The sequence below is a fragment of the Theobroma cacao genome, chromosome 6 (assembly GCF_053813885.1).
Source record: "Theobroma cacao isolate CCN51 chromosome 6, ASM5381388v1, whole genome shotgun sequence".
Classification (NCBI taxonomy): domain Eukaryota; kingdom Viridiplantae; phylum Streptophyta; class Magnoliopsida; order Malvales; family Malvaceae; genus Theobroma; species Theobroma cacao.
The window spans coordinates 3,304,823-3,376,911 of NC_142644.1; the positions used below are offsets into that span (position 1 = coordinate 3,304,823).

General features: G+C 34.9%; 2 protein-coding genes and 1 pseudogene across 2 annotated transcripts; all 3 read right to left on the reverse strand.

The window, feature by feature from the left end:
- Positions 1–13,056: 13,056 nt before the first annotated feature.
- Positions 13,057–13,389, reverse strand: LOC148761991 (uncharacterized). The gene has a single exon (XM_088807326.1). The coding sequence runs from the start codon at positions 13,387–13,389 to the stop codon at positions 13,057–13,059; it is 333 nt and encodes a 110-aa protein (XP_088663452.1).
- A 7,048-nt stretch (positions 13,390–20,437) lies between these two features.
- On the reverse strand, positions 20,438–34,096 carry LOC148761992 (uncharacterized; annotated as a pseudogene).
- A 942-nt stretch (positions 34,097–35,038) lies between these two features.
- LOC18595365 (uncharacterized) lies at positions 35,039–37,841 on the reverse strand. The gene is made up of 9 exons (XM_088807332.1): positions 37,724–37,841; positions 37,480–37,634; positions 36,818–37,002; positions 36,419–36,703; positions 36,255–36,313; positions 36,109–36,145; positions 35,945–36,016; positions 35,512–35,830; positions 35,039–35,419 (listed from the first exon to the last, which is right to left on the reverse strand). Exons 1-9 carry the CDS (start codon positions 37,839–37,841, stop codon positions 35,039–35,041), a joined length of 1,611 nt encoding a protein of 536 aa, XP_088663458.1.
- Between the last annotated feature and the right edge of the window lie 34,248 nt (positions 37,842–72,089).

Genomic DNA, 72,089 nt, shown 5'->3' on the forward strand with positions numbered 1-72,089 from the left:
CACTATATTCTTATGTGAATTGAAATTAATTTAGACTCATTAAGTTCAGACTCTAATCTGGTTATATACGATATATAGGTATATTCCTATCCTATACATAAATCAATTTATTTATCTAAGTAAATAAATATGATCATATGCTATTTTAATTTTAACCTACACTAAACTCCCTTTTCCTAAGTTTGTTTAGGTTTCTAGATCAATTTAATTGGTGATCAGGTAGTTAAAAGCATTAAGAACAAATTGGAATAAACAATTATATCTCGTTGAAAATAAGCTAGAAAGAGATTAAAAATTTAAACAACATGTGAGTTCAATTGCAATCCTAGAAAAATAAATTTAGCTTGATATAATGAAAATATAAACTAAAAACATATGGAGTTTAGCCGTTAAGAGTAATAAAAAAAATAAAAGCTAAAGAAGAAGATAAAACAAATATTTACGATTTTGCTCTCCAAGATTAAGCTTGAACTTCTAGCTTCTTGAATCTCTTAGGGTTCTCCTAAATGTGTCTAAGTGTGTGTATAGCTTCTCCTTAAACTGAATATTTATAATCTTACTTAACCTAATTTTACCTAAACTAGACTACCTTTGCCTAAAAATTCTTAATATGTTCTTGGAATAAGTACGGAGATCAATAATCTTAAGTCGGCCTGCATTACTTCCATTCCCTTAGCTTCATATCGACTACTACACTCTGTCAACTTCGACTATGATTTTCTCCATCTTTGAGGTAGAACTGGAAAAATTGATTTACGTGAAAGTTGTAGCCCTTTCTCTCAGCTTTATAACGGTCAAGAATAGTATCATTTAGAGTTCTGGAACGAGAGTTATGCTCAAAATACCACGACATGGATGAATATGGGCTAAACACTTTAAACACCTTTCTTCACCCAATTAAGCTTTATTCTTCTAGAATCCTCCAAAAATATAAAAATTAATAAATAATAACTAAATTAAAATAAATAAACATAAAATTAAATTAACTTAATAAAAATAAACTAAATAGAAAAATAACTAAATTCTAACCTAAATTTAATAACTTAGCTAACTTTTAGGAACAATTTGACATGAAAATTATTCTATTTTATAGAATTACCAATAGGGCATTACGTGACTGTTTTCCAGTCATTGCTTGGATATTAATGCTTTTCTATTTTTTGCTCAACTTCAATTCTTGTGTTATGTATCTATTTTGTTACTTAATAAGCCATGTTTTACACGTGCTTCATTTATTTTCTTTTATATATGTGAAGATAGTAAAAACTAGTTCTTGTTTTTTTTTCATCTTCCTTGATCATATTTGCTAAGTGGAAATGTTATCTATTTTCTGTTGCAAATAGCTAGAACATAATAGAAGAACCTAGAAAGCTTTGCTTTGTGTTTCAAGGACCAATGGGCTTCAACATCGGCATTAACATCCACTGTAAGTGAACGCAGCTGCATTTCATATGCAAGGTGCTGCGAAAAACAAATGAGTTGGGCACAATGAAGAGAACATGCTTCGAGAAGCTAATGGATGTCGAATCAGAAAAAAAGTTTATTCTGTGCTAGTCTCGTGCACAACCTATTGTTGCCTAAAATAGATGAACTCATCACCATTGAAAGTGAGTTATGGTTTGCCATAGGCAATACCAAGGCCTGCTTCTCGAAGAGTGAGTATTGCTTGGTGACAAGACTCAAGTTCGGCCCCATGCCGAATGTTTTTTCCAGTTCTTACAATCCCGTCCTTGAAAGAATTCACTAAAGATACTAAGGGGTGGAGAACCAAGCAAAGCTCCGAGATATGTTAGATACGATCAAGAGAAAACAGTTTGATTAAGACAGAGATGCAACAAAGATAGCCATACTTTTGATTACAAACAATATTTTATTCGGTCAAGACTACAAAAGATCGATGACTCCATGGTTGTTGTTATTGGTTGATAAATGTGTTCCCATGGGGTACCTATGTTTAGAGTTTGACTATGGTTTACATATCAAGGGCTTCAAATTTCCACTAGTGGGGACGTCTAAGAAGAAATGTTGCTACTTATACCGATTTGTATAGGCGCTTCAGATAGTATACCCTAAGGTTTTTCATTTTCCTTTTCACATAAGATTTTATTAGGTGATTATAATGCTTTACAATTAACTTACAGTTTTGGGCATTGGAGGCCATTCTTGATATCTAAAGCTTTTTTGGATCCCAGCGTCAGTCTGAAGACGCTAATCCAAGAATGCTTAAATGGCCTTGTGATAAAAGGCCCACAGGCTTCCACAAGCTGATTATAGATTTGGAAAATAGAGGTAAGGTGAAGAATGAAACGATACAATTTTTTTTTTTGTAATATGTTAACTATCTTTCAACCTAATGACAATGTATGTTTTAGTGCAGTTGCGAGCATCAGGGACCTTGGAGCCAACTACAAAAGAGACCTTGATGGCACATTGGGCCAACATTGATGTCCTTTATCCCAGGGGTATCAATACATTCCATTATGGCAGTTGGAAGGTCGAGCAGCATTTGATCCCGAAAAAAGGTAGAAGATCATCACGCAGCATAAGGAGGAAAGATTTACAGTAACCGTTAAGCGGAGGCACATTACGACAGAAATGGTAAATGTCTTTCCTCCTGCTCCTGAGGCTCCTACTACTCAATCATTGGATAATGATCAGACGAGTGACTCGACGCTGCATTCTCAGATCCATACAGTCTTAACGTGTGAGTTGAAACGGATGATGACATAGTGGAAGAAGAACCTACAATCGCTACGTTAGAGATCCACCAGGAGATGCAGTCAATGCAGTTGGAGATCCAACAATTGAAGAATCGAATTGTACGTCGGCTTTTCAACCATGTTGAGGTATTGTTGGTCCCAAATAAATGTGCTAGAGGGGGGGTGAATAGCACTTTTTGGCTCTTACTAAAATTGACTTCTAATTGGGGACAATTGCAAGATAAAATAAAGATTTAAAGAAGAATGAAAAACTAAAAATAGAGCAGACAATCACACCAGAATTTATAGTGGTTTGGTCCAAGTCCTATATCCATTACCTTGATTGTTCAACCAAGGATTTTCAAAGCAATCCATTATGAATAGTGAAATTCACAAGCTTTCACTAAGCTTTTACAATGGCTTTTATCAAGTTCAGCCAAAACCTTTCACAATGGTTTTTACCGGGATCAACCAAAACCCAATAACTAACTTTTCAAGACTAAGTTAGAACCTATACACCCAATCAAGTAATCCAAGCTTGAATAAATTCCCTTAGAATGTCTCGCACACTATAAGCATACAAGGAGAACAGAGATAAATGTGTACTTATGATCACTGACTTGATCTAAGTGGTACAAAGTGAAATGCTTGAATCTTTTATAAGGATAGGCGTGAAGTGTAGAAGAATGCAGAGAGTTTTTGCTGGTTTTGAGCTTTTTTTGTTCTTGAAAGCCTTAATTCTCATTTCTAACTGTTAAAAGCTTCTTAAATACTTGAAAAATCAGCTCTGATAGATGTTAGGCAGTTTTTGACCATTGGAAACAGAATTGTTGCAGTTTTGGCTGTTAATCTGTCTTCTAGTGCATAATTCAAATTTTTTGACAGAATGCTCTTAGTCGGCTAACTGCGCTTTTAGTCGACTAAGTTGTTTCAATTTTTTGATCCCAGTTTCTGGCAATGAGCACTTAGTTGACTAACTTCCTTCTTAGTTGATTAAGTTGGTTCTGTCTTGGAGTCCAGATTTCTGGCAGTAGGTTCTTAGTCGACTAACCCATTTCTTGGTCGACTAAGTCTTTTCTGTTTCTCAAAACTCTTAAGCCCGTCAATTTCTGATTTGAATTTTAGTTGACTAACACTTCATTATTCAACTAAGGAGCTTCTGTTTTGTTCATTAGTTGTGGCTTCTTATTCATATACCATTTTGATATGTCCCATGGAATTATTTAATTATCATTGACATACAATTCTTGTCCTACACACTCAAGTAGAATTATTAGACACAAATGAATGAGAATGTTTTATTATCATAAAAAACTAATGGAGATAACAGGTATGAGTTTCTAGCTTTTTTCATTTTCAACATATAACATCTGGGATCTATTTGATGTTTTAATGTGTTTAATTTTTGTCATTGTGTAGGGTTCTATCTATTGGTCAACAGGATGGTGTGCACAGTGGAGAGAGTGATGTCCACGGGTTAATGGTGATGAGCCAACTAGTATTGATGAGCCAATTTGTTCAATTCAAAGCTCACCTCATTCTACCTAGTACACAGATCCTCCTCATAGCTCAACTCCGATTGAGGCCCCACATTCTACTCATAGCACAACTCTGCTTGAAACCCCACAACATGCTTAGAGCACACGTTGTCTTGAGGCACTACCTCCACCTTCGGTTAAAGATGCACGATTGAGCATGGTCAGCAAATACTTATAGAGCCTTTACGTTACCCCTTATTAGTCTAGCATAAAGTGAAAGATGCGTTGAAGGACAAATATGAGTGCTTTAAGAACAATGAGCAAGCTAGGTAAAATGAAAACGTTACATGATATTAGGTATTACGGTTCGAAATAATTAAATATAGTGACTTTTTGATGTTGGTATTCTATATGTGCAAGGTTAACATTGTAGGCAACAATGGGAAGGAAAGCCTTGAATTTTTCAAGCTATTGGAGAAGTAGGATGAGTGGATGAACAACCAACACATTGACGTATACATCAACGTCATGTGTAAGTGCAGTTGTGAGCACCATTCCCTATTGTACAAGCAAAAAATATGCATTGTTGACACAGTTTTCTATGTAAGTATATTATAATGAGTTTTAATTATTAAAATATTTATTAAAGGGTTTAGTTCATAGTGTCTAACTATTGAGCGCAACTTAATTGACAAGAGACTTTGCATGCCCTGTGCTGTGAAATGGACCTTAAACCCTATGATATGAAGTTCAAGCTGATGAAGGTGGTTATTCTTAAACTTTTGCTTGATTATGTGAAGGCTGACAATCTGTCATGGGGAAGCCATGGGATGAGGTGAACTCGATTTTAGGGCCATGCCATTTTGACGGCCACTAGGTTCTAGTGCATATCAACTTGGTCAATTGGGTTATAACGTTTGTAGACTCCTTATATGGTTGTTTGGGTGCAATAGCAGCTAGATTGCTAAGGATCAAAGACGTCCCCTAACCGCGTTGATTCTCATTATACGCCACTAGTCTGGGTACTTTGACAACGTGCATCGTAAAAAATGACTTTGGACATGATGAGCTAGCAATTAAATCATAAAACCCTGAAACAGGAGGACGGGAACATTTACGGGGATTGGGTAATCACTACAATGGAGTGGCTGATCGATACACGCGACACGACCTTAAGGAAGGACGCCATTAAAGGGCTGAGGAAAAGATATGCACTAGATATTTTTGCTAATAGTATTGAGACTTAAGTTTGTAACTTTGTTTATTTTTTTGATTCATACTTAAGTTTGTAAAGTAACTTTGTTTATTATTGCTCTAAACCATTGAGTTATAAACTTCTGAATTTTGTATGGCTTTACAATTATCGAGATCATATCTTTGGTAGATAGATTACATCCAGAACTAAACATGAGTATAGCATATGGGCATTGCGTGACATAGGCATTACATGACTAGTTGATATGGTATTGCTTGATTGGATATTAGGCATTGCTTGATTGGTTTTGAGGCATTATTAGGTAATGCATGACCACACATCTAGCATTGCATTGTGTGACTTAGGTATTGTGTTACCCCATATCCGGCATTGCATTGCGTGACAATTTTGTAGGCTTTGCGTGATTGATTTTTAGGTATTATGTGACAAATTTCTTGACTCTATGATGATAAAGATGTCAATTATGCTGCATGATTGATTCATTATAGGATGTATGTTCTTGCATTTCACTTAATCTTGCCTACACATACATAGCCATCCAACTCTAGCAACACCTCACAAAATTGTCGAAGAGACCATTTTTTTTGAAAAATCCAAACCTTTGATCCTACAAATGTCACTTGCACTGGTCCAAAATGTTGTTTGACGTGTTTCCTTCACATTTTTTTATTTATTTTTGATCAAAAATTCAATTATGGACCTTCCTGCACGATTTTGAAAGCATTTTTTTTTATCAAAAATTTAATTGAATGCTGCAACATCTTCACATTTGAACCTGTTTTTTAAGTTTTTTTCCAAGTGGTAATTGCATAGACTGTGGTATGCGTTGTGGTATACTTTTTCAACTGAATTCTTAATGCCACAATACTGATCAGAAATGAACATTGCATTTTCAGGACAACTAATCACATGGTGTAATTAGGTAAAAAACCACAACTACGACTCATCATCCTTAACTTGGCTAATGCCAAATGTAACCGAATATATCTACTCATTCTTGTTTTTGCAAACAACAACAAACAGAATACCCTTGAATCTACCTTTGAGATGTATGGCATTGATAACGACTACAAGCCACATTACTGCCTTAAACCCCCCGATACATGCCTTATATGCTCAGAAACAATATTTAAATTGTTGTGCCTGATCGACAGCCACAATTGTGATTATACCGAGATTTGCATGTTCTAACATATGGAAATACAATGGTAGGAGTTGGAATGACTCCTCAAGAGGATTGAAAACAAGACTCTTTGCATACTTCTTCACTTGGCAAGCTTTACCATACAAGCATTGCAATCCTCACTTGCGATCCATCTCTTCCATTATTTCCTTAGGTCTCAATAGTGTTACATTATTTCCTTATAGCCTGGGGGACATAAGCTCACCAATTAACCTCGTGCTCACTATTCGGTACCTACCTTACAAACCATTAATAGTACACGTGTGTAACTTGTGGAACATGCGAACTTGCCAATAATCTCTGTCAAGTAACTTTGTTGCATGCATAACGAACTTGCATGCCTTGTCCTTACAAGCAACCTCAAAACGAGTGTGATATGACTTTTTCACTCTAATCTCGAAATGCTCTTTTAGTGCCAACATGTTCAAAGCTTGTTTTAATTTGACCTTGGAGGGAAACACTTTTCCTAGGTATAAACGGTCATCGCTTGATTTGGACTCCTCGTTGGCAATTGTTTGGAAGGAGATCATATCTGCTTCTGGAATAATTCATTGAAGAGATGCCCTTACATTTACCCTTTCCCTAATCACTGTCATCGGGTGAACAAATCCTGTTGTCATGATGATAGGGTTGTTGTAAATATGGTCATCGCACTTAACATTTTCTAAGACAACAGTTGTGGCATGTTCTGTTTTGCCAATTGCATGATTACAATTCGACTGTCATTATCGTCACCCCTATCCTCCTCTGAACAGTCATCATTCTCGCCAACATAATTTTCATCATTCCATTCAGTAGTGTCATCCTCTACATAGTCATCGCGCATTTGATCATATGCATCATCATCATTTATTATCATTGTAATGTTGTTTGAGAATAACGATAGACCCACTGCAGTTTTGAATGACGATTGCATTTGTTGGCAAGAACGAAGTATTTCGTTCGATACACATTCTGATTTGAATTGTGCAGACAGCATATCGGGTTGCTCAAACTCATGTGCATATGTCTATGGCGATTGCCATTGTTGTTAGTTAGGGATTGCATGATGTGGTATGTTTGAAGCAGTATAATTCTGATTTAGGTGATTACTATGTTGGACAGTTTGTTCATGTGGCATAACATTTGTATGTTGTTCTTTAGCGGTGACAAACATTACAACTCCCCTCTCATCTTGTAGAATACTTGCTAAATCTTCATTGTCCCTGATAATTGGCTATGAAACCCTAGCGACATGACTGGGCAATGCATGTAGCTCGATTTCATGATTTTGTGAGTTTACCCCCACAACATTTTCAACCAACTTCATTAGGCTCGAAAATGACAAATCACTCCCAACACCCCTCACTCGTGTCTCACCACCCTTGTAAGTATCATTGATCCAATGACCGCCGTATGTAATCATAAGCTTTATATTTGACACATCATTGAAATTTAACATAAACTAACTGTCACAATCAATCAATTTATCAAAAACGTATCATGCAATGCTTAAACACCAGTTACACAATGCCTTAAAAATCAGTTAGGCAATGCCTAAAATTAGTCATGTAATGCATACAACCCAATCACGCAATGCCTAAAAACCAGAGACACAATGATTAAGTCACTTAATGCTTAAAAGGCAATCTTACAATGCCTAAAACCAATCATGTAATGCCTAAAAACTAGTCACACAATACCGAAACCTAGTCACGCAATGCGTAAGTTTCAAAGATGTAATGATTAAGTCATGCAATACCTAAAAGCCAATCTCGCAATGCTTAAGTCACGCAATGCTTAAAAATCAGTCTCGCAATACCTAAAAACAGTAACGTAATACCTAAAAATTAGTCTCGCAATAACTAAAAACTAGTGACATAATGCCTAAAAACCAGTAACACAATACCTAATAACTAATTGATTTACGTGTTCGCAGTCAGGTTTAAGTTGTCTAAGTCATACAATATTCAAATTTGCATACATGTTTAATCAATTTCAACCCCTCAACTTTAGGGTTCAATTCTATGAATATAAACCAATAAACTCAAAAACCTTAATACATATCTTGATGTGATCTCTACTCTTTGGGATGGCGAGAGAGAGTTGGATGGTGAAATAAATAGTTTTTGGTAAGAGAAAGAAGTAGGGATTTAATTTTGGAATTTTTTTCTAGATGGTGGGATAGAGAAAACTAGGACCATTTAATTTCTCTGAAATTGTTTAAAGGGCATTGTTGTCAAGTCATGCAAAAAATTGGGTCAAAACAGTTAAATTAATAATGAGGGGCATTTTTGAATTGGGTTTATGAGAAGGGTTATTTCTCTCAATTTTCTCTATCAAAAGCAATAAGCCATAATAGCTTGTTGACTTATTTACATATAGAAAGAAATAAAAATAAAGATAAAAACCCTAGGTAAGAGGAGCAACATTTAGGGATACTTAACTCACATAATCTAAACTCTACAAGGTTGTTTACATTTAATCCCAAAACAAAACGCTGTCAAATTATAACAATTACTATCCTAGAATAAATGTCCAACCTGTGCTATCCCTTGACGTTTGCATTCCATAAAATACAGGACTTTTATGTTAATAGGAGTTTCCAAGAGTCCATCTCCCATGAAAAGAGGGAGTCAACTCGGATCCGTTGCATTTTCCTTTACCTTTGAATTTACAACTTGCCATGCCATATTGGAGTCCAATATCTAGCTCTATAATTGAATTCTATGTCAGTTGAAACACATATGAACCCCTTGTAGGGGATTCAAATCATTTTAAAACAAATCATACGTAGTGGAATATTATTAAAATTTTAATCCCCTAAGCCATGGATCATTTTAATTGAAACTAATTTAAAAAAACCACAAGAGAAAGATTTCGACATATTTGAAAGTTTGATGTCTGCTTTCTTTGGTGGAGTCCTCTTTGGCGCTTCATTTTGTTTTTTTTTTTAGTTTTGTACACCAACTAGGACTTATCAAACTATAGCAGCACAATTATCCTACCATTGATGGTGTTCCACACAATGATTTGCTGAAATCTCTTCACTAAGAGTGTGTGAATCTTAAGCCAAAGTTTATGCTAGCAAACTCTCAACTTTGAGCTCCCTTGTGTTTCTCTCTTTTTAGTTGTGACTTTATCTTAATACATGAGAAAATAAAACAGAACTCTTCTGTACGTTCAAGAGGCGGCTAAAGGATTCTTTTATAGAGTGAATTGACCTAATTCATATCCAACAAGCATTTGACAATGTCTTAAGCTAATTGGGCCGTTGTTTAATATTCCATCAAATCATATGTGATTTAGCACAGTATTTAATTGGATTAAATCTCTATAAAATCAATTAGATCACATCCAATTGAACTTAAATTAATTTCAACAGTTCATCTTATATGTGTGACCCATTAGGTTCCCAACATGTTGGCAATAAATATAAATTAATTCAATTAAGAATTTATATTTACATTTATAGATCATGAGCAATATTTTGCATTATATCTTGGCCACCCAAATGTTAGGAGAGTCAATATTGTTTGACTAACCTTTAAGTGTACGGTAACTCAATGTAATTCGATCCTTTCACCAAATATCCCAAATAGATGCAAGCTTTGCTTGGTGTCTACTTTCTAACTTATCTAAATTAGTCCTGCAACTTTCATATTGACCTATCAAGATTGCCTTGGCCAAGGACTTTTGGTCAATATAAGCCAACAGCAAATAAGATATGTCCCTTTCAAATCACTTGGGGTGATAAATTATCTCTCGACTACTCATTTTTCTTTGCATGCTTCATGCCACAACCAAAAGCACCCTGTTTAGGCATCTAGTCGCTTTCAAACCCCGTAAAGGTGAAATCAAAGCATGACAATTCATATACAAGATGACCTACTATCACAAGTCTAAAGATTACTTACACTACAGACACATGAGAGAATTTCCATCAACACTTGAGTGAAATACAAAATGGAACTCTTATAGCGGTCATGTTCAGTAAACTTGTTCCTTAACAAGCACCCACATACTTACCCCAAGTATCTCACATACTTTAACCTATGAGATCAATTACTTACTTTCAAAGTAAGGAAGCTTAGCATGTACCAGCCTTTCAGCATTGTTAATGTCCTTATTCTTGACGATACAATGACTAGGAACATATTTAGAAATAAGGTTTTGATGCATAAAAATCTCATAATTGTAACCTTTATAATTTCTTTGCAAGGCCTTTATGTTCCAAGGACTTTATTTACATAAGTCTTTCATAACTCTTTACAAATAAACTCATGGATAAAGAAAGACCTCATACATCATATAAATATCCATAATGTATTTAACATGAAATATGACTAGTTAATGCAGTGTTTTATAAGCACAAAAGTGACTGACTTACAAGGCTTACATTAACACCATTCAACTCTACCATGTTTATCTCTGCCTAAGAAAAAAAAACTTCAATCTCGCGGTTTAATTGCATCTTGAGTTGTTGTATAGTTTCCATTCCTATTTGGAAATACATGTAACAAGTCATCTCCCTTTTGTATTTCGGATTTTGCCAATGCATCTGCCTCCTTATTTGCTTCACGTAATAGGTGCGTTATCCTCCAATTTTTTATACATTTATTAAACTATCCATGTGCGGTAACCATTTCCTCATTCTCCATGGCCCACTTTGAGGATTGATTGTTCAAGCCACTACCACATTATTTCTCAAATCACCTTCAATCCACAAATTAAATTCTTTAACCTAATCAAAAGTTGGAAAAATAATTACAACTTCTCTAATAGCCAATATTTCAATTAAATTAGGGTTACATATACCAATAGGGATGAACCTACCTTGTAACTAGGGGTGTTACATTACACCACTAATTCCAAAAATTTTTACTTAGTTATATTAGTTAAGTTAGAGTTTTTATAGCTAATGATACTAATGAATCCACTAATTTTTTTGCAATTTTGTAAGGTATGGGGTCAAAGACTCCAAGTCAAAGTAAATTTATCAAAAAAATAATTTATATACTAAGATTTAAATATTACTTCAAAAGACAAAACAATTTCTCTCTATAATTTAAGATTTTAATAAAAAAAAATGGCAAAATCTAAGCTACTCTCCCTTTCCAAAAATTCAAGTCCTACCCTTGAGACCCAACGTGACACTTCCTTTTCTCAGTCCTTGGCTATGTTTTTCACTCTTTCAAAACAAGTCATTTAGGCTTCAATTGTAAGTAATTTTTAACCCAAATTAAGTTTTTAAATACTTTGTCTAAATTTTTTTTATTAATTTGATAGTTTGGATTCATAATTTTAATCTACCTAATAGAAAATAGTATTGCATGTCAAATAATATCTTGAAATTATGAGTTTTTTTTATTTATTCTAGAGATATATTGTTTGATTTTTTTATTTTTGTATTTAACTTTGTGGTTTATAGATGCTTATATTTAGTTTTGATTAATGAATAGAAAATTGTCATATTATTAGTTGTTGAACTTGATAATTTGCTATGTAAGATCATATTTTAGTTATGACACTACACAAAAAAATTTCTGAATTTGTCCCTGTACATCAATCGGTGTGGAGAACATGATCTGAATTGAATCCTATTTATTATGCAAAAGACCCTCGTTCCCACTTCACTGAAATTTTCAAAAAACGGCACCATCAACATTAAACTTCAACCAACCTCCAAGTGGAGCCATCCAATTTAATTCAAGTATTACAACTTCGGTTTTCTACGGAATTTACACATTTGTTATGCTTATGAAAATATCTTCAATCAACTATGTTACATTAGGCCATTTTGCTTTCAAGCAAACTGCAATTCTTAATTTGATTAAATCATATAGCTATTGATCAATATCCAAAACCTTACCATTAAACACTAAATGTAGTTTTAAATTGTTTTTTTCTCTTCCAAAAGTTTTATATATATATATATATATATATATATATATAACTGACAAAAAATAGCAATATCTTGAAGATCTTGTAGATGAAAACATGGTAACAATTTTAGATAGTTTGTGCATGTCGCATTTAACTTGTGCAGTATGGTTCTTCTTATCTTCTTGAAGAGCAAAAAGGAGATGCATTGTACTTTTTCTCATATAAAATCTATCTTACCAAACCAGCATTGTATATTTTGGCACTGAGCTCTTCAATTTCCTGATATGCCAACAGAATTTTGGATTTTCCATATATTAACTAATCATCAGAACTAAATTATTATTTTTTTGTCAAGAACTACATTAATTTGTTAGAGAACAATACTTAATTTTCTACTTTAAATTTTAAATTACGCAGTAAATAAAGAAATAGAAACCAAAAAAAAAAAAAACAAAAGATCATGTAAAAACCATAAGATAATAATAAAGGAAAAACTATTTGAAATTCACTAATTCCCTGGATAACCCATATGTGGGTCTTAAAATGTCTTACATACAGAAAGAAGTCAAAATTTTGAATTTAAGAGGGAGAGAGGGAGAGGTAAGTAAAAGATGATCAAGAAACTGCTACCCCATTCGCAGAGCTGTTGAGTGGACAAAACCTGGTTGGTTTTCGCTGGAAGTTCCTCCTCCTCTGAAGATCGTGGCTTGAAGGTTTGATGATCTGCATCAGAAAGGCCTTGATCAGGCACGCTTTTGATGCTGTTGTCATCATCATCATTGTAGCCGCCTTTGACTCCACTCTGTTAGCGTGGGGCGCTGCCGCCGATTTGGTTGAAGCTTTGCCAAAACTCCTATGGAAGCTGCACCTGAAAGAGCCAGGGTGAGTAGTGGGAGAGCAAAGGCACGTTCGTGCTGAAGAAGGTGATGCTGATCTCTTGGTTGCCATGCGACGAGTCCGTTTCGGTGGTTTTTCCCTTTTGTCTTTTACAAATTTCCTTCGTGGTTGCTTGAGAATTAAGCTTAGATTAGATTTAGGACGTGGGGGTTTTCGTCTCTTTATATTTGGGTGGTTTATCAAAAAGGCCGTTCTCACTGTCAACCTCTATGACAAGATAGGTTGGTTTTCTCGTCATTTTGCGCTGGAACAATGAACTTTGTATATCAATATTGTTAATTTATCTAATAAAATAAAGTTTTTCTCCCCCTTAGGAATAATATATCATTATTAGTCAGTGACAAACAAGAAGGTTCATATTCAGTCATTTTGAGTTCGAGTGTGGATTAAAATGAAATTTATAATTAAATTTTATACCTTTAGTATTAATTTCAGATTATTACGACTTTAGATTAGATTAATTTTGAATCTTAATTTTTTAAAATTTAAAATTTTAATTTTTTATCAACCTAAGTTTGATCCGATTCTAATATAATTAGGTTTTATCAAACAATATTCCAAATTTGAGTTTATTTTGCCGCCTTTCATCAGTACGTTATTAAATTCCTAGAAACAAGTTGCTTAGCTCGAAAGCAAAGTGAAAGCCAAAGCCATGGTGAATAAGGAGCTTATTTTACATGTTTTCATGCAAACTTAGATTTATATGAAATTTGTAGCATGAATGCACGATTATGTGTATGTCTAGTTTATATAAGGTTGGTATTTATTGAGTAAATTCTACAAATTAGCGAACAATTAACATGCATGTCAAATATATTTCTTCGAAATCTTTCTCTATTTTCGTATTTTATAAAAAATTAAATGATTTAAATTTGATTTTTTTTTAAAACAAGAATATATATAATACGCAAATATTTCTAAATTCTAAAAAATTAATTCGTAGAATCATGAAAATGCTGGGATTGAATATGATCTGAACAACTTTAAGATTGATTTGTGTTTTTTTTTTTCTTGTACAATGTTAAAAGTCTGAAACTTGACACATGTGAGGTTCACTTGGGCAGCTACTCCTAGACTCTGACTGAGCCACTAACATACAATAACTAGAAAATAACCTCTCTCTTCTCTACCTTTTACTTTCCCCTCTTCTTTCTACACTTTCCAGCAACAAAAACCAGGTGCTCTTTTGAAGTTTTATGCGTGGAAGTTGGATTGTCAAGATCTTGGTTGATGTCTTGCTTTGTGTTATTTCCCGCCCATAGAATCACAAAGCTGTTGAGATTTGAGCTTCGTTGTTTACTTAACCAATTGTCCAGGTCCAGCACATGGATTTCCAAAAGTGCTTCCATGGGCTTAAGTAGTTTTTCTTTGACCTGATATCTTGTTCTCTCCATTGACAAAATAGTATGGGCTATAACTTTGAATATGAAGCTTTCTGGCACATTGTTATTTGCAATAAAATAAAATTTTAAGGACAAAGAATTCTTAAGGTTCATGTTCAAGCTTGAAGGATATACTAACGTTAGAGGAATTGTGAGAAATGAACTTTCTTGATAAAGACATTTTAAAAGTAACCATCAAAATAAGTTTAACTATTTTTAACCATATTTAGTCATGACTTGACGAAAATACCTTTTAAACTATTTTAGAAAAATTAAATCATTCATCATAATTTTTTTCTATTTTTCCCCATTTATGCTTCGGATTTCTCTCTCACCATCCTAGTCTCTCAAATTTTATCGATTTCTCTGCTCGGCATGCATCTGCTATGCTTTCGATTTCTCTCTCCCGCGTTTTCAAATTTCTCTTTCTTACGCTTTCAAGACACCAAGCAATGGTTTTGACGTGCTTGGGTGGGTGGCTATTTGAGAAGTTCGATTTTTAGATATTTTGGATAAAACTAAAACGGTAAAAATAATCACAAATGTATGAAATAGTTTTTAATTGAATCAATTCGGGACCTAGATACCAATAAACTCAAAATTTTGAAATTTATAAATCTAGGTTTTCAAAGAATTTTTTTTATTTTTAATCAAAGTAGGTATTTTAGATAAAAAAACATTTGTATTTTGATGTATGAAAACATGTTAGAAACACTTTAATCTGTGTCAAATTGTCAAAAAAAAAAAAACTGAGAGGATTTGAAGTTTTGGTTCGTAAGTAACAACAACATTTTAAGCATTAAAGTGTAACAAAATGTTTTTGAATATGTCGTGTAACAACAATATCTTTTTAACATGGCGTGTAATAATAATATTTTTTTTCAACATGGCGTGTAACAACAGTATTTTTTTCAACATGGCGTGTAACAACCTGGCTTGTCATAGATTTTTGTACCTGGCGTGTAACAAGCTAATCATAGCTTGTCACAGGTTTTTGTACTTGGCTTGTCACATATTTTTATACATAGTGTGTAACACGCTAACCATGGCTTGTCACAGGTTTTTGTATATGGTATGTCACATATTTTTGTACATAACGTGTAACACGCTAACCATGACTTGTCACAGGTTTTTGTACATGGCGTGTAACAAGCTAACCATAACTGTCACAAGTTTTTGTACTAGGCTTGTCACATATTTTTGTACATAGCATGTAACATGCTAACCATAGCTTGTCACAAGTTTTTGTACATGGCGTGTCACATATTTTTGAACATAGCGTGTAACACGCTAACCATGACTTGTCACAGGTTTTTATACATGACGTGTAAAAAACTAACCATAGCTTGTCACAGATTTGTGTACATGGCTTGTCACATATTTTTGTACATGGCATGTAATAAGCTAATCATGGATTGTCACATATTTTTGTACATAGCGTGTAACATGCTAACCATGACTTGTCACAGGTTTTTGTACATGGCGTGTCACATATTTTTATACATAGCGTGTAACACGCTAACCATGGCTTGTCACAGGTTTTTGTACATGGAGTGTAACTTCATAAAAGGTAATTTTGTTTAACTTGATTAAAAATAGTTAAAATTATAAATAAGACTATTTTTAAAAATATCTTATCTTTAAGGACTATTTTTAAAATGCCCATGTTATCTCCATTACTGAAGGTTCTTTCGTCTCTTGAGTTTTTCCTGCCGCTGCTTGTCAGTTGGATTGATTTCTCTAGGCTTGAGTTTGATCTCTGCTGGATTGATCCCTTTGTACAGGCTTTTGTTTCTCCTCTGACCTGCTAGTTAACAGAGCAGGATTGGTTAATTATGTATATTGTGGAGTAGAGTGGTATCTTTTTGTTAACCACTACTTCTTTTGTGTCACTTTTGTCTCGTTTCATATGAAATATACATATCTCATTTTAAGCTAATTTATTGGTGACAAAAACAGCAATTTCTACATTTTTTTCCAAGGCAAAAGAAAAGCTTCTATTAAGAAGATAAGAAAATTATGTTCCCACAAATGGAAAATGCCAGTACAAACCATGAAAATTAATCTATTAAGAAAAAAGACATGAGAGTACGACTCAAAATGACATGAACACCCTCTAAAGATCTGCAAACCACGCTTGAGGTCAAAGACACAGCACACACAAGCAACTACAGGCAGAGCAAGTCCCATGATACCTAGCTCTGAATGACAGAACTGGATTCCTTCATCACATCCAGCTCAAGCATGAAACAAGATATTGGGAGCATATTATATCAGGAGAGCAACGTCTATTGCCAATTTCAATGCACTGGAAACAACATAAAGAAGACTGTATCCCCAAGTAATAAGAACCTAAAAACACTAGTATCAACTTATTTTCTAATGGTGCCTAATGTCTTTCTGCCTAACTTTTTCTGACCATCACCACACGCGTCCCTTGACTTAGTGGACTCACCAACACCAAATATACATGAAAAACCCTTCAATTTAGAGGGAAAAAATCATAGGGCAAACCAGATAAAATCGACTATATGAAAAATAAGCAAATTTACAAAGTTTAATATTTTAAGGTTTTTTGCTAAAACTTAAGATTCATATAATAATTAGAATAATACAATGAAATTATCTCTTTAGGAAACTCTAAATTTACTCTCAAACAAACTCAATTGTCAAAAAAGCTTACCTCTCTCTCACTTTATCCATGGAGCAAAAGAATCTTCTTTGTTCTTCTCCTAATCGCATACACCAGCACCGAGTTTTCTTTCTTTTTTTCTTTGGTTACCCAATTTGGAGAAAAGAAAGGATCCCTCTTACCAAGTTTCTTGGTCATTGGTTGTGGCTATGTGACACCATCTAAGTCATCCAAAAATTACAAGCAAAGCAAGAAAGGCTCCTTACGTGAGCCAATTTAAAAACATAGGCCGGAATTCATTTACCTAACAAATTAGTGCATGCGTCATTTATTCAAAGAGAACAATTTGAATCTCCCTTCCTAAACTTAATAGGAACTTGAAACATTAGAGAGTACAATTGGACTTTTAATTGGTTATTGCTCAAAGTGTGCTCGGACAATTCTTAATAGAAAATGTTAATTGGTCCCTTATTTATGGTTTAACACTCAGTCTCTTAGGACATAATAACATAGCTTGCAAAAAACTCAAATATGGGACAATTAATATCTCTACGTTAATTACCCATTTTAGCAATTTCCTTTGTAATAATATGTTAGAGTATTTTATGTAGAAATAGAGTACTCTATGTATTAATACTTAATGATTTATGGGATAATAAAAAATTCCAAAGAAAGTTCAGGGGGAGAAGTCCTTAATTAAACTCGTAGCATCACAAGAGGGTGGAAATGGAATTAACCCAGTACTCTATCACTGTTTTGAATGTTAGATCAACTAATTTGATCTGACATGGACACCAAAAATATATATCTACAAATTAAAATTGATATAAGCTCCCAGTCTAAGCTTTTGAAATAACTCTTTGCTTTCACAATAGTTAATTTAATATGGCAAAAGAAAAAAAAAGGGTTAACAGTGTTGTCCCAATTACCTTTTTTGTTAAAAAAAAAAGTAGTGTTGTCCCAATTATAAGGGAATTGAATATACTAATAATATGCAATTGCATGTCTAACAATTTAGTACCATCTTTAGAATTTGGAAGATAGTTATATTGTAGTATTTGACTCAATGATTTGACTCAAAGATTGATACATAATTTTTTATAAGTTCAAATCATTCTTGGTCAAATTTTTTTTTAAAAAAAGATAGGTTTTTGTTTTGTTTGAAGAGCCAAAGGAAAGGTAGTTGATAACTGATACCATGATGGTCATCATTTAAGAAACTAAAATTTGAAACTAAATTTTTATTTTGACTTTGTTACTGAATGAAAAATAGTCTAATCTGAATGTTATAGTTTTAGATGTGTTGCGTGATCCAAAACTTGGTGCTGCTGATGTTAGCTCCATAGACAAAAGAAAATCAATAATTGAATGGAAACGTCTTTGTTCTTGGCAGTTGAAATTTAATGTTGATGGGACTTCTAAAGGGAATTCGAGGGAAATTGGTAGCGGAGGTGCCTTAAGAGATGATTGTGGTAAGATCCTTCTTCAATTTTCTAAATCAACCAAATAGGCTGACGCAGGTTTGGTTGAACTACTTGCTATTAATGAAGCCATGCTTCTTTTTGCTACTTCCGCGTGGGCCTAAACTCATGAATTCATTATTGAATGTGACTCTTCAAATGTTGTGATATGGACTTTAAATCCTGAATTTGCTCCTTGAACGGTAAGAAACATTATCCTTCAAATGGGAAATTTGAAACCTAACATTGAAAAATGGAGAATTTTTCATATTTTTAGAGTTGGTAATTCCTTTGATGATTCTGTTGCAAACGAAGGGGTTCATAAATCTCAAGATCTAATTTTGTTCTCTTCCTAAAGGTCTTGATTGGATTTTTTTTTGCGATTTGGTGATTCTCCATTAGGTTTTTTTCTCTTTCATTTTGATTTTGTTGATATTCTTCATTGCTAGTTCTCTTGATTGTATGTTCTTCTTATCTTGATTTTGGTTTGATGGCTAAATTCTATTTGGTTCGCCATCGTTGGTTTGTTTCTTGTGATGATTTCGGATGCCCTGTTCTTCTTTTAGATAGTCTCTCATGTGGCTCCATCTATGTTTGAAGTTTTGGTGGCAACTTGTTGACATGCCTTTGAACTTGACCAGTTATATTAAGGATTCATAAATGTCTTGGCTGATCCTATTGCAACTGTTTGATGTTTTAGCTCTTTCTTTTTATTTTGAGTGTTCTAGTCATGTTTTGGGTGGGTTTTTGCCTTGCATTGCTATTTGATTTTGGCACAATTGTCTTCTATATTGATTTTTCTAGTCTAGTTGTTCCATTTTGAGTTGTTTTAAAGGTTGTCACTACTGGTTTTTGTCTTTGTTTGATGAAACAGCAGTCCTTGTAAATTTTCTGGTTGAATATATTCATTCATTTTGCTTTACAAAAAAAAAAAAATGTTGTATGATTATTGTTAATGGCGATAACCATTTGTAGTGACGAAGTTAATTAGTTTTTTGATTTTTGATTTTTTTATTATTATATGTGTAAAATTTGAGATATATAAATTCATGATCTTATATAATTACCATTTACTTACCTTTCATGCAAAATCCTAAATCCATCATTGATCATTTGGAATGACAATTAACAACAACTAGGAGAACAAGATTCCTTACATGATGACAATTATGGTTTATTTAATGAAGATGACAATTATATTAAGATAAAACTTTAAAATAAAGTAAGATTGGTTCTTAAATTTATCATACTTTTCAGAATCAACCTTTAAATTGATATAACCTTTTGCAATTTATAATTTGTGCCATGTTAAAGCTGATAACTAAGACTAGATTCTTGATGTTAGTTTTAGAAGTTTTTAAATAGATATATAAGCCCTGAATGAACCAATTAGATGTTGAGTCATTTAATTCTATTACTACAGTACAAGTTTGGGAAGGATATATTCAAAAGCAATAAACTGAAAATGAATGCATAATCATAAACTTTCATCAAATCCATAGAAAAATAAATTATTAACATATTACAATAGAAAACTATTATTTTTCTAATTAATGTTATAAATTAAAACATGGACGACTGAGCGTCCCACCTATATACGAAGTGCCAATAAAATAATGTAGAATTTAAATGCTTTTCTCTCCTCCTAACTGGTCTTGAGAAAATGTAGCAGTATCGTACTTAGTGTATTCTCGATGCCGCCTCTTTCTTGCATAAAACAACCATAAGGTCACAGAAAACATAACTTCAGTTGAAAGTATAACTAACCCAATAGAGATAATTTCGCTAGATCGCTTTAAAGTTGGACAACAATCCTTAGTGATACTCGAAACAATTTCTCGAACAAAAGTGCAATCTTCTATGTCAACAAGGAATGAGGCGTGATAATGTAATGCATAGTTGACATTTACAACAGTTGTCATTTGGTCATAAAAGACGGGTCAATCTACCTTTCGTGATACAAATTCCACTTGCTGAAACTTGGCAAAGATATTTCTTCCATTCCTGCATTATACAAAATGATAATGTTAAGGGCACTCGATTTGGTAAGATGTTAAAACTTGGAAAAGCAGAGTTCTTTTTCTTTGTCCTCGACCTTTGGTTTTACCCCAATTAAGGCCATTGTACAAGGTTTTTTTACTTACTAAAGGACTTAGGCTTGTGTCTTTGAAGATTTAGTTAACTCTCAAGTACATGTTTAAAGTGTTAAAAGATAGCAAAGATAATTTTCTGGAAGCCACTAGAATTTATATCGATTTTATGTTTATCTAATTTGGTTTTATATTTGTCTTTTCAATTTTTTATGAGCCTTAGTGCATGGACTTGTATGTTTTAGACAATTCATAAATACCTTTTTTCATTAGTTAGTAATGTAATACACAAGTCTAATGAAATAGTTTTGGAAGTTATCAGTTCTCCCACAGTTCTTTTGTTCAAATTAGAGTTACAATTCTTTGTTTTTGATATGTTTCTTCACATTTTGATTTGATCTTGGGCTAGTAAAATATAGTTACACATGGTCTCAGAGCTTGGTTGGTAACTGATATATGGCACGATCTTTTGTGAAGAACAAACATTTAGCACTTGAAATTGAGTTGTCGTGTTGTTGGCATTGGTATAAGTTGTCAAACCAGTCCAATTATAAGATATGGAGGACTTTTATGGAGTACTATTTCCTTGGTGAATACTTGTGGAAAGTTGTGGACAATGATGATTTTACTACTCTAAAAACCAATGCAGAGAATGTTATTGCTTTCAAGCAATGAAAGTAGAAAGATGCAAAGGCTAAAATTTATTTTGAAGAAAGCTATTTCTAAAGGGTTGTTTAAGTATATCATATGCTGCAAATCAATAATTAAGATACGGCAAACTCTTGACAAATTGTTTAATAAGAAGGATATTACTCATTTGAAATTACTAGCAAATGCCTCCCAATGTGATATCATTATAGCTTAATTTTTCTTAAATAAAATTTGTGTCAACAAATTTTGCTTTGGATCTTGAGAAGCCAATTTTTGAAACACAAATGAAATGACATATTGTTCAGGGATTAAAGCTAGAATTTATTCCTTTTGGGACATCAATTCAAGGTTGGTTCCACAAGGAAGAGTGTTTTTTTTTTATAAGATAAGGGCAACACTTAACTAGTGATGATGCTAAGCTTCAAGACTATTATAGTGATCAACAAAGAGCTTCCATTGTTACGACATACAATGTAGTGTATCATGTGGAGAAAGAAAGCACCATTGTGATCATAAAAAATGAAGATGAGTAAATTACACTTGAGATCATGTATAATATTCCAGGTGTGGATTATAGAAACTTTGTTCTCTTTGATCCGCATAATGTAAAGTTTTTACAGAATATCAAGGTTTTGAAGATTGTATTGTTTGTATTGAGAAGAGAGTTAATGATTTGATTGTTCTACCAGTTTTTATTTCTTATACTGATAAAATGAATAGTGATGATATTGCATCTCTTTGGCGTGCTAGACATGGACATTAAGCATGAATAAGCTGAAAATAATGGTGCATACAAATTTAGTGAGAGGTTTACTTGATTTAAAAAGTTTTAAAGCTAGTGAAGTTTCTGAAAGTTGTCAATGTGGTAAGGATCATCGTATATTATTTGATAGGTCACTTTGCAAGTGTACAGCTCCTCTTAAACGTAGTCATAATGACTTATATGATCCAATTAGAACTTCATCATATTTTGGTTATCATTATATATTAGTGTTTATTGATGATTTTACAAGATATATATACCTGGGTTTATTAGATGAAACAGAAGTTAAAAGCATTTACAAAATTTTGAGAATTTAAAAGGATAGTTGAAGGGTGAACTTGGGAGGAAAATTGAACAATTACGAACTGATAATGGTCGTAAATTCACTTTTGTTGAATTCATTCTTTTATTCGAGAAACATGGCATTAGAAGGGAACTCTCATGTGATGACATGTTGTAGCAGAATGGAGTGATTGAAATGAAAATAAAACATTGCATCCAAAAAATTTAGCTAAAGCCTTATGGGCGATGATGTGCGCTATGTTTGATTAATTGGGTGTCGTTAAGTCCAATTAACATGAAGTCCCTTTCTAAGTTAATAATCGTAGGAAAACAATTGGTGAAAACTTAAAGAGTCTTTGGCTCTATTTGCCAACAAATTAGATTTTAAACATATGTCAAATTCTAGACATAACAAATTAAATGCCAAGGAAAGGAAATGTGCTTTTGTTGGATAAGATGAACGTAAGAAAGGTTGGAAGTCTATGACCTTGGAAACATAAATTAAATAATTGTCCTCAGAGATGCTTGTCTTTTATTAGGTTTTCGCATTTTATGGTCAAAACAATGTTGCTTCATATTTTAGCAAATCAAAAACTATAATTTTGCCTATTCCATCAAATGCATCTAGCTTACCAACACCATAAGAGAAGCAAACTGAAAGAGGGAGCTAAAGTGCTAGTGATTAACATCAAAAGGATGAAGATTTAGAAATTGTGGCTGGTTTTCAAAAGCCAAAAAAGAAAATATTTAACTTACCAATTATAGAAATTAAGATTTTGTACACACTTACTCTTGTTTCTTTGCAAGTTCAATTAATGATGACCAACCTAGATGCTATGGTGAAGTTAAAGGAATTAAACAATGAGAGCATGCCATCGATGAAGAAATGAATGCACTTATGAGAAATGAAACTTGGAAACTTACACCCAAACCTTTTGATGTGCATCCTATCTCATGTAAATGGATGTATAAAATAAAAAAGAAAGCTGATGGAAGTGTGGATTGTTACAATTTGTTAGAATTATGTTGATGTTATTTGACTAAGTTTATTTTATTTTTTATGTTGTTAAGGTTAAGTCACGTGAGAGCAAGGCATGTATGTTGGCCATGAATCTCCCTGATAGTTTAGTATATTTCTTTATTGTTAGTGTCCTTTTTTTTATCCATTTGTGCTACAGCTATGTAGTCAACAAGGTTCAGTGTTTTCTTATTTTATTGGTCCCTTTGGACACTATGTAATTGGCTACCGATTATAGTCAAGCCATCCTTAGGAATGTGTATAAAAAACAAATGCAAGGGTGCCTCCGTAAGCCCTTGTTTTGTAAGTTATTTAGAAGTTCTCGTATTTCTCTCTAAGATCTCAAAGCAATTTATCATTTTTATTATGGTATCAAAGCCTTTAAGGGTTTTAGAGGATCTATGAAGACTTTTTTTTTCATCTTTAAACCCTTAAAACTCATCATTCATTGTCTTTCTCAAAACCTAAGACCAACCTTGAAACAAATGGCTTCTCTAAGTTTTAGTACTCCCTCTCCACCTATTTTTACAAGTGAATTTTTCTGTTTAGAGTGTTAAGATGAAAGCATTTTTAAGAGCTTTCGATTTGTGGGAAGTGGTTGAAATCGACAGTAAACTAGCAAAATTGAGGACATACCCCACTCTTAGTCAAATCAAACAACACAAAAAGGGGATGGCCTAAAAGTACGAAGCCCTCACTTGCATCCACTCCACCGTTTGATTTTCTCGTATATCATGGCTTGTGAGACAGCCAAGGAAGTGTGAGACAAGTTGAAAAAAGAGTACCAAGGGAGTGATCAGACTAGGCAAATTCGAGCACTCAATCGATGGAGAAAGTTTGAAGTGCTTAAGATGAAAAAGAAAGAGACAATTAAGGACTACAACAACCAAGCAATGAAAACTGTTAACCAGCTTAGATTATTAGGTGAAAATTTGAATGAAAAAAGGATAGTAAACCAAAATATTGGTTAGCTTACCTAAAAAATTTAAGACTAAAATATCCTTATTAGAAGACTTCAGATATTGCTCTGCTCTCTGCTATAGAGCTTGTGAATGCCTTCCAAGCTCAATAGCATAGAAGAGGTGTGAGGATGGATGAAATAAACGAAGAAGCATTAATGGTAAAACAAAAAAGAGGTGCTAGCAGTGGTTTTAGAAAGAAAGAAATGGAGAAAGGAGAAAAAAGTTAAGAAGTTGAATGACAATAGAAAGCAAAATGGCAAGTTTCCACCGTGCCAGCATTACAAAAAGAAAAATCATTTGGAGAAGTTTTCTTGGTTCAGACCGAATACAAGATGTAAAACGTGCAACTAGATTGGCCACATTGAAAAGGTTTGCAAAGCCAAGGGAAATAGACAATATGAAAAGGCAACTGTTGTTGAGGAAAAAGAGACAGTTGAAGAGGTCTTATTTATGGCTAAAAGTCATGGTAATTTGCAAGATAAGAATGTGTGATTTATTGATAGTGCGTACTTAAATCATATCACCGAAAATGAAGATGTCTTTGCTTCATTGGATAAAACATTCAAGTCTCAAGTTGAAATAGGTAATGGTGAATGTTTGAAGGTTTGCAGAGCTAGTATTATCAAGGTTGAAACATCATCAGGTATGAAGCTATGGTTAAAAGTCCTGGTAATTTGCAAGAGAAGAATGTGTGGTTTATTGATAGTGCTTGCTCAAACCATATCATTGGAAATGAAGATGTCTTTGCTTCATTGGATAAATCATTCAAGTCTCAAGTAGAGATAGGTAATGGTGAATGTTTGAAGGTTTACAGAGCTAGTACTGTTAAGGTTGAAACATCATCCAGTATGAAGCTAATACCAAATGTTTTTTACCCTCCAAAGATTAGCTATAAATTGTTATCTATTGGTCAATTGGTTAAAGACAGCTTTACACTACTGTTTGAGAACAAGCAATGCACTATGTTTGATTTTGCTGGTTACAAATTACAATTGGTTAGCACGAAGAACAAATGTTTTCCTTTGTATTGGAAAAACATGAACCACCAATCTTATCAGTGCATGACAAATTATTCTCAACTCTGGCACAAGTGTCTTGGCCATTGGAATATAATTCTTTGAATACCATGGCATCCTCCAAGCTTGATGATGGTCTTCCATGTATGATCAAACTAGATGAAGTGTGTGAAGCATGTCAGTTTGAAAAACAAATTAAGAAACCTTTTCCAAAATAGAATCTACAAAGAATAGTAAAGAAACTTGAGTTGATGCATTCAAACATTAGAAGACCCATAAGTGTTCCTTCTTTGTATGGTAGTAAGTACTATTTATCATTTATAGATGATAAAATATGTTTTTGCTAGCTTTACTTTCTTTAGCAAAAAATTGAGCTGTTTGGATGTTTGATTAATTCAAGGCTCTTGTTGGAAAGCAAGTTGGAAACTCAATTAAAGGCATAAGAACTAATAATGAAGGTGAATATCTAAGCACTGAGTTCAAGAATTACTTAGCTAAACATGGGATAAGGCATCAACTTACGATTCCATATAATCCTCAGCAAAATGGTTTAGTTGAGTGGAAAAATCTCAACTTATTGGAGATGCCTTGTTGCTTGATCTTTGAGAAAAAAATGCCCAAATATTTCTAGGCCGAAGTAACTAATACAACAAATGATTTGCTGAATCTTGTTGTTACTAAAGCACTCAAAGGCACTACGCCATATAAGGCATGGTTTCACACCAAGCCATCTATTTGTCAACTCAAGATCTTTGGTTGTATTGCATATGCACAAGAATTTGAGACCAAAAGAATAAAACTAGATGAAAAGGCTCAAACTGCTATTTGTCTTGGTGTAGTGTACAAGCTATTTGATGTCAACAACAACAAAGTGTTCGTGAGCCAAGATGCTAAGTTTGATGAAAACAAAAGATGGAATTGGGATAAACATGAAGTTGAAGAATCTAGAAACCAACAAGTTTGCCTTGATTGAAAGCCAACTGAACTTAAATTTGAAAAAGATGAGAATGTAAATGATATTCCAGTGCGTTGAACAAGAAACTTGGTTGATATTTATGGAAGGTGTCATCTGACAATAATGGAACTAGCAAACTTTAAAGAAGCATTCAAGTCTGAAAGTTGAAAATTAGCAATGCAAAATGAAATGGACGTGATAAGTAAAAATGAAACTTGGGAATTAGTTCCTAGACCAACTGAACAAAAGGTAATTAGAGTAAAATGGGTCTTTAGAACTAAACTCGATCCAGATGGTTCCATAAGCAAGTTGAAAGCCCGTTTGGTGGTTAAAGAATTTGCTCAAGTTTATGGTATTGACTATATCAAGGCCTTCTCACCCGCAGCGAGGCATGATATAGTGAGATTATTGGTTGCCTTTGCCATTAAAAAAAGCTGGCAACTTTGGCATTTAGATGTGAAGTAAGCATTTCTTAATGGTTTTTTAGAGGAAGACATGAGCAACCCATGGGGTTTGCTGTGCCTGGCATGGAAGACAGCATTTGCAAGCTTAAAAAGGCCTTGTATGGGCTTAAACAAGCTCCTCGTGCTTGGTATGCAAATATAGATGCCTATATGAACAAAAAAGGTTTCATGAAAGGTGAAAATGAACCCACCTTAAACATCAAAGATGCAAGGACAGAAGCACAAATCATTGTCTCCATATATGTGGATTATTTACGTTTAACTAGTCCTAAAGGTTCTTTAGTGAACAAGTACAAGCTTGAGATAATGAGGGAGTTTGAGATGAATGACGTAGGCTTGCTGTCCTATTTCCTTGGTTTGGAGATTGTTCAATCTGTCAAAGGAGTGTTCATACATCAGAAGAAGTATGTAAAAAGGTTGTTGAAAAAATTCAAGATGGAAAACTTTAAGTGTTCAAATACTCCATAACCGGCAAACTTAAAAGTGCCTAAGCATGATGAAGCACTTGAAGCTGATTTAACTCACTACAAAAGTTTTATAGGAAGTTTGCTTTATTTAACTACAACTAGACTAGACTTGATGTTCTATACAAGTTTGCTATCAAGATTTCTGCAAGCCCCAACCATGACTCATTTATGTGCTACAAAAAGAGTATTAAGATATCTAAAGGGAACTGTTGATTTTGGTATTATGTATAGCAATGCTCTTAGCCCAAATCTTAGAAGTTATTCAGATAATGATTGGGCGGCCAATCTTGATGACTCCAAGAGCACTATAGGCTATGTTTTTTTCTTTGGAAGTGGAATCTGTTCCTGGAATTCAAAGAAGTAGGATGTTGTTGCACACTCATCAATTGAAGCCGAGTATGTCTCAGCTTCAACAACAACTAATCACTTTATTTGGTTGAGGAAAATGTTGCTTGACTTAAGGAAGATGGATGACACTCCCATAGTTCTTTGGGTTGACAACTAGTTGGATATCTCGATGGCTAAAAATTCGGTCCGACATGGTCACACAAAACACATTCATGTGAAATATCATTCTATCAGAGAGCTGGTGAAGAACAATGAAATTCAGGTCTGTTGTTGCAACTCAAATGACCAATTTGCAAATATCATGACCAAGAACTTACTTGTTGATAAATTCATGAAGATGAGATCAAATATAGGAATCACTAAATTTGATCTCAAGGAGGTGTATTAGAATTTGTTAGAAATATGTTGATGTTATTTAACTAAGTTTCTTTTATTTCTTATGTTGTTAAGGTTAAGTCACGTGAGAGCAAGGCATGTATGCTGGCCATGAATCTCTCTCACAATATGGTATATTTTCTTATTGGTAGTGTCCTTTTTTATTCATTTGTGCTACAGCTGTGTAGCTGACAAGATTCAGTGTTTTCTATTTTACACCATGTAATTGGCTACCGATCATAGTTGAGCCATCCATAGAAATATGTATGAAAAAGAATACAGGGGTGCCTTTGTAAGCCCCTGTTTTTCAAGTTATTCAAAATTTCTCATATTTCTCTCTAAGATCTCAAAGCTATTTATTATTTTTATCATTGACATGTATAAAGCAAGGCTAGTTGCTCGAGATTTTTCTCAAAATTATGAAAACCATTATGAAGAAACTTTTAACACTATGGAGAAAATTACCTACGTTCATCTATTCTAGCCTTGGTAGCTTGTTACAATTAAAAGCTGTGGCGCTTTGATGTGAAGAATGCTTTTTTATATGGGAAACTTGACAAAGATATTTACATGGAACAACCACCAAGTTATGTTTCACAATCAGATCCACAGTTTGGGTGCAAATTTAGAAAAGCACTTTATGGATTAAAACATGCCCCAAGAACCTGGTATTGTAAGATTGCTCAATATCTGCACTTTTATGGATTTGTTGCCTCCAGTTCAGATCCTAGTATGTAGAATAAAGGTTTTGAATGTGGTTGTGTTTCTTTGTGTAGATGACATGATAATAATAGGGATGATGAATATGAAGTTGAAAAACTTCAAGATGAGCTTTCTATCCTATATGAGATGTTTGGGAGAATTAAGGCATTTGTTTGGTTCAGAGGTGAAGTTTGCTAATAGAATATTTATTTCTAAGAAGAAATATGTTAACTTATCGTGTTCTTGTTGGAAGTCTTATTTACTTGACTCTCACAAGATTAGATATTGTTTTCTCTATTGGACTTGTTAGTTGCTAAATGCAAGCACAAGGAAGCCTCATTAGGAGGTTGCTAAGAGAACTCAATTCTGCTCTTGACGTGGTTGTTTTACAAGGAGTGGACTGATGTCTCTTTGGTTGGTTATTCACATACTGATTTAGGTGGTAATTTGGATGATAGAAAGTCTACTTCTGGTTATGTTTTTTGTGTGGAGAAACAAGTATCTTAAAGCTAGACAAGAATATGTTTGGTTTCAAAGACTCTTTGATGATCTTCATTTACCCCTTTACAAGTCAAGTACCATTTTCGGAGATAATGAAAGTACCTTGAAGTTGGCTGTTAATCCAGTGTATCATGCAAGAACAAAGCATATTAAATTGGAGCGCCATTTTGTGAGACAGTTTTAGATGATACCATTGATGTAGCAAAAGTGCAAACTCAAAGAGAATATAGTTGATATATTCACCAAGTCACTATCAGAAGGATCTTTTGAGTTGCTTCGAGCTAAACTTGGACTTATTTTTAGGAAATTACCTTAAAAGGGAGTGCTAAAAATGGTAAACATAATTTTGTGAAAGCCACTAGAACTTATATTAGTTTTTTGCTTATCTACTTTGATTTTATATTTGTCTTCTCAATTTTCTGAGTCTTAGTGTATTAACTTGTAAGTTCTAGGCAGTTTATAAATCACTCTTTCGTTTGTAAGTTATGTAATGCACACGTCTAGTGAAATTGTTTTAGAAGTTATTAGTTCTCTGTATTCTTGTTTCTGCAATTTTTTAATAAAATTATATTTCTTCGTTTTCTATTTGTTTTCTCACATTCTGATTTTGATATTGTGCTAGTGTAATTTAGTAACATTATTTAATTTCACAGTAAAGCTCCTCAATCTTGCCCAAAGAAGAAGAGTTACGCCTAGGCTCAACACAAATGGCATGGGCTTTCACATTTCTCTAGATAGCTTTAGTGTTAGAGTAGGTTTTGTCAATTCATCTCACATATAGAATGGCTCCTCACCCCACTTTTAGCATTAACTTTCCAGTAATCTACTTTCTGATTTCTCTGCAAACTCAAACCAATAGAAGCTAATCTTTGTCCTGCCATTCAAAATTATATCTAAATATTCTAAAAGTTACTTCCTTGACTGACTCCATAAAAGGCTCTATCCAAAGATTTTCTCTCTATTCCATTCCTTGAAAGGAAAACACCAGCTTTTCTAAATGCATCATGCATCTTATTCTATATGTGTGATTTCACACCTGCCTTTGGCTTACCTGTGCTGCATTGCCCAAGTTTACTTCATCAGCATTGCATTTCCTGTCTGTCTTGTCAGAGTTGTAAGGGCTACAGAGGGCTGGCACTAGTGGGCCAGATTGATTGTAGTAAATAGGGCTGGGATTGGGTGGGACGTTCAAGTTAGCCACATTATTGATTAAGGCATTAACAGTACCCACCAAGCGCGTAGAAACATCTTTGCTTTCATCTAATGCTGCTTTAGCTGTTGCACGGTCCACACATGGAATAATATCATCCAAAGCAGTATGAGCTGTAGGATACAGGACCCATTGTTCCATAGCAACACAACTATCGTCCATCACAATGAAAAATGGAGAGAAGTAGATTAGACGCACACTCGAGTTATAAGTAACAAAGTAGCATTTTCATCAGAGAATCCACACGGTCAATATGACCAATGAAAGACATATACACATTTTGTTGCATCACTATATGACTATATCAATTATCAAGGGCCTAATTATCGTACAAATGTTAAAGCACCATTGAACTAAAAGTATAGTCATTGACTTGGGCATTTTTTCCTAGTTTGGGACAGCTTCCACTCATGTACCTTAACCATCTCCTCCTTACGCGGTATGTCCAAACACATTAGCATCACTTCCCCTCGTGTGACCTACTTAGCTCAACCATCTAATAGTCACAGCATACCCTATTTACTCTCTAAAAAGCCACTGCTCGCTGAGAATCTAAAGGTGTAATCTTTGCATATGGAGCCTACCAGCAAGATTGGCTTGCCAGACAGTAGAAGACAAACCCTCGGTTTTCATACCACTTGAAAGAGTGATGGTTTTCTGGGAAATGCAGCAAAGACTTGATATTAAAGGATAAAGTATTGCCTTAAACTAAAAATTTTAGCAATTGGATTGGGGGTTTTATCGTATATGCTCATCAACTCTCCAAGGGAATTCCGGTCTTTACATCATAAGCCAAGACACCGGCATAAGCATCTAACGCGTTTGCACTGTTATTCAAATAGCTAGAATTGAAAATGGGCAAACTATTATCAGTTTTTTACCCAATCTGTTGCAAACTAAGAAGAATTTTAAGACTCAATCATCAGATATATGTGTGTATTCAGAATAAAAAATTGCCAAGGTAATTGTTGTCAAAAATCAAAAGGGGCTTGATGTGCAGAATGTCAGAATCTACAGCACAGGCTCAACTGCAATGTACTACCAAATTATCAATACCAACGTGAAAAATAAAAAATATGAAGAAATAATTTTGATGGAGGCAAGCTAGATGATAGGTGCTGTCTCTCCTATTTCCAAGACAACAAGAGAAGAAAAATTAGCTTCTTAATGTTCCTAACAGCAGCAATTATCATGGCATATTACAGAAACCGTAGGTTCCCTTGGTAGGAAAATGTGTTCAATTAATTGTATGACTTACTTATGAACTATGATGAATATGCCACACAAAATAAAGATGACTGTGACAAGGATCCACCCTATGATCACCAATCTGCAATAACTCAAATAGGTCAAAACTAACAGAAGGATAATAAAAAGGGAAAGAAATGGTAAAGGTCACTCACATGTACACACAAAAACGCATGCCAGAAACTGAAAATGCTGCAATATAAATGACAACAACTTAATTCTGTGACCATTAGAGGTCATTAATTTTTAGACAATTTGATTCAGATACCAGGATTAGATTGCTTACAGAAACCGAGGAAAGCCATAAGCAGCATTACAGACGCTATGATGATTAAAGCGAGGCTTCTGCATGGCAGATTGACAATGCTTTTAGAACCAAGATAAATCCTAGCATAACACTCTCTAGAACCAAGTCTTCTGCATGGCAGTTACTGAACCTAATTTGAAATGGAAGCATTTACTTACACATAATCTAAAACATGTCGAATTTTCTCAGAATTTTCCTTTGACTTTCTTTCCAAAATTTTGGCAGAATCATTTATCTTCTTATCAACCCTCTCAATGTTGCCCTGGATGTTAGGAGGTAAAAATGTTACACTGCAGCAATGGTAAAAAGTGTGAGAAAAATAAGAGACAGGAGATAAATGGTTTGAGAATAGTCGTAATGCTGGCGTCGACAGCAACAATGGCAGAGAGTGATCACTAACAGGCACATGCCAAATCCCAGAAACCAAAATGCAGCAATGAGAAACAGAGGAGCAGCAGTAAATCCAACAGACTTCACCGACGACATGAATCATGTGAGTTAAGTTGGCAATTTCTTCCAGCCATAAAAATTATAGCATAAAAGTAGGAATATATTCAAGCTCTAACTGTCTAGCTAAATATAATCTTTTAGTTATAGAAATACATCTGAATACAAACATTATAATATATCATATTCAGATATTTCAGAATATCTCAAAACTATCAGTGAATAGCACAGATATCTTGTTATTGCACATGCCAAACTCTGTGTGGGATAAATATTAAATATTCAACAGATTATAAAAGACTAGCAAATTCCAAAAACCTGCATAAGGTACCTAATATCCCAACAAAGCTAACAAAAAGGTTGTAATGGTGCATCAGAAACTAATGCCAATAAGAAACTACCGATCTTGAGAGAATAATGGGATCCCCCAGGCTGCACATGAAGTCAGAAAAAAAAAAAAAGAAAATCTTTGTGCACAAACATTACAGAACCTAAAAGAGAAAATAAATTCATAACAAATCACAACACAATCATGTAACAGATAAAGATGTCTTTATATTTTAGGATTTAAAAGCATGACTTCTATCCAATAATTTATGTAAGTGAAGAATTGGGTCATGAATTGCTTCAAAGCCTTAGGTTGAAGAACCAAACTTTCAATGTTTAATTCCTAATGAATAAATCATGTAAGGAAAATGATAAAAAAATATGTGGGAGATCAAACAATTAACGATCTGTGAAGTGTCGAAGGAGAAAATTTTAACAGAGCATAGACATCAAGGACATCATATGAGCAAAAGGGAGAGTCCAATTCTTACTGAATCATGAGTATCCTACAGATTTTACTTTGCACTGATAAAGAACTAATGCCTTAATTAATAATCATAACTAGAATATAAACCATTAACACCCAAGATAAACCAACTAAATAGCGAACACAAGTTATAAAGCAATGAAAGGATTTGATATAAGTTAGACAAGGTAATGTAACAGAAAACCAAGAAAACTCACAGAAAAGTAATGCTTTTCGCTAATGTTCCATCCACCCTTGTAATAGTTAAAATTGTCAAGAGGGTCTTTCCTGTGAGTTCTCTCTGCAGCTAACACCAGAGTCGAGTTTTCATAGCCTTAACATAAACTCCTTCTACAACAGACCTTCTCATTCCATCTGATACGACACCATATTTACTTCCACCCATCACCCCTATAAACAAGAATCATTACCAATTGACAGAATCAAAGTTAGTTTGCAAAAAATCAGAAAAAGACCAAAGCCCACTTAGGAAACGCATGCTTATAGTATCTTGAAACACCAGTTTCTTGCTTCAAGAACATCAAACCAAGACAAAGTAACTACCTGGATTGGGTTTGGTTGGTACATGATAAGATAAAGAGGCACGAGACAGTGCAAAGAAGGTTGAAAAAACCAGGAAAAACGTTGGAAGGAGAAGAGACGGACGTGATTTGGTACAGAGCATTGCGTTGAACGCTTCCGTTTCTTGCTGTGTCTCAAGTTCGAAGGAAAAAAAAAACTGATGTAATGACAACCCGGAGTTTCATAGATTTTCTCGAAAGAAAAGACAGAGACAAAAGTAACTTGCCGCATTATCTTACGTTCTTCAGGCTTATGATTCAAAGTTATTCTTTGTCTTTAGCTTTGTAGTTGAAAGCCTTTTGACTTGTACTTTGGTTGAGCATCGTAAACTAAGAGGGCAAACGCCAATCCGCATACGTGGTAGCAGATTACTTGCAAACAGTATCCAATTCAAAGAATCAGATGTGCGCCATAGCCAATAAATTTTATACTATTAAATTACAAAGTCTTATTTTATATTAATAACATGCAGATTAGGAGAATACTTATTCATGTAATTGTTGCTTAATCTAAGACGGCATAAAATGTTTTTAGGAGTCATTTGCATACAAACCATGTTGGTAACTAGAGAATTATACTTTTTCACTGTGAGGTTTTGCTAATTGATTTTATTTTATTTAAATAAAATGGTCTGTATAAAAAACTAGTAAAGCCCATATTAAGCTAAATAAGTATTAAAATAATGTGATCGCAGATTGAGCTAGGTTAATCTCAGTTTATAATTAACTTAGTTAAACCCTAAATTGGTGTTAGAATTCTGACATGAACAAGACTTGCTCAGCATACAATGAAATGAACTTTCTATGTACCATATATTTGAACCTAAATGAGTCTAGTTAAGAACAATATTTTGTTCCCACATGAGGCAGGGCAATCACGATCACATAAACTTGAAACTGTGATTCAAATGTTGCAGATATTGATCCCATCCAACCCTTTATTTGTACTTTTCATTTCTTGATAGTAAAGGAAGGGTGCAGATTTCTGAGATGGTCATGTGAAGAGAAGTTTTGAGCCTTAATGATGCAGTGACCTGCTCAATTCTTTACAGCTTCCTCCCTCCAACAAGAGGAGACTCATCATACCCTTTATTGATCCTTTTGGTATACTTCCGGTGCCGCCTCTCTCTAGCATACAACACCCACAAGATCAAAGATAACATCACTGAACCTGTAGCAGTTACCAGGCCTATATAGACCCATTCACTATATTTCCTCAGCCCTGGGCAATGATTTTGACTGATGCCATTGAAAGTGTCTCGGAGCACCGTGCAGTCTACTATGCCAGCAAGGAAGTGGCCGTAATTGTGCAACCCATAGCTTACATTAACAGCTGAAGTCATCTGGTTGTACATGTCAGGGGTCAGGCGGCCTATTGTGGTACAAATACCAGCTGCTGAAACTTCACACACATATTTCTTCCATTCCTGCATGAAACATAATAAATCAAGTCAAACATTGGACAATTTTCGAAGCTGCAAAACACCTAAAGCTTCTAGTTTTTTCCTTTTTTTTTTACCTCTGCCGCATCGCTCAAGGCTACTTCACCCTCACCGCAGCCCTGTTGAGTTGTGTATGGGTTACATAACACAGGTACTAATGGACCAGATTGATTGTGATAAAGAGGTACTGTTTCTGGGGGTAAGGTATCGTTGTTGGCTACAAGGACGATGTACTCGTTCAAAAGACCGTCCACGCTGGTGGTTACTGATCTGCTTGCATTCAAGACATTTTGGCCAAATCCCCTGTCCCAACAGGGAAGAAGTTCCTTCATTGCTGAATCGGCCATGGGGTTTTGGACCCATTCGTCCATTGCAACGCATGTGTCAGCCACTATGCTAAGTTATGCCGAAAACTTGGTTAGATACAGCAAAAGATGGACACCTAAATTCCTTCTGCAATTTGCCCTAAGCACTTAAATTTCATCAATGCATATGATATGTTAGACTTACTTGTGGAAAACGAGAAATATGCCACACAAGATAAATGTGAGTGTGATAATAATCCAACCAATGACCACGAATCTGCAATTGAAGAGAGTAATGTTTTAGTGAGAAGATGGAAAAGAAAAAGAGACAAAGAAAGAAGCTATTATATGCATAGCAAAGTCACTTACAAATACACACAAGCTTGCATCCCAAGAATTGAAAATACTGCAACCCATAAACAGCAGCACAACAACAATGTGAGGGAGACAGATTAATAATTGGTTTATTAAATAGAACTGATAAGCATCTAGTTTGGGGGAATCAAAAGGCTTACAGAATCCGAGAAATGCCAATAGGAGCAGGAAAACAGTAATAATGATAAGAGCCATGTTCCTGCAATAAAGAGCAATTAAAGCGATGATTAAATAAGCTATTAATGTACTAACTCTCTTGTGATTACAAAAACCATAATGAATGATATAAAAGCAATTGACATACACAGGGTTCAGAAATACTAGTATGGAGTCTGTAATGTGGGCTGATGTGACATGAGGAAGGTTTCCTGTGGCATTGATTAGGGAATTGACATTGTCGATCTGGCTTACGAGATCAGGAGGTAGAAACTGTTGATTCAAAGCAATATTCTTGGCTGAGGAGAGATAATTGTATACATTTATAAGATTATTGACGACGCTTATTCCTTGATTCACAATGTATTTTGTAGCACCATTTACGCTGCCTTGGAATCTTCCCTCTCCAATGTACATTATAACACATCCAACACTGAAAGTGATGAAACCCAAGTAGTTGAAAGTAATTTAAAATCATGGAGAGACATCCAAAAACATAAACGATATTCTAGGCCTAGAAATATGAGCAGAATATTGGAGGACTTACATTGCAGCAATGGTGAAAAGCACGAGAAAGATGAGAGAAAGCGCATAAGCAAGTCGAGAATAACCATAGGGCTTGTTGCGGCGGCAGCAGCAGCAGCAAATACAAGCACAAAACAGAAATAGACCAAACAGCACGAACCATACTATAGCAATGATGGCAAAAGGAGCAGAACTGAAAGCCACAGACTGCATTCGCAAAAGTTGGGGATTACATTAAATAACTCTGCTGCAACTCGATCAATAGCAAATATAGCAAATGCAACTGAGAATTAAAGCAATTTCTAACATCAGTAGCAAGATATTAGAAATTGACATTATTGAATGGAATTAGTCCTGTAGTAGATGGGAATTTATTTTTGGAGTTCAAATCTACAACTGAATTCAATCTATTTGCAGCACAAGTTATCATGATTTTTGTGACAGAAACATGAAACATTTAGAAAGTTACAAGATTTTTTTTCTAAGGAAAAGATTATGCATGGATTTTCTATTTAATTTAATTTTTATAAAAGAAGGAAACCTCCATCCCAGGATTTGGTTCTAAACTTTCAAAAACATTTAATATTATCACGAATTGCAGGAACTGACTGAAGAACAAAATGAAAAAATAATAGGAAGAAGATATAGATGAAACAATTGATGGACAGGGCTTAGAAATCTTACAGCCAGGTAATGTACGCTAGCAATATTCCATCCACCTGTATAATAATTAAAATTGTCTAGAGGGTCCTTCCTGTATGTCTCTTTCTTAGCTAGTATAAAACTTGCATTTCCTGATCCAGCTTCATCCAATCTCTCCTTCACCAGGCTCATAGCTCCTGTAAGAGATAGACATTTGTGTTTTCTAAACAAAGATAAACATATGCATGCAGAAAACAAATGATAGCAATCACACCTTGAGAATTACCATCGGATGGCTGATCATCCTTCTCATCCTGTCCATGAGCAAGTGGGAAGAAGGTCGATGAAATGAGAAACAAAGCAATTATAAGAAAAAATGGCTTCAATCTGACAGGCATCTTCATTATTCTTCTTCTTTGTATCTCTCGATTTTTTTCCCTTGGTGAAACAAAGGGTTTATGCATGCATGAAACCAATGGCTTTGGATTAACGTGAAACTGTAGAAATGAATATTGGCTTCCCTGTGCATCTTGAACGCGTATTTTTCCAAAAACACGTATTTTCTGTTCTTTGCATGCCTATATTTGTCTTTAAATTGTTATTATCAGTTGTAGTAGCTTTCTGGCATCTCATAATTACAATAAAAACAGCTAGATGTATGAAATTTGAAGTGTTTGTCGGTTTTCTGTTTCTATTAAGAGTATTAATGATCTCTAACATATGGTCTCTCAAAGCGACGATCCAATTTTCTTTTAAGTTTAAACTTTCTAACTTTTGCCTAGAGCATGGGATTACGAAACGTGAAAAGGGTTGCCCTATACGTTGCATGGTCTTACGTGCTAAGAGTAACACCAAGGGATTATTACAAAACTCTTTGATTTATGATATATGTTGCATTCATGCATTCTCCATTAAAACTTAGTTGTATCATAAATTAGATTGACTAGAAAATAAAAGCAATCCTCTTTCATCCTATCCCATTTTGCTGCTTAAACTGATCAAAATTAACACACATACATCAAAGGACACAATACACTCGAGATTATTGCAATCTTATTTGCAATTAAAGATCGGATAAGGAAAACTCAAGAATATGGAAAAACCTTATCAAGAAGACTAAAGCTCTATCTGCAACTAACGATCAGATTAAGAAAAGTGAAGAAGAATTGAAGTCTTATCTACAACTAAATATTAGATTAGGATATGCACATTAAGATTATATTAGAGATTTATTTTCTGTAATCATTGTATGCATTGATTCCTCAAGTTTTCTATTTCTTCTTATATGGTATCTGACAAGATTGCATTATACATATCTATATATAATGTTGAAAAAGGAGATTAAACATGTGGGGAAAAGGGAGAAGGTTGTCTACAAGGAGAGACGGAGGAGGGCGAGAAAGTGAGGGTTAGTAGAGGATGGGCCGCCCGTGGCACAACCACAACCCATGGTTGGGGTCGGTCTGGCCAGATCCTTTAACTTCGTGAGTTAAGTTGACTATTGTAGTGAGCTAGCTCATTTGACACTTTTAGGTTGTTGTACCCCGCTGAATCCAAGTACTAGTGATAATAACAACCACGATGATTAATAAAAAAAAAATAAATAAATAAAACTAAACAAAATTGAGTTTTAAATTAGATTGAACATGTACTAATCCGATCAATTGATTGCTTAAAGTTAAGCCGTTGGATTTTGATGTCATTTCATGGTAATTACTATGCATAATTGGTGCCTACTATATTTACTTTATGTTGTAAATTTTTGACAATTTTTTTTTATCAAAGTTAAATGGGATTTCATTGATCACAAGGAAAATAATCCTTGGAGAAAGGGATACAAAGTCATTAAAAAGGACAGAAAAGCAAGGAATGCCAACACAAAGATCTGAACAACCACAAAGAAAAAGTCAGAAAAACAACCAGAAAATGAAATGCAGCCCAAGGGGAAAATCGAAGTAGAAGGAGCATAATTCAAAAGTTCATAGAAAAGATAGCAGGCAACACAAACGCAAGGAGAACAGAACAGGAAGTATAATGTAGAAGGCATGGCAAATGCTTGAGAGGACCAGGAGAGGCATGAGCAGAATCAAGCCAGCAGGAACAAGATCACCCCAGTGTTGGACAAAATGCGGGAAAACAAGGAAGAACAGCATGAGAATCAAAAACCAGATAAGAGAACAAAAAGGAACACCCCTTCCCTCCCAAAGCAGAATTTGATCCTGATGCACTCCTGACTTGGCCAAGCTTTTTGTCCTTCCATTTGTTGAACTGGAAAATGACTAAGATTCCACCTTCCTACCTAAGATTCCATCAGTACAACTACATAATCAACTTACCTTAATAAGAACAAATTTCTTCAAATTTAACCGTCAAGAGAGCAGAATAAGAGGTTGATCACGTCTCACACCTTCTTTGGCCAGAGAATCAGCAAAGGAATTGCGCGAATGAGAAGTATGAACGATAGACCAGACACCAACTTGAGATTTTAAATATTCAATCTGAATAATAATGTGTCTCAAACACCAGGGAGCTTAGGACATTTGATCCATTTAACAACATTCATAGAATGAGATTCGATGATCAAATCAAAGGAGTGGACCCAAGAACAAGCAATAAAAAGAAAAAAAGCTTCTTTAGCTACCAGTAGTTCGGCCATGTTAGCATCACCCCATCCAACAGATTTAGAGAACTGTAATTTGACCTTGCCATATGGTCTCTTAGAACTCCGCCAATTCCCAAGTTTCCTAGGCAACCAGAAGCAGCTTCGTTAACATTAAATTTAACTTGATTCGGGTTTGGACGTCTCCATTCCACACTTTTAATGAAACTTTTGCAAGAATCCTCAATGCTACCCAACCAAGGTTCACGAAATAAATCTAAGAGTGGAATCTTAAGATTAGACCATTTAGATTTTGCCCACCAAGCAACCTTAGTCTTGTTGATGTCGTAAAGTTGAAAAGGGTCCCAAATTTTACCACTGAAAATCATGTCATTCCTGAAAAGCCAAATAGACCATAAAATACTATAAAACGACATCTTCCATAACTTAAGGTGATCACCATCTAAAGGCAAATCGTTCCAAGCGGAAAAAAACTCTAAGGCAGAACAAGGAAACACCCAATCAAGCCCCCAATCTCTGCATTAAGAATGTTAAGTTAATACTTGCATGATAATGTACACTTGTCAAGCTTTTGTTATACTTTGCTTCATTGTAGTGGTCATTAGTCATGCATGTTTTCTACTAATTCCATCACCTACGTGTATAGCTGCATGAGTTTGTTGTCTTTATGCCATAACACCTGTGTCTATAGTATGTTACAAGTGCTAATTATGCCTACTGCATATTTAACTTGTACTTTAATATGATCAATGAAGCAGACTTGCAGTTTCTTGTAACCATCGATAATCTTTCTTTCAAGTTTTATAAGTCTTTCTGTTTTAGTTTTATAACAGAGTATCTTTGACAACTTGTTCTCTGTTAAAGACTAGAGATATAACATGGTATCAGAGCTCTTGCAAATATAAGATCTCAGTTGGACCTGAAATACAAAAAAAAAAAACTATCATACATCTAAAGTCAAGCCACCATTCTTCAAATTTCTCAACCTTCAGCAATATGTCGACTCCCACTGTTTCTCACCCATCTCTACCAATCTTTGATGGCAAAAATTACTCAGTGTGGGCCGTTAAGATGGAGGCCTATCTCAGAGGATATGACCTCTGGAATGCCAGAGAATCTGAGGAAGAGCCACCTGCGTTGAGAGATAATGCAACAATTACTCAGAAAAAACAGTATTCTGAAGAGGTAGCAAAGCGATACAGGGCTTTGTCCTTCATCCATGCAGTTGTGTCTGAGACAATGTTTAGCAGAATCATGGGTTGCAAGACTGCAAAGCAAGCATGGAACAAACTCTAGGAGGAGTTTCAGGGCTCTGCAAGAACAAAACAAATGCGAGCTCAAAATCTTCGAAGAGAGTTTGAGCTTCTCAGAATGAAAAACAATCAATCTGTCATGGATTATACTGATAGAGTTATGCGTCTGGTAAATCAGATTCGCATGTTAGGTGAAGACTTGCAAGAGGTACGGATTGTTGAAAAAATTCTTAACAGTGTTCCAGAAAAATTTGAAGCAACAGTGTCCTCTTTAGAGCAAACTAAAGACTTGACTCAACTCACTGTTACTGAGCTAGTGAGTGCACTTGAAGCTTATGAACAGAGGAGAATTGCACGTCAAGATGCTACTGTGGAGGGTGCATTAGTTGCTAAACACAAAGGGAAAGGCAACATTGATTCTGGCTCTAAGAAAAATTTCAAAGAGAAAGATAAAAAGCCTTACCAGCCAAGTCATTCATCCAGCAAAACAAACAAGTTTAAAATGTGTTCTTATTGCAAGAAACGAAACCATGCAGAAGAACACTGCTGGTTTAGGCTAGATGCTAAATGCAAAGCTTGCAGTGAAGTTAGTCACATGGAGAAAGTTTGTAAGAACAAACAAACTACACTAGAAAAACCAGCAAAGGAGACTGAAAAAGCTGTAATGGCTGAAGAAACCTTGTTTATGGCACTGACAAATTCTCATCAAGTTGATAATCTTCAATGGCTGCTCGATAGTGGATGCTCCAATCATATGACTCCTTTTGAAGCTATGTTTATTGATTTGGACAAGAATTATAGCTCACAAGTTAAAATAGGCAACGGGCTTTACCTACATGCAGTAGGAAAAGGGACAGTCAGTGTGCAAGCTTGTTCTGACACCAAGCACATCTCTGAGGTTCTTTTAGTTCCAACCATCACTCAAAATCTGTTGAGTGTTGGACAAATGGTGGAAAACTCTTATGTTTTACTGTTTCAAGATTCTGCATGTACTATCTATGAACCCACAGGTGATTATTTGATGACTACTCCAATGAGAAACAGAATCTTCTCCCTAAATTGGAATGATTCCTGCATGCAAGCAACCACAGTTGTTGATGAGACAAACTTATGGCATAAGAGGCTTGGGCACTACAACTATCCCTCTCTTAATCAAGTAAGTTCTGCTGGTTTACTTGATAACTTACCTAAATTGTCTAACAAAGGTTCAGTTTGCAGTGCATGTCAATTTGGGAAGTTGTCAAGGAAGCCCTATCCTCCAGTTAGTAGGAATCGAGCAAGAATCAAGCTTGAATTGGTTCATACTGATGTAGCAGGTCCTATGAAAGTTGAGTCATTGGTTGGTAGTAGGTTCCACTTAATATTCATTGATGATATGTCTAGATTTTGTTGGATTTATTTCCTGAAAGCAAAATTTGAAGTATTTGAAATGTTCTTGAAGTTTAAGGCCAAAGTAGAGCTTGAGACAGGTTGCAAGATAAAGACCTTGAGGTCTGATAATGGAGGTGAATATACCTCGAATGAGTTTTATGAATTTCTCCTGAGTACTGGAATTTCTCATCAACTCACTACACCATACTCTCCTCAGCAGAATGGTGTTTCTGAGAGAAAGAATAGAACAATACTTGAAATGTGCAGATGTTTGTTGTTTGAGAAGAATTTGCCCAAGAAATTTTAGGCAAAAGCTGCTAGCACAGCAGTATATCTGCTCAACTTGCTTCCTACTAAAGCCTTAATGAACAAAACTCCATTTGAAGCTTGGCATGGCTTTAGACCATCTGTTGATCATCTTCGAATATTTGGGAGCATTTGCTACTGTCATGTGCCAGACACACAGCGTGATAAGCTTCAACAAAAAGCTCACAGGGGTATTTTCATAGGCTACAACACACAATCAAAGGCCTATCGAATTTATCTACCAGAAAATGACAGAATAATTATTAGCAGAAATGTTACATTTGATGAAGCTTCCAACTGGAATTGGAACATACAAACTACTGCCAATAATCAGGTGCTTGCTCCTATCTTTGTGAATATAGATGTGCAAGAAAATGATGTGGTTGCTGATGAACCAATTTCTGATGATAACATTGATGATGAGCCTATGAGAGGGTCATGGTCTATTTATGATATTTATCATAGTAGCTTTGTGGCCATAGCAGAGCCAAACACATTTGCAGAGGCCATGCAACATCCTGAGTGGATAAATGCTATGTTTGATGAATTGGAATTGATTAACAAAAATCAAACTTGGAGCTTGGTTGACAGACCATCAAACCAACATGTTCTTCCAGTCAAGTGGGTGTATAAGAGGAAACTAAATCCTGATGGGAGCTTAAACAAGTACAAAGCTCGCTTAGTCGTGAAAGGGTTCAGTCAAATACCAGGTTTGGATTATACTGAAACTTATGCTCCTGTTGCTCGCTATGATACAATTCGTTTACTGCTTGCTTTATCTGCTGCTGTGGGTTGGAAGGTGCATCATTTAGATGTCAAATCTGCCTTCTTGAATGGAGTACTTGAAGAAGAAATTTATGTTGAGCAGCCTGAAGGGTTCAAGTTGTTAGCTGATCAAGACAAAGTCTACAAGCTTCACAAAGCTTTATACGGCTTAAAGCAGGCTCCCAGAAGTTGGTACAGCAGAATTGACAGTTATTTATCCAAGCAAGGCTTTGTGAAAAGTTGTAATGAAGCTACTCTCTTCATTTTGAGTACCAAAGATCAGCAACTAATTGGCTCCTTATATGTTGATGACCTTTTGGTTACTGGAGGAGATAATGCTACCTTGAATAAATTCAAGAAGGAAATGCAAGATGAATTCGATATGACAGACTTTGGTCCAATGAGTTATTTCTTGGATTGCAAATTTCACAATCTATTGAAGGCATTCGATTGTCATAAAGAAAGTATATCTATGAAGTGTTGAAGAGATTTGGAATAAGCCAATGTAAGTCTACTTTAACTCCTTTAGTTGTTAATGACAAACTTTCAGTTGACAGTGGAATTAAGCTTTAAAATCCATCTGCTTACAGAAGTTTAATTGGAAGCCTTCTATACATTTGCTCCTCGAGACCAGATATTATGTTCTCTGTGAGTTTTCTTTCCAGGTTTATGCAGAAGCCTACTAATCTGCACTATGCTGCTGGTAAACGAATTCTAAGATATCTTAAAGGAACCTTGGATTATGAAATTCATTTCACAAGAAAGCAGGACTTCAAACTCACTGGTTTCTCAGATAGTGATTGGGGAGGAAACTTAGATGACTCTAAAAGTACTTCTGGCTATGTGTTTACACTTGGAAATGGAGTATTCTCATGGAATTCCCACAAGCAATTAGTGGTTGCTCAGTCCTCATGGAAGCTGAATATATTTCAGCTGCTGAAGCTTCAAACCAGGCTGTTTGGTTGAGAAAACTACTTGATGACTTGTATTTTCCTCAGACTCAAGCTACTAACATGTTCATTGACAACAAGTCAGCAATTGCCATCATCAAAAATCCCGTGTATCATGGGAAGACAAAGCACATTAGGATTAAATTCCATGCCATTCGTGATGCTGAAAAGAATGGAGATGTCGTCTTCCACCATTGCAATTCTGATAGGCAACTAGCTGATATAATGACCAAGACACTGCCAAAGCCAAAATTTGAGAGTCTTAGAAGCAAACTCTGTGTATATGCAAGTATTAAGGAGGAGTGTTAAGTTAATACTTGCATGATAATGTACACTTGTCAAGCTTTTGTTATACTTTGCTTCATTGTAGTGGTCATTAGTCATGCATGTTTTCTACTAATTCCATCTCCTACGTGTATAGCTACATGAGTTTGTTGTCTTTATGCCATAACACCTGTGTCTATAGTATGTTACAAGTGTTAATCATGCCTACTGCATATTTAACTTGTACTTTAATTTGATCAATGAAGCAGACTTGCAGTTTCTTGTAACCATCGATAGTTTTTCTTTCAAGTTTTGTAAGCCTTTCTGTTTTAGTTTTATAACAGAGTATCTTTGACAACTTGTTCTCTGTTAAAGACTAGAAATATAACAAAGAAGACCATATTTTCCAACTTTCATAACATAAGAAAAAAAGATGGAAAACAGTTTCAGTTTGAACACGACAAAACACACAAATAGCAGCACCATCAAATATGATTCCTATTTTTTTCAAGCTCACTTTTAACAGTTAATCTTTCATGAAAAAGTCATCAGCACTGCCTGCCCAATCGCTGTCTGAATAACCAATCAGATTGATTTCTTTTGCTCTTGCAAAAAACAAACCATGATGCATACTGCCATTCAAATATTTGAGAATGCGTTTGGCTGCAGCAAAATGAATGTCAGTGGGCTCTCTCATGAATCTGGATAGAAGGCTCACTAAATACATTTACTCTGGTCGAGTTGAACAAATGTAGAGTAAGCTTCCAATGAGACTCCTATAACAAGCAGGATCTTTGAGTTTACATCCATCATTCACAGACAGCTTTTGATTTACTATAAGTGGAGTAGAAACAGGCTTGCAGTTGCTCATATGGAACTTGTTCAAGATATCTCTTATGTAATTTTCTTGTAATACAAAAATACCTTTGGTTGATTGGCATATTTGCATTCCAAGAAAGTAGTTCATCAGGCCTAAATCAGACATGCTGAAATTCATCTCCATATCAGATTTAAACTTATTAATTTCAGTTGTATTGCATCCAGTAATCAACAAATCATCAACATACAATGAAATGATTACCTGAGCATGGCCTTTTGAATGAAGTACATACAGAGTAACTTCATTAATACTCTTCTCAAATCCAAGACTTAATAAATAAGCATCAATCTTGTTGTTCCAAGTGCGAGGTGCCTGTTTCAGCCCATACAAAGCCTTATGCAGCCTATAAACTTTATATGGTTCAGATTTTATCTTGAATCCTTCTAGCTGCTCAACATATACCTCCTCTTGCAATGTACCATTCAGAAAGGATGACTTAATATCAAAGTGATATACTTTCCAACCAAATGCAGCTGAAATGGCCAACAATAGTCGAATGGTTTCATACCGAGCCACTGGAGCAAAAGTATGCAGAAAGTCAACACTTGGTAACTGCGAATAGCCCTTGGCAACAAGTCTTGCCTTGCACTTGTTCAAAGTACCATCAGAGTTAAGTTTCTTTATGAAAATCCACTTTACTCCGATCACATGTTGTTTTTCAGGTCTATCAACTAGTGTCCAGGTATTGTTTTGATTAATCATTTTGATTTCTTCTTGCATTGCAACTTTCCATTCATCTGATTTTGCAGCAGCTTGATAAGAATCCGGTTTTGTTAAAAACATCAAACTTTTGTGATAAACATCATCAAGGCTATACCATGATATGAAAGTAGAACAAAATGATAAAAACAAAGCTGGGAGCTGTAAAAGAAAGAAAACAGGGTAACGGATGAAGAGAAAGTTGTTTTCATTAGTCAGCAGACTTACAATATATACAAGCATCAATCAGCTAACACTTGTTTATACTAAAGGACAGGTGTTAAACTTTAACATGCACACAGACACCACATGCCAACTGATAAGTTTTACCTCAAAATTAGTGCAACGAAGCAAAGTACAACAAAAGATAATATAAATGCAAGATGAGTCAATGCATGCTTTATCTCTAACACTCCTCCTTAAAGTCTGCATTGACAACCTTCAGTTTAGTTCTTAACATTTCAAATCTGGACATAGGCAGGGTCTTGGTCATAATATCTACTAACTGGTTCAAAGAAAAACAATATTCAAGAGCAATTTCTCCAATTCTTTCAACTTCTCGGATTGCATGGAACTTAACCTTTATGTGTTTAGTTTTGCCATGAAACACAAGGTTTTTTGTGATAGCTATTGCAAATTTGCTATCAACAAAAATGTTTGTAGGAGTATTCTGTATAAAGGTCAAGTCTGTCAGAATCTTCCTCAACCAAACAGCTTGGTTGGTAGCAGCATTGGCTGCTATATACTCTGCCTCAGCTGATGATTGAGCAATCACAGCTTGCTTGTGTGAATTCCAGATGATTGCACCATTGCCTAGGGAGAAAATGTAACCTGATGTGCTCTTAAAGTCATCAGCACTGCTTGCCCAATCGCTGTCTGAATAACCAATCAGATTGATTTCTTTTGCTCTTGCAAAAAACAAACCATGATGCATACTGCCATTCAAATATCTGAGAATGCGTTTAGCTGCAGCAAAATGAATGTCAGTGGGCTCTTTCATGAATCTGGATAAAAGGCTCACTGAATACATTAACTCTGGTCGAGTTGAACAAATGTAGAGTAAGTTTCCAATGAGACTCCTATAACAAGCAGGATCTTTGAGTTTACATCCATCATTCACAAACAGCTTTTGATTTACTACAAGTGGAGTAGAAACAGGCTTGCAGTTGCTCATATGGAACTTGTTCAAGATATCTCTTATATAATTTTCTTGTAATACAAAAATGCCTTTGGTTGATTGGCATATTTGCATTCCAAGAAAGTAGTTCATCAGGCCTAAATCAGACATGTTAAAATTCATCTCCATATCAAATTTAAACTTATTAATTTCAGTTGTATTGCATCCAGTAATCAACAAATCATTAACATACAATGAAATGATTACTTGAGCATGGCCTTTTGAATGATGTACATACAGAGTAGCTTCATTAAAACTCTTCTCAAATCCAAGACTTAATAAATAAGCATCAATCTTGCTGTTCCAAGTGCGAGGTGCCTGCTTCAGCCCATACAAAGCCTTTTGCAGCCTATAAACTTTATCTGGTTCAGATTCAATCTTGAATCCTTATGGCTGCTCAACATATACCTCCTCCTGCAATGTATCATTCAGGAAGGTTGACTTAATATCAAAGTGATATACTTTCCAACCAAATGCAGCTGAAATGGCCAACAATAGTCGAATGGTTTCATACCGAGCCACTGAAGCAAAAGTATGTAGAAAGTCAACACCAGGTAACTGCGAATAGCCCTTAGCAACAAGTCTTGCCTTGCACTTGTTCAAAGTACCATCAGAGTTAAGTTTCTTTATGAAAATCCACTTTACTCCGATCACATGTTGTTTTTCAGGTCTATCAACTAGTGTCTAGGTATTGTTTTGATTAATCATTTTGATTTCTTTTTGCATTGCAGCTTTCCATTCATCTGATTTTGCAGCAGCTTGATAAGAATTCGGTTCTGTTAAAAACATCAAACTTCTGTGATAAACATCATCAAGGCTTCGAGTACCTCTCACAGCATAATGCTCATCATCATCTGCATCTGGCATCTGATTTCCAGCTTCAGTTTCAGTTTCACCAGCTTCATGAACTCCAATTATGAATGAAGACCTCACTGCTTCTGATTCACTTGTCCTCCAGTTCCATATTGCAGTTTCATCAAAGATTACATTCCTGGATACAATGACTTTATTTGATTTTACCAGATAGAGTCTGTACCCTTTGGATTGCTCACTATAGCCAATGAATATTGTTGTTTCTGATCTCGAATCAGGCTTGGTTCTATACATTTTAGGAATTTGATGATAGTAGAGGCTTCCAAATATCTTGAGGTGTTCAACTGAAGGCTTGCTGTTGTACCAAGCTTCATATGGAGTCATTTTTGATAAGGCCTTTGTAAGTAATCTGTTGAGCAAATAAACAGCTGTGCTGCAAGCTTCTACCCAGAATTTCTTTGAAAGGTCTTTCTCAAACAACAGACATCTCCCCATATCTAGTATTGACCTGTTCTTTCTTTCACTTACTCCATTCTGCTGAGGTGAGTAAGGGACTGTGAGTTGATGATGTATCCCTTCAGCTTCAAGATACTTCTCAAACTGTGATGAGGTAAATTCCCCACCATTGTCTGTTCTTAAACACTTCAACTTTAAACCTGTCTCATTTTCAACCTTAGCCTTAAATTTGATGAACACTTCAAAGGCTTCATGCTTAAATTTAAGGAAGTATATCCAAGTCATCCTGCTGAAATCATCAACAAAGATTATGAAATACTTACTGCCACTAAGAGATTCTTGGCTCATAGGTCCTACAATATCTGAATGGACCAACTCAAGCCTACTCTTTGATCTTGTCAGGCTAGCAAAGGGATATGGCTTACTGGTCTGTTTGCTAGACTTACAGACACTACAAACTGATGACAGTGTGCTTAGCTTAGGTAGTTTCTCTACTAACTTTAAAAAACATATCTGAGTTAAGTTATTATAACTATAATGGCCAAATCTCTTGTGCCAAAGTGAAGATATATTAGTGTTGCTAGAGTTGACTTGCATGGATGCATCAGTCAAATTAACATGAAAACACCTATTTCTCATTGGCACATTCATTAACAGATCACCAGTAAGATCATAAATAGTGCAGATGATCAATATACGTTTGTCCAGATGGAGTTTGCATGCCCACTGTTCCTCTGCCAACAACATCCAAATACATTCCATTTCCAATTTTCACTTTTGAATGATAATATGTATCAAGTTGAGTAAACAACAATGAGTTTGGTGTGACATGATTCGAGCTGCCACTGTCTAGTAGCCATTGTGCATCATCAGTCATGTTACTACAGGTAGCCATGAAGAGCTGCTCTTTTGAAGATTCAACATTCTCGGCTGCATTTGTGATCTTCTCATGTGCATCAGGTTTGTTCTTACAAACCCTCTCTACATGACCTAATTGTTTGCATGCATGGCACTTTACATTTGGCCTGAACCAACAATATGCCTCTGTATGACTTCTCTTTTTACAATGAGGACAAATAGGGAATTTGGTCCTTCTATGTTGACCTTTTCAACCTTGAATACTCCATTTCTCCCTATCCTTGATATCATTCACATTTTTCTTTACTGAGGAATCTGCATGTGCCGTGCCTTTCATTCTAGCTGTGAAAGCAAGGTCAGTTTTTTCACTCTTTCTAGCAGCCCTCTTTTGTTCATCAACTTCTAAAATATTCACCAAATTTGATATGGTGAGCTGCGAGATGTCTTTTACTTGTTCAAGGGAAGATACAGTTGCATCAAATCTCTCAGGCAAGCTTATAAGGACTTTCTCCACAACCTTAGCATCAAACAAAGTCTCTCCCAACAATCGAATTTGATTGACGATCTTCATCACAACATCAATGAACTCTTGCACAATTTGACTGTATTTCATCCTCAGCAATTCATATTGCCTTTTGAGGTTCTGAAGTCGAATCTGCTTGTTTTTGCCAGATCCTAAAAATTCTTCTTCAAGCTTATCCCAAGTTTGCTTAGCAGTCTCACATCCCATAATTCGACTGAAAACAGATTCAGTAACAGCAGATTGTATGAAGGACAAAGCTTTGTATTTCTTTGCTATATCCTCTTCATATTGCTTTACTTGTGCTGGTGTAGCATTATCTCTCAATGTTGGTACTGCTGTCTTGGTTTCAACTACATTTCACAAATTTACTCATCTGAGAAAAGCTTTCATTCTAATGGCCCACATAGGATAATTGGAACCATAGAAAATGGGTGCTGTTTGCTGTGTGACAGTTGAGGCTGACATATTGCTAAGGAAATAAGCTTTTGATGGATGAAAAGAGGTCTTTTATATGATACAAGGATCGGTTATAGCTCTGATACCATGATATGAAAGTAGAACAAAATGAAAAATCAAAACAATACCTGGACAAAGGTTAGAGATAAAGCATGCATTGACTCAACTTGCATTTATATTATCTTTTGTTGTACTTTGCTTCGTTGTACTAGTTTTGAGGTAAAACTTATTAGCTGGCATGTGGTGTCTGTGTGCATGTTAAAGGTTTGACACCTGTCCTTTAGTATAAACAAGTGTTAGCTGATTGATGCTTGTATATATTGTAAGTCTGCCGACTAATGAAAACAACTTTTTCTTCATCCGCTACCCTGTTTTCTTTCTTTTACAGCTCCCAGCTTTGTTTTTATCATTTTGTTCTACTTTCATAACATGGTATCAGAGCTATAACCGATCCTTGTACCAAATAAAAGACCTCTTTTCATCCATCAAAAGCTTATTTCCGTAGCAATATGTCAGCCTCAACTGTCACACAGCAAACAACACCCATTTTCGATGGTTCCAATTATCCTGTGTAGGCCATTAGAATGAAAGCTTTTCTCAGAAGAGTAAATCTGTGGAATGTAGTTGAAACCGAGACACCAGTACCAACATTGAGAGATAATGCTACACCAACACAAGTAAAGCAATATGAAGAGGATATAGCAAAGAAATACAGAGCTTTATCCTTCATACAATCTGCTGTTACTAAATCTGTTTTCAGTCGAATTATGGGATGTGAGACTGCTAAGCAAACTTGGGATAAGCTTGAAGAAGAATTTTTAGGATCTGGCAGAAACAAGCAGATTCGACTTCAAAACCTCAAAAGGTAATATGAATTATTGAGGATGAAAGACAGTCAAACTGTGCAAGAGTTCATTGATGTTGTGATGAAGATCGTCAATCAAATTCGATTGTTGTGAGAGACTTTGTTTGATGCTAAGGTTGTGGAGAAAGTCTTTATAAGCCTGCTTGAGAGATTTGATGCAACTGTATCTTCCCTTGAACAGGTAAAAGACATCTCGCAGCTCACCATATCAGATTTGGTGAATATTTTAGAAGTTGATGAACAAAAGAGGGCTGCTAGAAAGAGTGAAAAAACTGACCTTGCTTTCACAGCTAGAATGAAAGGCAAGGCACATGCAGATTCCTCAATAAAGAAAAATGTGAATGATGTCAAGGATAGGGAGAAAGGGAGTATTCAAGGTTGAAAAGGTCAACATAGAAGGACCAAATTCCCTATTTGTCCTCATTGTAAAAAGAGAAGTCATACAGAGGCATATTGCTGGTTCAGGCCAGATGTAAAGTGCCATGCATGCAAACAATTAGGTCATGTAGAGAGGGTTTGTAAGAACAAATCTGATGCACATGAGAAGATCACAAATGCAGCCGAGAATGTTGAATCTTCAAAAGAGCAGCTCTTCAGGGCTACTTGTAGTAACATGACTGATGATGCACAATGGATACTAGACAGTGGCAGCTCGAATCATGTCACACCAAACTCATTGTTGTTTACTCAACTTGATACATATTATCATTCAAAAGTGAAAATTAGAAATGGAATGTATTTAGATGCTGTTGGTAGAGGAACAGTGGGCATACAAACTCCATCTGGACAAAGGTATATTGATGATGTTCTTTTAGTTCCTGATATAGCACAAAATTTTCTTAGCGTAGGACAGATGATGGAAAAACAATATATACTTGTGTTTAAAGGTAGTTTCTGCACTATTTATGATCCTGCTGGTGATCTGTTAATGAATGTGCCAATGAGAAATAGGTGTTTTCATGTTAATTTGACTGATGCATCCATGCAAGTCAGCTCTAGCAACACTAATATATCTTCACTTTGGCACAAGAGATTTGGCCATTGTAGCTATAATTACTTAACTCAGCTATGTTTTTTAAAGTTAGTAGAGAAACTACCTAAGCTAAGCACACTGTCATCAGTTTGTAGTGTCTGTAAGTTTGGCAAACAGACCAGTAAGCCGTATCCCTCTTCTAGCTTGACAAGATCAAAAAGTAGGCTTGAGTTGGTCCATTCAGATATTGTAGGACCTATGAGCCAAGAATCTCTTAGTGGCAATAAGTATTTCATAATCTTTGTTGATGATTTCAGCAGGATGACTTGGATATACTTCCTTAAATTTAAGCATGAAGCCTTTGAAGTGTTCATCAAATTTAAGGCTAAGGTTGAAAATGAGACAGGTTTAAAGCTGAAGTGTTTAAGAACAGACAATGGTGTGGAATTTACCTCATCACAGTTTGAGAAGTATCTTGAAGCTGAAGGGATACATCATCGGCTCACAGTCCCTTACTCACCTCAGCAGAATGGAGTAAGTGAAAGAAAAAACAGGTTAATACTAGATATGGGGAGATGTCTGTTGTTTGAGAAAGACCTTCCAAAGAAATTCTGGGCAGAAGCTTGTAGCACAGCTGTTTATTTGCTCAACAGATTACTTACAAAAGCCTTATAAAAAATGACTCCATATGAAGCTTGGTACAATAGCAAGCCTTCAATTGAACACCTCAGGATATTTGAAAGCCTCTGCTGTCATCAAATTCCTGAAATGTATAGAACCAAGCTTGATTCCAGATCAGAAACAACAATATTCATTGGCTATAGTGAGTAGTCTAAAGGGTACAGACTCTATCTTGTAAAATCAAATAAGGTCATTGTATCCAGGAATGTAATCTTTGATGAAACTGCAAGATAGAATTGGCGGACAAGTGAATAAGAAGTAGTGAGGTCTCCATCATAATTAGAGTTCATGAAGCTGGTGAAACTGAAACTGAAGCTGGAAATCAGATGCCAGATGCAGATGATAATGAGCATTATGCTATGAGAGGTACTCGAAGCCTTGATGATGTTTATCACAAAAGTTTGATGTTTTTAACAGAACCGGATTCTTATCAAGCTTCTGCAAAATCAGATGAATGAAAAGCTGCAATGCAAGAAGAAATCAAAATGATTAATCAAAACAATACCTAGACACTAGTTGATAGACCTAAAAAACAACATGTGATCGGAGTAAAGTGGATTTTCAGAAAGAAACTTGACTCTGATGGTACTTAGAACAAGTGCAAGGCAAGACTTGTTGCCAAGGGCTATTCGCAGTTACCAGGTGTTGACTTTCTGCATACTTTTGCTCCAGTGGCTCGGTATGAAACCATTCGACTATTGTTGGCCATTTCAGCTGCATTTGGTTGGAAAGTATATCACTTTGATATTAAGTCAACCTTCCTGAATAGTACATTGCAGGAGGAGGTATATGTTGAGCAGTCATAAGGATTCAAGATTGAATCTGAACCAGATAAAGTTTATAGGCTGCATAAGGCTTTGTATGGGCTGAAGCAGGCACCTCGCACTTGGAACAGCAAGATTGATGCTTATTTATTAAGCATTGGATTTGAGAAGAGTTTTAATGAAGCTACTCTGTATGTACTTTATTCAAAAGGCCATGCTCAAGTAATCATTTCATTGTATGTTGATGATTTGTTGATTACTGGATGTAATACAACTGAAATTAATAAGTTTAAATCTGATATGGAGATGAATTTTAGCATGTCTGATTTTGGCCTGATGAACTACTTTCTTGGAATGCAAATATGCCAATCAACCAAAGGCATTTTTGTATTACAGGAAAATTATATAAGAGATATCTTGAACAAGTTCCATATGAGCAACTGCAAGCCTGTTTCTACTCCACTTGTAGTAAATCAAAAGCTATCTGTGAATGATGGATGTAAACTCAAAGATCTTGCTTGTTATAGGAGTCTCATTGGAAGCTTACTCTACATTTGTTCAACTCGACCAGAGTTAATGTATTCAGTGAGCCTTTTATCCAAATTCATGAAAGAGCCCACTGACATTCATTTTGCTGCAGCCAAACGCATTCTCAGATATTTGAATGGCAGTATGCATCATGGTTTGTTTTTTGCAAGAGCAAAAGAAATCAATCTGATTGGTTATTCAGACAGCGATTGGGCAAGCAATGCTGATGACTTTAAGAGCACATCAGGTTACATTTTCTCCCTAGGCAATGGTGCGATCATCTGGAATTCACACAAGCAAGCTGTGATTGCTCAATCATCAACTGAGGCAGAGTATATAGCAGCCAATGCTGCTACCAACCAAGCTGTTTGGTTGAGGAAGATTATGAAATACTTGACCTTTATACAGAATACTCCTACAAACATTTTTGCTGATAGCAAATCTGCAATAGCTATCACAAAAAACCCTGTGTTTTATGGCAAAACTAAACACATAAAGGTTAAGTTCCATGCAATCCGAGAAGCTGAAAGAAGTGGAGAAATTTGCTCTTGAATATTGTTCTTCTCTGAACCAGTTAGCAGATATTATGACCAAGACCCTGCCTATGTCCAGATTTGAAATGTTAAGAACTAAACTGAAGGTTGTCAATGCAGACTTTAAGGAGGAGTGTTAGAGATAAAGCATGCATTGACTCAGCTTGTATTTATATTATCTTTTGTTGTACTTTGCTTCGTTGTACTAGTTTTGAGGTAAAACTTATCAGCTGGCATGTGGTGTCTGTGTGCATGTTAAAGGTTTAACACCTGGCCTTTAGTATAAACAAGTGTTAGCTGATTGATGCTTGTATATATTGTAAGTCTGCTGACTAATGAAAAAAACTTTCTCTTCATCCGCTACCCTATTTTCTTTCTTTTACAGCTCCCAGCTTTGTTTTTATCATTTTGTTCTACTTTCATATCAAAACGAGCCAGCAAAAAATTCCACTTTAAGAGGAGCCAACCTACTTCAAAGATTTCCCCAAGTTGATTTGAAACCATCATAAAAGCCGTCAATGTTCCTGCAAAATTTCTTAGCAGAATATTGGCCACTGGAAAAATCTTTCCAGTTTAATTTATCATCAAAATCAACACATAAGAAAATTCATTGATGATTTGCAAAAAGTCAGACCATTGTTGCTCCTCCCAATTAAAAACTCTTCATCTCAATTTAATATCCCATTTCCATGAACCAAACTCACAAACAGTACTAGATTTATTGGTAGCTAAGGCATATATACATTAAAAGAAGAGCTTAAGAGGACTGTCACCCACCCACGAGTCAAACCAAAAAAGAATGTGTTTTTCGTAACCAATCATAAAACCAATACCTGTAGAAATAAAATTAAAATAAAGGTTAGAAGGGGAAAGGGAGAGGTGGTGTTTCACCACAAGGAAGGCACACTCCTATTTTTCACTCTCGATATCAGTTTAGAGGAATTTGTGTTGGTACAGATGGTGTTTAGATTGTATTCAAGAACTGGCAAAATTAACTTCAAGGCGAACCTTTTAATATACGCTATCTTTAAAACTTATTTCACCCCCACCACTCGGTATGCAAAAAGGAATAATGCGAATAGCCTTAGGGATACGATGAAGTCAACTTCTAACTTCGTATTGTACTTTACAAGAGTAGACCACTAGATACATCCAAGGGTTTGCAAAGTTATTTGGCCTTAGAGTCTATTTTCAACAGCAAGTAAACTATAAGGAATTTGGATGCTTTTGTAATTGATGGGAACTTAAGTGTTTATGTTAATAGAATACAACACTTTTCTTGCTCTTGATATTTCTGCTCTTGTTTTGTGTTTGATTTGATGTCACTAAATGGTTGGCAACAAGCCCTTTATATAGGCTTGTAAGTGTCTCTTCTTCAAAGACGCAACCCTTTCATTAAAGCACCATTTTGTCTAAAGGCATCTTTATATTTGGCCAAATACAACTTTTGAATTAAGGTATTGTTTCAATAATCATCTTATGAAAAGACAACTATTTATTCTATAAATTATAATCTTTGAGTTATAATTTGAAACAATAACTTTTCATATTTAACTTTTGAGCTATGGTGTCTTTTCAATGTCTCATAACTTTTGGATTTCATTTTACCAAGAGACATAACTATTCACATAAAAACCTGCCTATAATCCAATAGACACATTATATCACTTTATGTGACATAATCTTTGAGCTAAGATAGCTTTTCATTATGTGACATAACCTTTGATTTTGAAAATACATCAACAATCCCCCACCATTTTCAAAATTTCTAAATACCAACAACTTTGGGAACCTTGTGCATAAATGCAGGTATCCCGTAGATTTGAACCTTCATTTAGTAAGTATGGTAGGTTCTAGTTTGAATTGAGTGGTTAACCAAGCATCGAACCATCAATTCTTCATTCGACTAGTCGGGCCACTAAACACACACAAGTTTCCTAGCTCATTTTGTATCTAGTTTTTCCAACACGTTTTATGGCCTTGTGTTTTGCATCCATTCATGAGTGCTGTTAGAGTCAAGCCTTTAGCTCTTATAAGCGGCCACACTTCCACTCACATAGGTAGCCCCCATCGGAAGTACTTCGTAATTATAGTACTTCAACATATACATGATATGGGTTTATTAAGAACTTTTGTTCAACCTTACCTTACACATTACAAAACCAAGCAATATACATCTTGGGATGGAAAATATAATTAGTTCTTACAATCATCCATTTGGTAGAATGGTCAGTACCCAAGACTTGCAAATTGACCACAAGCGACAAAGGTGAGCTCCCACCATTGGAGATTTAGTTGATGGGCTTGAGACTCATCCCTCTTGAGGTTTTTATTACCAAGTCTTTTTTTCGACCTTTAGTAAACGGATCCGTTAAATTTTCACCAGCCCTCACATAACTTATCATGACTATACTATCACTGATTCTTTGTCTTACAATGCTATGTCGAAGTCCAATATATCGACTGTTTCCATTGTATGCTTGATTATATGCCTTTGATACAATTGCTTCATTGTCACAATGTATCAAGATTGGTGCCATTGGTTTAGGTCACAACGAAATTTCATAAAGTAAATCTTTCAACCATTTCGCTTCTTGGGTTGCAGATGCTAAAGCTATAAATTCAGCTGCCATAGTGGAGTCTGCTTGACAAAATTATTTCTTAGAACCCCAAGAAACAACACCCCCACCAATTGTAAAAATCCAACCAGTCGTAGATGTATAATCTGTTATATTTGAGTTCCAACTAGCATCTGTATACCCTTTTAATACTAAAGGAAAACGTGAATAACAAATGCCATAATTCTTTGTACTCTTTAAGTATCTTAGAACTCTATGAACAGCATATCAATGTTTTTTACTTGGATTACTTGTAAATTGACTTAGCATCCCAACCGCAAAAGCAATATCCAGCCTTGTACAAACCATGGCATACATTAGGCATCTAATCATCTTTGCATATTCATTTTGTGCTATTGGCTTGTCTTTGTTGGGTATTAGCTTTTGATTAGAATTATAAGGCGTAGTCATTGGCATACAATCTAACTTACAATACTTCATTACAATTTTTCAATGTTATGAGATTAAGACAATGTTAGGCCATTATTGTCTATCAGTATTCTTATACCAAGAACAACATCTGCCATACCTATATCTTTCATGTCAAAATTCTGTGACAAGAACTTTTTTGTGTTCTCCACTTATTCTTCATCAGTTCCAAAGATTAACATGTCATCTACATATAAACAAATGATGACACCTCTACCATTATGGAACTTACTATAGACACATTTGTCAGATTAATTGATCTTGTATCCGTTAGCTAGCACAATTTCATCAAACTTTTGATGCCATTGTTTAGGGGCTTGTTTTAATCCATACAAAGACTTTACAAGCTTACATACTTTCCTTTCTTAACCAGGAAAGACAAACCCTTCAGGTTGTTTCATCTACACCTTTTCATCTAACTCACCATTTAGGAATGCTGTTTTAACATCCATCTGGTGAATTACCATCTTATGTATAGATGCAAGTGTTATAAGCACTCTAATTGTAGCTATTCTTACTACCAGTGCATATGTATCAAAATAATCAACACCTTCCTTTTGTTTAAAGCCTTTTGCCACTAGCCTTGCTTTAAACTTTTCTACGGTTCCATCAACTTTCATTTTCTTTTTGAAAATCCACTAACAACCTATTGGCTTGGAACCTAGTGGAAGGTTTACCAATTTTCACGTTTTGTTTCCCATTATCGAGTCCATCTCATCTTGTATTGCTCCTCATAAGTTTGAGGATCACCTTCACCTTCTACATTAATGCAGTAAGTTAAGTATTCACATGTTTATTCTCTTGTATCTTTTACTAAGTACATGAAGAAATCGGATCCATATGTCTTTGCTTTCTTAATTCTTTTACTTTTTCAAAGCTTAATAGTTTTCTTGTAATTTTCTAAAAGATTATCACTTTTTGTTTCTAGTTCTTTGGGTCTTGGAATTGAATTAAATCTTGTTTCATCAAAGATAGCGTCTCATGATTTTATGACCGCATTAATGGAATATAAATCATTGAGCTCTATCACCATGAAACGATATGCTTTACTGTGTTCAGCATATCCTATAAATATACATTCAATTCCTCTTTCACCAAATTTCCTTTTCTTTAGTTTTAGAACTCTTACTATGGCTTGACATCCCTAAACTCTTAAATAATTAAGGTTTGGCTTTCTTCCTTTCCATAGCTCATAAAAAGTAGTTTTACTCATTTTGTTTGGGATTCTATTTAGTATATGGCAAGCCGTTAATAAGGCTTCACCCCAAAATCCTTTTCCCAAACCTGAATTAGAAAACAAAGCATTGACCATTTCCGTAAGAACTCAATTCTTACGTTCTGCTACACCATTTTGTTCTAGTGTGTATAGAGCGGTAATTTCATGAATAATACTAGTGGACTCAAAATACTTGGCATCATAATATTCACCTCCTCTATCACTTTGTAAACATTTGATAGGCAATTCACAATACAATTCAATTTCTTTTTTATAAATTTTAAATTTCTCCATTGCTTCATCTTTAGTATGCAATAAGTAAACATAACAATATCTAGAAAAGTCATCTATAAATGTTATGAAGTATTTCTTTCTACTAATAGAAGGAGTACTATGCATGTCACACACATCAGAATGTATTAATGCAAGTAATTTGGAGTTTTTTTCTACCTTAGGAAATGAACTTCTTGTGATTTTAGTAACCATGCATGTCTTGCACATATCATTATTTACATCAATGTTGGGTATTAATTCTAATTTAGCCATATCATGCTTCTTCTATAATGAACATGACCTAATCTAGTATGCCATAAATTAGACAAAATTGCTTTACTATCATGAACATTAAACGAGACATCAATATAATTACAACTAGTAATATTCTTATTAATATTAAGTTTAAACATGTTTTCACAAAAATATCCACTTCCCACATATTGTCCATCTTTTGCAAAGATGAACTTATCTGCTTCAAATATTAATTTGAAGCCATACTTATTCAATAAGCCATCTGACACAAGATTCTTTTTAACTTCCAGTACATAATAAACATTGTTTAGTATAATTTGTTTTCCAAAAGTAAACATAAGTTCCATGATTCCTTTTCCTTTCACTTGTGTAATGGAGGAATTTCCCATGTATAGCACGTTTCCATCATTAACTGCTTCCAAAGTCTTGAAGAGACTTTTGTCGTTGCATACATGATTAGTTGCACAAGTGTCAATCCACCATGCTCCATCATCTTTGAAAAGATTGACCTTAGAAACCATAGCCACTAATTTGTTGCTATTCACACATTATGTCTTATTTTTTAAAAGTTTACATTTTGCCTTAAAGTGTCCAAATTTGTTACAATGAAAACATGGCCTCTTTTTGTTTCTTTTGAACTTATGACTTTTGTCATTCATACCCACGAAATGTTTTCTTTTAATGTGTGAGATTGGCTTGTTTGATGGTTTGTGTTCCATCACATGGACCTTTAAAGTCTCAAGATTCCTTTCATTAGAATCTTTTTCTTTTTCATCTTGCTTGACTTCTTCTTGTTTGCGATAATCTTCTTCTATTCGAAGATGATTACCAAGGTCCTCGAGAGACATAACTTCTTTTTTATGTTTTAGAGTTTTCTTAGTGTCTCTCTATGAAAGGGGAAACCATTTATCCATTGAAGATACCACAATAGCTTCATCCATTTTAAAACCATATTGCTTAAAGCTATTTAGAATGCATTCAAGCTCATGCAATTGTTCCATAACAAACGATTATCAACCATTTTGTAATTATTGAAGCGACTAACTAGAAAATATTTGCTACTTCCATCTTTAGCCATGTATCTTGCTTCCAATTTTTCCCAAAATTGTTTTGCACTAGCTTCATTTTGGTACGCATCGAACAATGCATCTGACATTCCATTAAGAATGTGTCCTATGCATATGTAATCATCATTATCCCATTTTTGCCGCAAACGAGTTCTATCCACGGATTCTTCACCACCTTCTTCACTTGGTCGTGGTGTATCTAGAACATAAGCGACTTTAAGAGTTGTGAAGAAGAAGCACATCTTTTTCTGCCATCAAATAAAGTTTCCTCCTTTAAAGCAATCTAACTTGAAAATGTTGGTAGCCATCTCTTTATGTGAAGCCATTTTGAAAACCACAAAAATAAATCTAAAAATTGTTGGTGCAAATGGGGTTTAGATGGTATTCAAGAATCGGTAAAATTGACTTCAAGGTGAGCCTTTCAATAGACGCTATCTTTAAGACTTATTTCGCCCCCACCTCTCGGTATGTAAAGAGGAATAATGTGAATAGCCTTAGGGATACAATGAAGCCAATGTCTAACTTTGTATTGCACTTTACGATACTAGACCACTAGATACACCCAAGGGTTTGCAAAGTTGTTTTGTCTTAGAGCCTACTTTCTGCAGCAAATAGATTATAGGGAATTTGGATGCTTTTGTAATTGATGGGAACTTAAGTGTTTATGTTAATAGAACACAACACTTTTCTTGCTCTTGATATTTCTGTTCTTGTTTTGTGTTTGATTTGATGTCACAAAATAGTTGGCAACAAGCCCTTTATATAGGCTTGTAAGTGTCTCTTCTTTAAAGACACAACCTTTTCATTAAGGCACTATTTTGTCTAAAGGCATCTCTACATTTTGCCAAACACAACTTTTGGATAAAGGTATTGTTTCAATAATCATCTTATGAAAAGATAACTATTCATTCCAAAAATTATAATCTTTGAGTTATAACTTGAAACAATAACTTTTCATATTTAAATTTTAAGCTATGGTGTCTTTTCAATATGTCTCATAACTTTTGGATGTCATTTTACCAAGAGACATAACTATTCACATAAAAACATGCCTATAATCCAATAGACACATTATGTCACTTTATGTGACATAATCTATAAGCTAAGATAGCTTTTCATTATGTGACATAACCTTTGATTTTGAAAATACACCAACAATTCATCCCATTTTTTTGACTAAAACACGCTTCCACAAATTGTCAATTTTGGAACTGTATCTTTAATCCATTTGTTCAGAAGGGATCTATTTTTAAGACCAAGATTAGTAATTCCTAAACCCCCACAATTTTTTAGCTTGCAAATAGTATTGATGAAGTGAATTTTCTTTTTATCACTTAATCTTCCCAAAGAAAACATATTTGAATCTTATCTAACTTATTTTTGACAATGACAAGAAGTGGAAAAAGAGACATAAAATAAACAGGGAGACTTGACAGAACAAATTTGATCAGAGTCAATCTGCCACCACTAGATAAGAGATTAGATTTCCAGCTAGCCAACTTTGATTCAAATCACTCAATCACGAGACGCCAAATACTTACTGAGTTAGCTTTAGCACCAAGAAGAAGACCAAGGTAAGAAGATAGTAGAGTACCAGTTCTATAAAAAATTCCTACCGTTAATCTATTGAGAGTATTCGTGTCAACACCAATTCCAAATAACACACTTTTGTGCAAATTGATTTTCAAGCCTGTAACCATTTAAAAACATGTGGGGATCCTTTTGACATTGGCAAGATCATCAAAATATGATTTGTAAAAAATAACAGTATTGTCTACATATTGTAGGTGCATGAAAGAGAGCTCGTTCCTTCTTACATTGATACCATTAAAGATACCAATGTTTGTTGCTTTTAGCATCATGGCCCCAAAAGCTTTCATAACTAAGTTACAGAGAAATGACGATAAATGACAACCTTGTCTCAAGCCCTTACCCATTTCAATTTGATGAGTCGGTGTGCCATTGACAAGAATTGAAACAGTAGCAAATGAGACACAAGCTTTGATCCATGTCCTCCATTTGTTCTCAAATTTCATTTTAGAAAAAACCAAATCAAGAAAATCCCAATCCACGTAGTCAAAAGCCTTTTCGAAGTCAACTTTGAAAAGCAATCCACCCTCTCCTTTGTGCATGCTGTCAATTAGTTCGTTAGTAATTAAGGCACAGTTTAAGATTTGTTTGTCACTTGAAAAAGCCAACTAATTTTCCCCAGTAACCTTCACCATGACTTTCCTTAGTTTATTAGGCAAGACGTTACCGATGATCTTGTAAAGACTATTGATCAAGCTAATAGGACGGTAATCTTTTAAACTTTCAGGGTTATTAGATTTCGAAACTAAGGTCACAAAAGAAGAGTTAACCTTTTGATCAGGATGTCCAAAAATATAGAAATTGCCCATGAACTGCATAAGATCATTTTTTATAAGCTACCACTGTTTTTTAAAAAAATTCAGATTAAAGCTGTCAAGACCAAGAGCCTTCTTACCGTCACAGCTATCAATAGCATTCCAGTCTTCTTCCTCAGAGAACAGAGATTCAAGTTGGTTGGCAAACTACTTTTTAAGAGATTTAAGTTGATAGTTACGCTCTTTAAGTTTGGTGACTTTGTTCTTTTTTTTTTTTTGAAAATTAAGCATTTCATTCATCAACAAGGGAAGAGCAATTCCCTGTAAGAAAACAGTTCTGTTCTAGATTTTAAGTTGCTATCATATCAACTTAAAATCCAGGCATTACAAGAGGATTACATAGCAGAGGTATCCCATCCATACCTAATACAAAATAACCCTTTCTAACAGAAAACACAATATGCATGAAGGATCTTAAACAATTCAACCTACATATCAAAAATCCAAATGCTACTAACCCAAATCCGATTAATCATTGTTAACAGAACACCACTCAACTCGTTTCAGCATCAACCATGAAGCTTAAGCTTCAACACACAAATCAGCCAAATCAAATATCCAATTCCCCATAAGCAACCATACCTGTAGTGGAGGACCAGCACCTTGCAAAACTTACCAAGTCACCAACGCACAGGTACATCTTGATGGAATCCTTTGACAATTCCCATGATCAAAGAGCCTTCCGGACGATCTCCCCATACATGCCTCAGAACATGATCAAAACTCTGTTTAAGGCAAGAAATCATAACCCTCAACTATTCAGGATGCATTGCCTCCTACATTTGACACCACCACAGCCTCTTCGACACTTCTAAAACCCCGATCCCCCATGTTGCAGAGCCCACCCATCTAATCCTCATAGATGTTTAGAACATCACTATGGCACAGCACCGCCTCATTGGCTAAACTGTCGACTAACTGGTTATTCTCTCAAAATATATGATTGACTTCCCACTTCTTAATTCCCTTCTTTAACTTTTTGATGTGTAACATCCACTTCTTGAATCTCCACAGTGCTTCCCTTGGTGCATTAATCCATTTCACTACATTTTGTGAGTTGCTCTCAATCACAAGTGAGTGGGAAATAACCCACTTAAAAGTTGAGAAAATCAAAAAAGCTTCCCTAATGGCTCTAACTTTTGTAAGGTTAAAATCACCTATCCTGATGGATTTGGGAAAAAGCATTTTAATTTGCCCCTTATCGTTGTGCATTACCCCTTCTATCCCGATTTCATCGAGGCATCCTTAGGCTGCTCCATCAACATTGAACTTCATTTTCCCTGGATTCGGTTTGCGCCACTCGTCCACTATTCTTTCCTTTCTAACATTCCTCATCATTGCTCCAAAAGTTGGATTCCGATACGTGTCCATAACAGTCTCGTACTCATTCGGTTGCTTTGCTTTAGCCCACATTACAACTCTAAGCTTACTTACTTCATAAACTTGGTTGCCATCCCATCCCTTCCCTCTAAAAACCATTTCATTTCTTTGAAGCCATGTCAACCACACTATTGTGTAAAACCCCATTTTCTATATTTTTAGTTCACCCTGTTTCACGCTAGAATTATTCCATAACTTAAAAAATAAACCCACATCATTTGGTGCAGCCCACTTAACCCCCCACTCAGCACACCATCTCATCCAGACCCTCCAAATTTCTTGGCAATGAAAGAACAAGTGTTTAATAGTTTCCAACTCATTTTGACACACAGCACACTTAACAAGATCGTTAGTGATCATACCTCTTCTAGCCAACTCATGTTTGACTGCCACCCTTTCATATAAAAGTTGCCAGACGAAAACTTCAACTCCGAATGGTACAAGTCTAGACCAAATTTCCTTCCACAGATCCTCCATGTTGATGTTTAGTTCTAACACTTCTCTACAAAATGATTTAATTGAATACTGGCCCAAAGCTGAGCACCTTCAAACCAATGTATCCTTTATATCCTTACAAAGATAATACTCATTCACTGTGTTTTTGAACTGTTCCCATTGGTTCTCCTCCCACACGAAAGGTTGATGTCTTAGGTCAACATGCCACTCCCAATTATCGCCACTCTAATTCCCAAACTCACAAACACACTCATCTTTGTTAGTAACAAGGGCAAAAATCCTTTGGTATCTCTCCTAGAGAACCCCCGCCTCGGTCCATCTCTCTGTCCAAAATCAAATATTTCTACCATCCCTACAGCCATGAGAAAGTTAGAAGAAACCTGGATAAGAAGATCATTAGAAGGTAAAAAAGGTTTAATAATATTTTTCCAAATTGAGGAGCACTCGTTGTTTAAGTTTGTGACGAGTAGAAGGTTGGCGGGATTCTCTCCAGTTTTTTTGACAATAACCTCTCTCCATAAGTTATCTCTCTCCCCCCCATACCTCCATAGTCACTTATTTAAGAGTGCTTTATTTTTAAATTCGATATCAATAGTACCCAAACCCCGATCCTCTTTATATCTTTACACCTTATCCCACCCAATGCAGTGAATTTTACATTTATCCTCCACCCTACTCCATAAAAACCTCTTCTTAATTTTTTCCAATGCATTTTTCACCCCTTTAGGAATCAGAACAACGATATAAAGAAAATTAGAAGGCTTGCAAGCACCGATCTAAGGAGTGTGACTCTTCCACCTATAGAGAGAACCTTTGCTTTCCACCCTGCCAAACGCGAGTCAAATTTCTTAATAACAGGTTTCCATATCCTTGTTGAGTTTGGTCTGGCATTGAAAGGTAGCCTCAAGTACACTAAAGGAAGTTCTCCAACCCTACAAGCAATCATATTTACGACAATTCTAATGAACTGTTCCTCAACGCCAATCCTTATCAAGCTACCTTTTTGGAAATTGATCTTGAGGCTGGAAACCAATTGAAAGCATTTCAAGATTCTCTTTACATTCAATATATTTTCAACCTTAGGTTTGCAAAAAACCATAGTGTCATCAGCAAACTGAAGATGTGAGATCTCAAGCCCATTACACCCAATAAGGATACCTTGACATAGATCGAGAGTTACTGCTTTGCCCATTAAAAGACTAAAAGCCTTTGCAACAATGTTAAACAAAAACAGAGAGAGTGGACAACCCTGCTTTAACCCTCGTTCCATTCGTAATGGATTAGTTAAAACCACATTCACTAGGACGGAGATATTGGCATTAAATTGGCAGCCCCTAATCCAGTTCTTCCAATGCTTTGAAAATCCCATCTTTGTCATTAAGAACTGCAAAAAGTCCCAATCCACGTAATCGTAAACCTTTTCAAAGTCTACTTTTAAGAACAAGCCCCCTTCTCTTCCTTTCTTGATAGTGTCAATAACTTCATTAGCAATCAGAGCACAGTCCATCAATTGTCTCCCCTTCACAAAAGTGAATTGTTTCCCCCCAATGACCTCTCTAATTACCACCCAAAGTTCTTACTGTACAACTTTTCATAAAATTTGACAACTTCATTTTTAAGTGCATTAGGATTATCAACTAATCTGTTCTAAACCATCAAACTTCCAATGAAATTAACTTTCGTGCGACCAAAAGTGACAGCATGAACGAATTTCGTATTTTTATCTCTTTCAAAAAACCACTTAACCTAAAATTTCTGCTACTAAGATTTTTCTTCTGCTTGGTAAATATCCCATAATTTATATCTCAATTCAAATAATTCTTTCTTATAGTGACTTACAACCCTTCCTTCTCGAATAAAACTATTTTTTTCTTTAATCAGTTTCTCGATATTCTTAATCTCAAAAGCAGAAGAACCATAATGTAGACTATGCCAATCTTTAAAAGACTTTTTGACATCTCATAATCTTTACCAGATCCCATCCCCTTTTGTATTCCCCTGTCTACTAATCTCCCATGCCTCCTTAAAAGTCTTTTGAAGTCATTGCAATCCATCCAATGATTAAACAGCTTGAAAAGCGTAGGCCCCTAATTCATAACTTCATCATAAAGACAAATAGGATTATGATTCGATAAGGATCTAGGTAGGCATTTCTAGATAAGATTGTTTTAGTAAAAAGTCAAAAGCAATTAAAAATCTATTAATTCTACTGAAGGTTGCATGGTCTCTATTACTACCCTAATTGAACTTACCTTCAACCATCATAAAATTAACAAATTGATTGGAATGAATAAAATCAACACATTAGTACTCATTCTATCAAGAATTCCACTACTATGTTCTTCTCTGCAGGTAATCGAATTGAAGTCATCGCTTAAACACCATGGAACCTCATATTCAACAAGAAGATCATTGAGTTCCTTTTATAAAAGTTCTCTAGCATTATCGTCATTAGGTGAGTAAGTGCTGCCAAACTCGTACCTCTTATTACTAGATTTTAGCTTCCCCACTAAAAGGATAAAATTCATTTTGATAATACTCGAATCTAGTTCAAAAAAAGATCCATTCTAAAAAGAAATGAGCCCTCCAAAAGCACCATCAGCAAGTGATTGCTCTCCTTTAAAACCAGAATTGCCAATTAAAGATTGAAAGCATCTTCTATCAGTTTTCCTCAATTTTGTTTCTTGAATAAAAATAATATCAACCTTAGATTTATTTATGAGTCTTCTAACATCATGCCTTTTTTCTCTTCTGTTAAGACCTTTAATGTTCTGAGATAAGAAAATCATAGAAGAAAAAAACTGAAGAATAATAGGAAGAAAGAAAACCATCAGACATTATTAGCAGCTTCAAGACCAACAAACTCACCCACCATGTCAACTCTACATTTTTGATAAACCAAGCCCAAATGAGAAGAAACCTCACATACCCGATTAGCTTCAAGAATGAGTCTTCTATTAATTCGAGCTATATCAGAATCAGAGACTGTGCTATTAGACCCATTACCACTCAAGACTTGATATTTTTTCTAAATCTTTTTTTTATTATAAAAATAGTTTGCTTAGCACGAAGGGTTTGATCCTTACTCACATTAGTCTTAAGGAGAAGACTACAAGAAACCATAACATTAACCAAAATTTTCTCATTCAATAAGATATCATTAGAAATAATAAGGTCCTCTTTGTTCTGAAAGCCGAGAAGCCCATGCAAACGTGCGGGAAATGAAGGATGGAAAAAAAACCTTACTAGTCTAAATAGAAGTGACATCTTGCAAATTAAGGAAGCAGGGAGAGATTTGGATAGCGTGGCTTACTTGAGAATTTGAAGATTCTTTCAAAAGAAAAAGGTCCTCAGAATCGAATGAGTAACAATCAAACTCATTAAGGATTTTGGCTATTTTCTTACTTTGAGAAGAAAGCATAAATTTATTTTGTTTGACTTCAAATTCCTTGTCTAAGATTATAATCTCTCGTGGTTGATTTGTCCATTAGATTAGCACCTTTCTTTTTTGATTTCCTGTAAGCTCTCCCACCTTTACGTTTCTTATTGACCAAATTGGGAAACAAAGGACCATTAGACACATATTCAAATATATCAAGAGAAAGCAGAACGAAGGGAGAGATAATCTGGTCCGAAGCAAGTGATATATCATCTAGACCTATAGTCGAATTTAGTTCGTACTTTAACAAGCCTAAGCTCAATAAATTACTTCCAAATTCAACCAAGCCCATAGAAGTGATGTCTTTAATCTGATAGTTAAAGTCCATAGTGATGAAACCCAAAATCAACATCAATATGATATCTTAAATTTTCAAATATGTGACTTGGACCAATGTGATCAGAATAAACAGGGTGTTCATAAATCAATAGCTTTTTACACTTATCATGAACTAGAACCAAAGGAGAGTTATTGATCTCAATAGGTGTCTCAAGATGCTGAATAAGAATCATGGTGCCACCAAAATATTCCTTCCTCATAGAGGACTCTTCATGCATTCATGGAAGAATAGGTTTCGAGGTGGACTTACTATGTTTAGATTGAGCCTAGCTGCCCGATCTTGGAGGTTAAGCTAAACACACGAAAATCTTATTAGGGAGAATACCTTTAGAACATTAAGTAATCACCCTATCAGCAGAGCTAAAATCACTATCAGAAAACCTACTACAAATATCGGAAGAGCCATTGGCGCTATTGGTTTTAGCTTTCCAAGAAACTGTTTGATTAATACTAACCTTAGATTAGGTCATTGGCATAATACTGATTTCGATTAGAAAAGATTCGTATTTTTTGATCACCTTAACTTTGTTAGGGACATAAGCGACATCCTTGACGTCAACAAGAATGATCGCTTCTTCAAAATTGACTTCAGAAGTAATGATCTTATCTTTCATCATAAAAGTACCCCATTTTTTAATAATTGGTTCAAAAAAAGAAGAATGCCATTTTTGAATAGGAACATCAACCATCTTAATCCATACCAAATTCCCAAATAACTCCTGCCTCTTCTTGTAAGGAACTAGAAACTTAAACCATGACTAAAAAAGATTAAGAAAATGATCAAAGAGAGGCTCCATTACTCTTGAGTCACCAAACGTCACCAACACTTGGAGTTGTTTAACACGTCTAACCTTAACCTAAATACCTTTAGCATCGAAAGCAAATTGAATGGTATCAAAGGAAATGTCTTGCCAAAGCTCACCAATAGCATTTCTATTGACCCAATCCATATCATCAAGAGGAGGAATTGAAGAGCAAGAAATGAGAAACACATCAACATTATCATTCCTATTTCCAACATCTTCAGCTTCAACTATTAAAGTAATGTTATCTTCCAAATTATAATGCTTCAATAGAGGTTGAATAGGGGCCACCCCAGTCAAAGCATCTTTATACATTACAAGCATTTTGATAGAAAAATGGAAGATTTCTCAATCCTATCATTGAGGTCCTTAGTGGATTTCTTATCTTGCGAATTCCTCTTGACTGGTGCAGCTTCCTTAACCAAAATTGATCAGCCATCAATCATCTTACCATTCCCTAATTGATTTGCCTTGAGAAGTTCATGCTTTTCCTTATACCGAATAAGAGCAAATTTAATCTCCTTTCTTTTATTCATACTAATTATAGGGATGAAAACATCCTTAACCACTCCAAATTCATTGAAAATAGCCTTTAAGGAACTCTTGGGAACCATACTACTAATGTTATCAACGAAAGCAGTGAAAAGGCTACCTTTCTAAAGATCAATACTACGCGTAACTTTGGGATTCCACCCGTTACGACCATCACTTCGCCAGAGTCCCTTGGAATTCCTCTGAATAGATTTTTTCTCTCTCTAACACTTACACACACTCTCTCTGATTTCAATGTTGTGTATTTTGACAATTATGCTCAAAAGTATTGACTAGTATTATTTCATTGATCCACTATTTCCCTACATACTTAATGGTTTTACCAAAAGTTGCCTACTTGGGTGTATAAGTCATACTTATCTTCAGACCAGACTTGGAGATTATCTGATTACACATTGAACAATATATTTTGTTTACATATGTGAACAAAAGAAAGTATGACAATACTAAAACCTATGCTTTACTTATATTATTATATTGGAGGTGTACAAGTTTTATATTGCATTTCAAGGCTTAAAACCAATTTGGGTTAGTAACTATTTAAGAAAAATTAGAGAATTGAATTTTTGATTTGGCTACTGTTTCAGCTCAATCCTTACTAGAGTTTTGAAAGTGATATAAGGATTGAATACATGATATAATGATTCAAAGGATGTTCATATAATAAGGTCAGACAACTATCTTACAAAAATGGAGATTGATAGATCAAATATGTTTTAGCGCTTGAAGGTGAGAATTATTTTGGAGTGCTACGGTCTTTTAAAAAGGACGCTTCAATTCATATTTATATTTGTTAGGTGTAACATAACGAGCTTAAAAGTATGTATCATTTTTATTATTGTAATCTAGATGTTGTTTCTGATGAGTTATGTTTGCCTTTTCAGTTATAATCATCTAGGATGGTAAAGTTTTGTAAGTCACTTTCTTTTAATAGAATAAACTTGTTCAAGTAAAAAAAAATCAAATATATATTGATTGGCATAATTTTTAAATAAGTCTTTAAATTATTTAAGAAAATTCAAATAAGACTTTATTCTTTTACTGCGTTCAATCAAGTCCTTCGATTTTTATTTTGAATCAAATAAGTCTTTATAACTAATGATTGAATAATTTTCATTAATCCAAATGTCACTTGTCATTTTATATTCACACAGCACTGATATGATATTAATGTGGAGAATAAAAATATCACATGATCATGTTATTATGTCAAATTAGCATGTTATGTCATCATCAGTTATAATAAATTAGTATATCACATCATCATCAATTATGATATACTAGTATGTAACGTTGACGTCACATGACATAAAATAACAAATGAGATTTTAATTACAAAGTCACTTATTAGTCATAATGGCTTATTCAAAATAAAAGTATAAGGATTTATTATTTGATTCAAACTAAAAATATAAGAGTTTGATTGAATGTAATAAAAGTATAAAAACTTATTTAAATTTTTTAAATAATTTAAAAGTCTTTTTAAATATTCTACCATATTATTCTTATCAAACATATCCATACACCAAATACTAAATAAATATTTATAGGATTCATTATTATATAAATACTATTGAGCATCAAGGATACTTTTCATTTGGCATTTTGCATAGCACAAGTTAAGATCTGATTCCTTTTTCAAGCTGTCATAGTTAAGTTTAATCTTGGCATACATTTCTTAATGC

Bases quoted from the DNA above. Each gene is read 5' to 3' on its own strand.
- LOC148761991 (XM_088807326.1), bottom strand. From the start codon at position 13,389: ATGGCAACCAAGAGATCAGCATCACCTTCTTCAGCACGAACGTGCCTT.
- LOC18595365 (XM_088807332.1), bottom strand. From the start codon at position 37,841: ATGAAGATGCCTGTCAGATTGAAGCCATTTTTTCTTATAATTGCTTTG. The intron at 37,635-37,723 runs GTAATTCTCAAG...TATCTCTTACAG, and splicing joins GGATGATCAGCCATCCGATG to GAGCTATGAGCCTGGTGAAG. The intron at 37,003-37,479 runs GTAAGATTTCTA...TTGCGAATGCAG, and splicing joins CTAGCGTACATTACCTGGCT to TCTGTGGCTTTCAGTTCTGC.